Here is a 60,948-nt window from a genome sequence, read left to right on the forward strand (position 1 = left end):
CCTTACACCTGGGGTGACGGTGGCAGCAGCTACTTAGTGTCATTTCCTTTGTCAGCAAAAATTCCAAAGGAAATAAGAGAGTTTTACCCATATTTGATTTGCCATGTAGGGACTAGCCCACAGTATGAACTGAAGACATGTGCCAAGGTGGAGGGGGAGAACAGTTCATTTTTGTTTGTTTGTTTTTTTAAGGTATAACCTGTAGCAAAGAGATGGGTTGCTAAGGGAAACAAAACCACAGATTCACCTTATTTGTTTTCTATTGTAATTGGTGGCCAGCTGGCTCAGTGGCCAGCAAGTGGGGCTGTGAGAGGAGAACAATGGGTAACATTATCAGTCATCTGTCAAGTCCCAGTTCTGGTTCAGGGTTGTAGAATGAAAGCTTTGGGTGACTTACCAACTGAAATCCGTCAGCACAGAGAGGCGCTGGTTCTGCAGGCAGTTTCCAAGTCCAAGGTGCAGAGTTATGTGCTATGAAGTAGACTCAGATTTCAGACTGCACATATCCAAAAGGTGGGCCACAAATTATGATGTGAAAGTTCCTGTAAGTCCTCATCTTCTGTGTTCTTTCACAGGACCTCATCCTCAAACCCCGGTTCTGACTCACGGAAGGGCTTCTATTAACAGGCCTTGAGTGCTGCCCTCTGCTTTAAATGCAGCGGCTGCAGAAAGGAAGGTCACTACCCCTGTCCTCGGGAAGCTCACAGCCTGAGGTGAAGTGAGAGCTGTGCCCTTCTAACTACAAGGCAACTTTTGGATGCTCTGCTAGAGGTTGGCAATGGGTGTTAATGGGAACTCACAGCAGGGAGTAAACTGTCTGGCAGGGAAGGTGTTGACAGAAAGCTGGGAGGAGGTGACCCTGAACTGGCCCGTGAAGGAGAGAGATGCTTTGCAGGAGCAGAAGGGGAAGGGGTTCTGGCTTTACTCTGAAAGCATAAGAAGAGGAGACGATGTCCCTAATGGATCATTCCATGTGTGGCCTCTTTTCCCAAGCCTGCGGATTTCTTCAACATTGACCCTGACCTGGGTCTTTTGGACTGGAACACGTTGTATTCCCCTGGGCGGGCTGGCTTCCCCGGGGAAAGCCATGGACGGAAGATGGTATACAAAGGTGGACATTTATTGAAGAACAAGTAGAGATCCCCACTTGGGGAGGAGGAAAGAGTCCCACCGAGGTCCTTTGTCCCAGGTTTATAAAGGCTGCAGTTTCTGTGCCTTGATATCCCCGCCGATTTGCCATCATTCCCCTTTGATTTGGTCTCTATAGCAACTCCTGAGCTCAAAGGTCAAACCGTACAAGAGAGGTATGAGGCCCTCCTTTATTTTGTAAATATAGACCAAGGGCTACTTCCAGTTCCCTTAACTTCTGCCTTTCCCTTATCTTATGGAAATGTACCCTTTTGTAATTCTGTAGTCAGGTGTTTTTTCCATGGACCCCTTAAATTTACTTTACTTTAATTTTTTGACCCCTGAATTTTAAAAAATCTCCTAAATCTGTCTATTTCACCCATAAAAATTCCTATTTCAACCCCACTGATCTTGTTACAGGCCAGTAAGGAGCTAGGAAAATTCCAGGGCAGGTAGAATAGGGAAACTGAGACTGGAACATTAAAGCAAGGCCAAACAGTGTGGGCAATTTGTAGCCAGCTTATAAATAACAAGCCATTATCTTCCCAGCCAAGACACTCCAGAGCAAATGGTTAAAAGCCTCCCGAACAGGAGAATGCAGGAAAGGAGGCGGGGGAGGGGAAAGTGAAAAAAGGGCAATCTTACTCCCTAAGCAGAGAAGGCAGCTGTCTTGAAACTTGGCAGGAAAAAATTGCCAAGTGCTTCTCATGAAATCTGGGAAGGCCACAACAAAATAAAAGGAATTAATCTGTACCAAAACAGTCAGCAGAGGAATTCTATAGACGGGAGGGTACATAACATCTCTAACCCCCACCCAACTCACTCTTCTGATGAGCTGAGAGCCCGCCTGTGGCTTATAAGCCAGATGTGTAGATTTGCTTGCCTTGCTTCCTCAATAAAGGTGCATGCATTAATTGCCTTAACAAAATTGGCTTCCTCACAACGCAATCAGGGCCTGTTGTATACATTCATTTATAGGAGATGACAAGAATCGAGGCGGGCTCAGGGGGCTGTCAGGTAGCACCCCGGGGCGTCTGTGAGCTGTGCCACTAACAGGTGCCTCTACCTGTCACCACCGCCTTCGCCCGCCTGCGTTTCTGACGCCTTTCCGCTCAGAAGCTGGCGCCGGAACCAGCAGGGCAACCAGCGCTTGGTGTGAAATGCACATCCCGAGGCCCCCGCCCTGAATGGGAGTGTTGGAGTGTCACCCGGTGCAGACCCAGGCTCCCGGATCTAAGCATGATTCCTGGCATATCGGTCCCCTCGCCCACCAGGGAGGTTTCTGTAATCGTCTAGCAGCTGGAGGAGAGTTCCTCCCCATAGGGTCCCAAACCCGATTCATTCTCGCCCCCAACACGGATAGACTGATCGGGAGGGGAGCCTTAGCTCGGCAGGCACAGGGCGGGCTGGCGGGGGGGTGAAGCTCCCAGGTTGTGCCACGGAGCAGTGCAGTCCTCGCCCGCCCCAGCGCCCGCCCCAGCGCCCGCGGCCACCACCACGGTCCGGACCCAGCGGGGCGACCAGGCTCCCGGGCAGTTCGGTCAGGTGACAGGAGGCGGAGCCTGCTCAGCCGGCGCTAGGGGAGGCCGGGGGCGAGCGGGAGGGACGCAGCGGAGGCAACAGGCCGGCCCTGGCTCTGCCTGCGATGGGGGTGCGGGTGGGCGTGGGGCTCGCGCTCCGCCTGCTGCTGCTGCTGCTGCTGCTGCTGCCCGCGCCCCTTCCCGCCCGCGGCGCCCCGCGCTTCGACCCCACCTGGGAGTCCCTGGACGCCCGGCCGCTGCCCGCCTGGTTCGACCAGGCCAAGTTCGGCGTCTTCATCCACTGGGGCGTGTTCTCCGTGCCCAGCTTCGGCAGCGAATGGTTCTGGTGAGTGCGCCTCCCTCGTGTCTCCTCGGGCCCTCTGTCTGTCTGTCCCCGGCCTCCAGCCGCCGCTTGCGATTTCGTCTCCCAGTGGGATATCTGCGTTAGAATTTCCGGGTGTGAAACGTCTGATTGATTGTGTAAGCTTTCTGCTCGGCCTGGGTAAGCATTGACTTTTCCTCCGGTGACTGCAGTTACTGTCTGCACTTAAAGGTTTGACTTGTGGGCAGTCAACAGTACCAATGAGTATATCTGGCTGTCCTTATAGGCAATGCAAAACCAAATATAAATGATAGAATGTTCAAGTGCCTCTTTTCTTGTCTGTGTGGATGAAATTTGAAATTCTCTAGACAATATAGAGAATGCTGGTTCAAATTAGACTGTACTAGGAGGAAATAGGAGAAATCCTTATACTTGTTCAACTTTCTGAGTGTCCCCGTCTTTCTTCTGTAGTTCAGTTTAAAAGGTACAAATGTGTTGTGGATCAATTAGGATACTTTCACTACAAGGCATAGAAAACCCAAATAAAATGTGAGATAGCAGGGACTTGTTGGAAGTAGTTGGCTCATTGATGAAGTCAAAGACGGACGCTTTCTGTTATCCTCAGCCTCTTGACTTGTTCCTTCATGGTCTCATGATGGTAGCTGGCCATAACTTGACATAACCTTGTTCAAAGGCAGGAAGGCCAGTTTTTCTTATTAATTTCCCAGAATCTTCCAAGTTGGCATCCCCTTACATTCCATTGACTAGCATGGCTCACGTGTCTATGTCCAAGCTGCAGTGGAAGCTGAAAAATTATGTATCTGACTGGTGGTGGTGGGAAAAGTGAAGATGGGTCAGAGATGGGGCTTGAGTATGTTTCAGAAGGACCGTTACTGTTACATCTGTCTAGAATGTAAAATTGTTTTTGATACAGTTTTTCTCATGAAGCCTTGCTTAGGAAGTTTAGGCCCCATTGCTCAGAATAAATGCAAATAACAAGGAACCCTTGAAAATTGAGTCAATAGATGAAAATAGCAGCATCTTCTTAATTTTACTGTTGCCTACTCCCCCACTTGTTCTCTGCTAGTGAATAAAATAGATCCATGTTATGTTTTAGGCACTTGGTTTGCCCTTTGAAGCTTTCCTCACGTTACAAAGATATATACTACCGTACATGTTGCTATTTAAAAGTGGAGATTAATAGCAAGTGCATGGTTGGGTTGTCTAAATGTTCTAGTTTATGAGTTGAGCAGACTTCACAGAGGGATAGATGAAAAATGAGGGAAATTTTGGTTTATCTGTACATAAACTTTCTTTAAGGAAATGTCAAACTAGTGGGGAAGTGAACAAGTGAATCTGGGTAATATTTGAGTGAGGGAGAATTAGTAAAAGGAGCTGGCCTGGTCATTTCAAATGTTTATATGTTTTATGTGCTGTTCCTGTTCATCCGTTTAGGTGGTATTGGCAAAAGCAAAAAAAAAAAGCATATGTGGACTTTATGAAAAATAATTACCCTCCTGATTTCAAATATGAAGATTTTGGACCACTATTTACAGCAAAGTTTTTTGATGCGAACCAGTGGGCAGATATTTTTCAGGCTTCTGGTGCCAAATATGTTGTCTTAACTTCCAAACATCATGAGGGTAAGTAACTGCAACATTTGCAAAGGACGATGGTTATGAAATGTAAAGTAGTTCATTTGGAAGCAGAAACTAAAGCAAGGTAATCTACACAAAACCAGAGTATTCTCTTGGGATCAACCATAAGTGGTTCCTGACATTTGCTTATAACTTAAGGGACCGCATGTCCCACCAATTAAGAGTTAGGCATGCTGAAAGATCATACTGTCCACATAATGGAGGAGGGTGGGAGAGGAGATCACATTTTTGTTATAGGCATATTTAGCAATATTTCCAAAATTTGATTAAAGCTATTTGAAATGGGATGTGGGTGGCAGGCCAAAGTTTATAATTGGAATTCTGCTCTTTCCTTTCATTTCACCTCTGTAATGCATTCTGGGGGTAAGGCCGCTGTAGACTTGTGTCATTATTGACACACACGGCTGTGCCTTTGGCCAACTCTTACATGTCCAAATGGTGGACAGTTTGCTTGTGATGAAAATGACACAGATTACCTGAAAGAAAAAGGATTATGGAACTATAATGGTGCCCAGAAATATCAGAAATGGAAGAATATCTCAAAGAAACACAGTGGTGTATTAGTCAGGGTTCTCTGGAGAAACAGAACCAATAGGAAGTATAATAGATATAGAAAGACTTATTATAAGAAATTGACTCACACAATTATGGAGGCTGGGTGGTCCAGACCCAGGAGCTGATGGTGTATTTCCAGCCTGAGTCTGAAGGCTTTGAAAACCAGGAGAGCTAATGATGTAGGTTCTTTTTCAAGCTGGGTCCAAAGGTGGAGAAGTCCAATATCTCAGCTCAAAGACAAGCAGAGCCGAAACCGGTTTGGCTCAGTGGATAGAGCGTCAGCCTGTGGACTGAAAGGTCCCGGATTCGATTCTGGTCAAGGGCATGTACCATGGTTGCGGGCACATCTCCAGTAGGGGGTGTGCAAGGGGCAGCTGATCAATGATTCTCTCATCCATGTTTCTAACTCTCTATCCCTCTCTCTTCCTCTCTGTGAAAAATCAATAAAATATATTAAAAAAAGAAAAGAAAAGATAAGCAGAGAAAGAATTCTAACTCAGTTGTTTATTCTATTTTGGCCTTCAACAGATTGGATGAGGCCCACAACATTGGAGGGCAATCTGCTTTATTCCTCAGTTTATCTATTCAGATGTAAATTTCATGCAGAAATACCCTCATAGACACTATACCAAGAATAGTGTTTAACCAAATACCTGGGTACCCTATGGCCCAGTCAAATTGACACATAAAATTAATCATCAAAGTGGGCCTACATTAATAGGATAATTTCCACCCATTATCATTCAACATTCAAGTATTTATAAGACCAAGGAAGCATCAATAAATTGTTATTGCTCAACTTAATGTTAATTCACTTGGCAATTTCCTCTGTAAGATCATCTTTGCCTTGGTATAAGAAATCTTGTCCCAATGCTTCCTTCAGGGGTAGGAGGGGAGTAGGAGGGAAGAACTAAAACCACAAATCTGGAATTATCTTAGAATATTTTCCTCTTTGCCCGAATTCTAGTGGCTTAATGATTTTTTCCTATAGATGTTTTTCCCATTGGATGAATACTTATGATGTGTATTTGCTAGTGAATGTGTTGATTTTCTTGCTCCTAGAACTTCTCCGACCTGTAAGGACAAGGTGTTGCATAGTGAGCTTATTAAACCAACAGACAAAACCCCTCTTAGTCATACTGTGAGGATAGATGATGAAGCTCACATTTCTAAACTTTCTAGGACCCATGCTGTCAGATATTTTCATTGCTCATGAAACAGATCCTGCTGGGCTTGTCAGGCAGGAAGACCACTGTGTGAGCGTACAGTGGTGACACTGAGCTGGAGGCCCATGTGGTTTCAGCATTGCTTGACCTTAGGGCCTGACAAGTTGAAACATTCTGAATCAGGATTTAACATATCCACACTGCACCTTCCAGACAGCATGGAAGGACCTATTTGGTAGATACTTCACTTGTAGGTAAATTAAGAAGCAACATCTAAACTAACGACTTTAGAGTAGGATGAGATTACAAATGGTGGGTGGAGTATTTTAAAGTACAGACTAGAGTCCTACTCACCCCCACTCCACCCCCTCGTGAAAAGATTTGCTGCTACACAAGGATCATCAGCGTTCTAAGAATCACACCATAATAAAATAACCCTAAAACTGGGGAATCTACTTTAATCTTAGCTGTGACCTCCTAATGTTGATTGCTGATGTCGTGTTAAACCCAGTGCTTCTGCTGGCGGGGACTATAACAGGAAACAGGGCAGACATGGTGCCATCCCTCAAGGAGCATATATTCTATGAGGGAAAATACAGAAGACAGATTAGACTCTACAGATCTTGTCAGTACCCTGAGAGTTACTTTTATTTTTTTGTTTTTTTAAATAATGTTTTTATTGATTTCAGAGAGGAAGGGAGAGGGGGAGGGATAGAGATAGAAACATCAATGATGAGAGAGAATTATTGATCAGCTGCCTTTTGCATGCCCCATACTGGGGATGGAGCCCACAGTCCAAGCATGAGACCTTGACTGGGAATCGAACCGTGACCTCCTGTTTCATAGGTCAAGGCTTAACCTCTGAGCCACGCCAGCCAGGTGAGAGTTACTTTTAAAAACTTCAGTTTACCTTCTTTAAATTCTCATTTGTTGCTCATATAAAAGCAGGATATATATCATGAAAAAATTGCCATAACAGTTGTTTGTAGAAGCAGTTATTTATATGCCATATGCAGAACCAGATATGTTTTTGCATTGCATAGGTAGAGATTTACCTAAAATACAATAAAGTGGACCTACTGACACAGGTTGTTAACCTAATTGTGCAGGCTTCACTTTGTGGGGCTCCCAGCACTCGTGGAACTGGAATGCTGTAGATGAGGGGCCCAAGAGGGACATCGTCAAGGAACTGGAGGAAGCCATTCGGAGCAGGACTGACCTGCGTTTTGGACTCTACTATTCCCTTTTTGAGTGGTTTCATCCGCTCTTCCTTGATGATAAATCCAGCTCCTTCCAGAAGCGACAGTTTCCAGTTTCTAAGATGCAGCCCGAACTCTACGAGTTGGTGAACAAGTACCGGCCGGAGGTCCTGTGGGCAGATGGCGATGGAACAGCACCCGATTACTACTGGAACAGCACAGGTTTCTTAGCTTGGCTGTACAATGAAAGGTGTGTATGCTGTTGGACTGCTGTAGCGACCTTAAATGTTCCTAATACATGCATAACATTTCATTCCCTTGCTTCTTGAAATATTTCCTTTCAGGCTCATGTACTGGTATGGTATGGGGAAGGAAATCGTTATAAATAATTTTTATTAGATATATCAATATTTACTCAAAATAATCAAGAATTACAAATCAAGAGTTACAAATCAGGAGTCAAATGCAATTCAAAAGTCTGATTTTGCAGACAGACCAAAAATCACAGAATGCATAATTTTGAAGACATTAATTTTGTGGGTCCCCTTTTTTATCTCCTGTTCTGGGACAACTCTATTTACCCAGGACTATTTCTGGTTTACCCTTGTCTGTCTCCCTTTTCCCTTCATCGTTCTCACCTCTTCCTGTTCTTTCCCATTGCTTTCTAGCATCTTCTAGCCTGTCCCATTGAAACAGGGAGTTCTGACCAAGCTCTGCTATTAGGCTTAAACTAGATGGAACAAATTTATATTTGTAACCAGAAGGTACTTGGTACTTGGTACTGTGTTATGAAGACAGGGAGTGTTCTGTTTTGTTCCCTGGGCCAACATACAAATACTCTGGATAGGCCTTGCTATTTGGAACAGCAGTTTCATCAGGTACCCTACAGTGAATTTCATGATTGCAAGTTGACTTGCTTGAAATGTTTCAGTACTAGGCACAATTGTATGGGAAAGAGATGAGATGATTCAGTCAGTTGTGAGAAGAATGTCTTCATTGTGAATTCAGTTTTGGGTATCATTCACAATATTGGGGGGGAAGCGTCAAAAAGTAGTATAACATTCTTATTTGTGCTGTATGTGCTGGGCACTGGAGTAGGTGTTTTATATAAATTTTTCTATTCTAATGAGAGCTGAAGAACTTGTTTACTCAGAGGAATTAGGTACCTTGATGTAGGATAGGAAGCTTAGAAAGTGACAGAGACAGGACTGCAGTCAGCCCAGGTCCCTTTAACTTCAAAACCATGAGCTTTATATTGTATTACACTAGAGTGCATTTTTAGGAGTGGACCTCTTTCAGACAGACCTCTTTTCAGTGACATTTCTTCTTGTGTTGAAAATTTTTACTTTTTGTTTTTAAAAATTATGTTTTTCATTCCAGCCCAGTTCGGGACACAGTAGTCACCAATGACCGTTGGGAAGATGGTAGCATCTGTAAGCATGGTGGTTACTATACCTGCCGTGACCGGTATAACCCAGGACATCTTCTACCACACAAATGGGAAAACTGCATGACAATAGACAAGTTTTCCTGGGGCTATAGGAGGAATGCAGGAATCCGTGACTATCTTACAATTGAAGAATTGGTAAAGGTACAGTGAAATGTCTAGTAATTATTGTAATATTCTTAATAGTGTGGGTGTGTGAGAATCATTTTTTGTTTGTATAGCTCAGTGGCTTATACATACAGGGCACTGTTCTGTCTTCCATGCTTGTTCTCCTAGATAGTGATTAGATATTCCTATGTAAACCCATAAATACAACATATTAATACATTTGTGATGGAATTGCTTTATCTCTCTAAAAACTATATGTATTCTTAATTTTTTTTTTTTTAGCAACTTGTAGAAACAGTTTCATGTGGAGGAAATTTTTTGATGAATATTGGGCCCACTAAGGATGGCACCATTTCTCCAATTTTTGAGGAGCGATTAAGGCAAATGGGGACCTGGCTAAAAGTCAATGGAGAAGCCATTTATGAAACCAACGCTTGGAGATCCCAGAATGATACTGTCACCCCAGATGTGTGGTAAGTTATTTTTATTACCAGTGCTATCTGATAGAAGAAGGCACTTAAATTTTCTCAGAGATATAAAGAGAAAAATAGTATAAAAAAGGAAATTGGTTGAATGCCTTTCTATACAAAACACTTTCTAAACTTTATTTTCTACGAAGAGAAGGAAGGGGAAGCATGTTTTTGAACACTTACTGTTTAGCAAATTGAGCTCAAATTATCTCTAGATACCTCCTAATAGTGGACAAATTTTGGTGAAAAGTACTTAACTCTTATAAAAAATTATAAGCCATTTAGAAAATTGAAAAACCTTGAATGGTTAATCCAAAAGAGAGACTTCTGTTTAGTCAGTTAAGTAAATTCTAACACTTGCAGATGTCGTATCACATCAAATTAGCCAGCAAGAAGTGCCAAAGGGCATGACAAAATATTAAAAATCAGCTCCAATAATAGCACTAGTTAAGTTATTAAAATAATTGTAACTTGTTCATAGTATCCAAGTAAATCTAAGCCTTAAGTCTCTTTAAACTTAATTATCTTAAGTTAATAATTTTCCTTTTTACTGTATTTTTCTTTGAAAGCCTTGCCTTAGGTTCCTATCTGAGATTTGGAAGGTTCTGTGGGCCAATGAGAACATGAATCAGAATCTGCATATGTGATGGTTTCTAATGTGGGATTTTATATATACATAAGAGTAGTATTAGTAGAGCTCTAAAAATTCACCTTGTGTTGCTACCAAAGTGAGTATAGCTGATCAAATATAAATTAAAAGATTAGACTAACTGTTCTTGGATTTCACTTAAATTGTGACTTAAAAAAATTGTAAGCTCACTGAAGAAAATAAACTAAGGCAATGCAGACAGAAGCACCTGGTTGTAGAATTTTAGAACTTTGGGTCTGTGAGGAGCCATAATGAGAACTCAGTACCGAGCCTTCATTTCACAGAACCAGTTTAAATCTGGTTGTGGAATTTTTTTCTGTACTCATATTTGACTATGATCTGGGACTTCACAATCATTAACAGTTATTCCAACAAATTTTCTTTAAATAAGTAAAGATAAGCCTGGCCAGTGTGGCTCAGGGTTTGAGCCATGAACCATGAACCAGGAGGTCATGGTTCGATTGCCGGTCAGAGCACATGCCTGGGTTGCAGGCTCAATCCCCAGTAGGGGTTATGCAGGAGGCAGTCAATCAATGATTCTCTCTCAATCTTTACCATCTCCACTTAATTCATTGATGTTTCCATCTTTCCCTCCTATTCCCTTCCTCTCTCTAAAATAAATAAAAACTTATCTTTAAAAAAATAAAAATAAATAAAAAGCAAAGGCATTGGTTAAGGCCTATGCAGCCCCATATCTGGCTCTTACCATTGTCACCTGCCTGAGGCGGTCCTGCTCTCCCTGCCTCGCTGTGAGAGTTACTTCCCTCTGGTAAATGCTTACCAAATGGAAGTATCTCTGTAAAAAATTCAGACCTGACCTATAAATAATGAAAAATATTACTATGCTTTTCTCTCCTTTTAACCAGGTACACATCGAAACCTAAAGAAAACTTGGTCTATGCCATGTTTCTCAAATGGCCCACATCAGGACAGCTGTTTCTTGGCCAACCCAAAGCTACTCTGGGGTCAACAGAGGTAAGAGGGAATTTTATCTTTATTGTTCCTTTAAATTGTTGACTAGAATATCCTGATAAAAAGATAACCTTTAACTTTAAGGAGATCCTTATATGTGCTCTTCTGATTTACTCATAAGAGTAATTTTAAAATAAGCTTCATTAATGGCAATATTTGGTCAGAAGCTTTGAAAAATTTTTTCCATTTCCCAGAAAACTAAACTTAAAAAGCAGGTATATTATCTCCATTCACATCAAGGTAAAATATTCTTCTTCACAGTCATTTTATGTTGTTCAGTTCGCCGTATGCATCCAAAATGATTCTTTTCATAGAACTGGAATTTGTATTCTTCCCCTGACATCCCAACCAGAATACATTAGAATAAAAGAAAGAAGTCTTAGGCCTACCATATTAAGTTCATAAAATACTTTGGAGAAAATTAAAGGTTAATCTAATAGCTATAACCACTAAGTCTGGTATTGAGTTCATTTTGACATATTTTATATCTTATTTTAAAGAAATCAACTATTTTCTTGGAGGTGAATTGTCCATATGCTTCTCCTTGCATCATATTTTCATATTTCATTTTAATGCTTATGGTTGTTTAGGCCAAAAAGAAGATGGAGTTGAAGTCTAATTTTTAATTATAATTTGTGAACTACTAAATAAAAGTAAAAAATGAATCTTCTGTCTACAATGCTTTTAAGGAATATTAACCACCCTTCTCAATGAAGTGCACAAGTCACAGATACACCTGGAGACACTTGTGTGTGTTTTAATTTCAGGTTAAACTATTGGGACATGGACAGCCACTTAAATGGATCTCTTTGGAGAAAAATGGCATTATGGTGGAACTGCCACATCTCACCTTTCATCAGATACCTTGTAAATGGGGTTGGGCCCTAGCACTAACTAACGTGATCTAACGTGCAGCAGAGTGGTTCATGCTGCAGATACATCTAACACTAGAAAATACCAGGTTTCTATAATTACAGCACATGGAGAAAGCAAATGTAAAATGGATCAAGAAAAATCAAGTACTTATTTAGGCAATATAGCCCCTTTCCCTCCTTACTCCTTAAATTACCCATGTAACTGTTGTTAACTTTCCAATGACCTTAAGTTCAGAATAGGCCTGGCCAAGATGCGCCACTTCCGAAATGTATTATTTTGAGCTGAGGGCAATTGAGACCCTAAAGCTCATGGGAAACTTTTATCTCTCCCTTAAGGAATTTAAATTTGGGGCCTTGCCCATAATAAGAGTTATCATCAGAGATACATTTTTGGTGTTTTGTTTTTAAATATATTTCTCACCATTTTAATGTTTCAAGTAAACGGATAGATCTACAAAGTAAACACAAAGAATATCTTAAAAAAATCTTTGACAGGATATTTAATTTTGTTAGAATTAATATAGAAATTAATATTAATAACAAAGGAGAAAAGCCACAAAGTTCCCAGAAAGTGTTGTTACAAGCTGTCTTGGGTCAGTTAACAATCTTTACCATCTCCACTTAATTCTGCAATCAGAAACCTTGCATATGTTCTCCCACTTTAAGACATTTTTGACAAAGAAATGTCAGTCATCGCTGTACACATCATGGAAAGAAATAACTTTTTATGACCTTTCTATAATTGGGCAGAACAAATGTCAAAGCACTGAACATCTGATTTTCTTTTCATCCTGCAAAGACTTCCCTCCCTCTGAAGCCTCCATGGCCTTCCCTTACTCCTCAACCTTAGCTCAGAATGTCATGTATGCCTCATTTTAACTTCCTATCTCTGAACCTCTCATGTATGTGGAGTTCTCATATGTACACATGTGATTAAATTTGATTATCTGCTCTTATCTGTTTCATGTTGATTTGATTAAAACTGCTGCAAGAACCTATAAGGGTGCAGAAAATTTTCTTCCTCCCACATATTTGCTGTTAAAGTCTCTCCACATTGAATTTAATTCCATGTGCGAATCAGAGTTGGAAATTCTTGTTTTAGGGTAGCTAGCAGTTGGTGGTGTTAAGGACCGAATTGTGTCTGCTTCCAAATGCTGAAGCCTTAATTCCCACTGCGACTGTATTTGGAGGTGTGGCATTTAAAGAGATAATTAAGGGTAAATAAAATCAGGGGTGGGGGCCTTAATCCAACATGACTGATGTCCGTATAAAAAGAAGAGTCACCAGGGATGCACAGGCAGAGAGGAAAGACCATGTAAGGGTACAGTGAGAAGGTGGGCCGTCTACAAGCCAAGGCGAGGTCTCTGGGGAAACCTAACCGGATGACACCTAGAGTCTTACGACTTCAGAACTGTGAGAAAATAAGTTATTGTTTAAGCTGCCTGCTGGGTGGCATTTTGTTATGGCAACACTATAAGACTAATACAACTGGAAGGTATACAATAAATTTGGCCTAATATATATATCCAATGCTTATAATAATTGTGTCTTTATTTTAAAAATTGTTTTTTTTTTCCCTGTGGTAATGAAACTAATAAATGTTCACTGTAGATATTTTAAAACACAGAAATGCTCAAAGGAAAAGTCACTGTTCGGACCACCACTATTAACACTTTAGTACATACTCTTCCAGGAATCAAACCTGTGACCATTCAGGCACAGTATGACATTCCAACTAACTGAGCCACACCAGACAGGGCTATTTATTTTTTATGATTCCTGCTTTAGTGACTTTTTGGATTAACCAAACAATTAAAGGTCCCAGTCAAGAGGGTTCCTACTGTACTGACAGAAGACAAATTGGTCTAGGGTCAATTAACTTCAAATACATGTGGTTTTTACCTTGTCATCTCTTCAATTGTCATAACTGCAGATGCAGATGATGGTGACAGTTTTCAGCTGATCACTTTGTATTTTTAGAAGGCCACATCTGTTCAGCCTCAAATTTTCTTTGGATGAAATCCTGGGTTAATAAAAGGAAGAGTCACCAGAGATGCAGCCTTATTATACACACATTCACTAGTTTCCCAAAATGCAGTTGTTATATCTCCCTATTAGAAATAACATCATATTCTGTCACATTTTGAAAAGAAGCATTTGTCCTATTCCCACATTTAAATATATATAAATTTTTTAAAAAACATTTTAGACATGGACTCCCTACCTGTTGGCTTCAGGCCTAGCCTGGACTTAGAAGAGACTTCATAATTAGTTTTCTGCCTTCCACTATTGAGCTACATTTATGTTGGAGGAACACAAAATGATGTTACTGAAAATCTTCTTATATTACTGAAAATATATCTAATATACTGATGCATATTTCTGCCCTAATTTCCTACATAAATATAGCACTATAGATTTACTAAAGAAAATGAATTATTTCTTTTCAGAAGGAAATGCTATTTATTTTTTTTCCAAACAAATTTGAAGACATCAATTATATTACCAGTTAAAATGAAACTTGAAAATTAGTGTCTTCCCAACATAACAGCAAAAATGCTATGGATATTGTACCAACCTTGCATCCCTGGAATAAATCCCAAGTGATCATGGTGTATGATCTTTTCAACATATTGCTGGATCCAGTTTGCTAATATTTTGTTGAGGAATTCACCATCTATGTTCATCAGGGATATTGGCCAATTTTTTTTCTTTCTAGTCATTATCTGGTTTTGGCAAAATTCACCTGTGAAGCCACCTGGTCCAGGGCTTTAGTTTGTAGGGAATTTTTTGTTTTTTTAAAAATATAATTTTATTGATTTCAGAGAGGAAAGGTGAGGGAGAGATAGAAACATCAATGATGAGAATGATTAATCAGTTGCCTCCTACATGCCCCTTACTGGAGATTGAGCCTGAAATTTGGGCATGTGCCCTGATGAGGAATGTAACTGTGACCTCCTGGTTCATTGATCGACGCTTAACCACTGAACAACACTGGCTGGGCTCAATACAATTTTTTTTTTTAAATAGGCAAAGGTCTTGTATAGACCTTACGCCAAAGATGATTTACATAAGGCCAACAAGAATATGAAGTTCACTAATCACTGAAATGCAAATCAAAATCACAAGATGTCACCTCATAGCCATTAGAATGGCTACTCTCAAAAAACAAAACAAAATAACTAGTATTAGCAAGGATGCAAAGAAATTAGAGCCCATGTGCACTGTTGGATTGTAAAATGGTGTAACCACTATGAAAATCAGTTTGGAAGGTCCTCTAAAACTTAATAACAGAACTACATGATCCAGAAATCCCAATTCTGGGTAAATACCCAAAAGAATTGAGAGTAGGGTCTTGAAGAGATATTTGCACATTAATGCTCATAGGAGCATCATTCATAATAGCCAAGAGGTGGAAGCAACCCAAATGTCCATCAACAGATGAATGGATAAACAAAATATAGTCTGCTATGGAACAAATAATGGCTATAAAGTATTAACAAAACCACATTTTACTAAAATATTTTATTGCAATATTCACTGTGCTTAAAATCAATACAAAGTAAGTTATTAAAGTTATTTACATAGAAATGAATGACACTATGTAGTTAAAATAACATCTGTGGGTAAGTGGTCTCAATACAATTTAGCCTCTAAATCACTATGTCATTTTCTAAGGATTGTAACAGTAAAGGCTGATCATGGTTATTAATTTCATTGATTTCCATAAAAAGCAAAGTCCTCCATCAAACATATTTAAGACACATTATTCCTTTGAGGAGTAACTGGAGAAAAGTCTGATTTACTATTATATGCTGCAGTTCAGTGAACTTTGATTCGTTAAATTGCATGTTTTCCAAACTTCATACCTATTTCCCAAAAAGACTTTACCTCAATATCAATGTCAAAGTATACTGAGTTTCATATTATACAAAACAAGTATCTACTAGTACGTTTAGTTTTCAGTCCGTTTGGAACTAATATCCATGGTATAACAAATTCTGATATGTGTGCTGTGTACATTCAGCTATGCCCACAAAAACTAGTCTGTTGATGATTTAAAAAAATAAGATGACAGTAAATTTGTTTTATTATGAATGAAGATTTTTAGAATATTTTTTTATTTGGCATTTTGGTAACAAATCATTACCCTATATTTATATAGTTGACTTATTCAGTGTATATTTAAAAGTAAATTCTTCCACTGTAGGTGTTTTAAAAGAAAAAAAATCATTTCTCCAGTTGTTGAGAGGTACTAAAAGCTTCGTAGACATTAGCTGCAAAGTCTTTCACTTGCTCCATCGTCAATAGATCCTACAAAGATGACAATAAAATGTTAGTCTGAAAAATGTGTAGATAATCTGAATTCATTTCTGCAGTCAAGAAAGGAGTTTAGTGCTAAGTTTTGTGGTGTTAAAGCCAAAAAGAAAACTATTTAATGAAAGGAGTATTTTTATCTTATAATAAGTTTTAGGATATTTATTGTTTAGGTTCTTATTTGAGGAATGCCATCTTTACCCTTACAGCTAGGGACTCTTCTCACTGCACATTCTTGAGGTAGTTTGGAATTAAGGTATATTGCAAGTAATTCTTTACTTATAATACAGTTTCCAAGTTTACAAATGACTCAGATAAAAAACAACAACACTTAGATGGATTTAAAGTTATTCATTTAATAATATCAGTCTTATCCAATGTATTCTAAAATAAAATGTTTTTCTAAGAAAGAAGATGGAGAAATAGGTAGTCTACACTGTCTATGTAGCTTTTAGTGAGCAAATTTTTGGTTACTACTAATAGTTATAATAATTATTAAAATGCTTTACTTTTCCTCAAAAGTTTTTTTTATTCTTCTCAAAATTTGACAACTTGTGTCACTGATCTGCCTTAAGGCTCAATACGCTCACTAACACAGCTTAATGCAAAACATTAACACTGTAAATTCAACCGACCACTAGATTGTATCAGGGCTACAATATAGTCTGTCACGTGTTGAACTATAAAGGTGGTCAGCAAACTCATTAGTCAACAGAGCCAAATATCAACAGTACAACAATAGAAATTTCTTTTGAGAAGGAAGAGTGAAAAACTTCTAAAGCCACTTCTTCAAAACAGACTAGCCCAGGCTGTGGTATTTTGTGGAAGAGCCACACTCAAGGGGCCAAAGAGCCACATGTGGCTGTGAGCCACAGTTTGCCGACCACAGGTCACTATAACATGGAGAAAAATATTCCCAACCTCATAAATTTGCCATGATACATTATTACTCGCATGGGCATTCTATCACACTTAACATGTGATTTTAAGTTTTCAATTTCTTTGAACAGGTACCAAAAGAGAGAAGTGCAATTTTATGTTAGACAAATAAGACAACATCCAAAAATACAATCTAGTTTTTGTGTTGTTGTGTTTTTTTTAAGATAAAAAATAAGTGTATTTAATTAAACTTAAAAACTTCATAATCAAAAGACACCTTTATAAAAACAAACAAACAAAAAACCCCCAAATATCCAAGAAAAGAAAACAAAACCTAAACCCAAATACAACCTATATATCCGACAATGGACTTTTATGAGCACTTGTAAAGAACTTCTACAACTCATTAATAAAGAGAAAACCACATCAATAAAAGAATGGGAAGTAGCTTGAGCAGATCATTACAAAAGAAAGTATAAAAAATGGCCAACAAGCATGAAAGATGCTCAGTAGACCACAGAAGATAACACTTCATATTTTTCTAGACTGTTAAAATCTAAAGACTGACAAAACAAGTGTTAATACAATCTAGTTTTAATACCCCAAAGCTTTCATCTTACCTGAACAAAATGACTAGGTGTTTCACTGCAAACCGAATGGATCTGTCCATTTACTATTGGAATTATCTTAGCTAAAGGCAGGCTGACACTGGAAAGACTGAAACATCATCACAGTCATTAGTATTGTCTAAAATTTATCTTATATGTATTTAACAGTTTAATTATAAATTCATAAACAGCTATTGAAAAGTACTTACAGAAATGTGTTAAGAAAATAAAAGTCACATGTAATCCTACCACCTAGAAATAACAACTAAAACTCACATATGGTTAATTTCCTTCAGTAATTTTTATACATATCTACGTTTTTTTTTTTTTTTTAACATCTATAATAATAAAAGCATAATATGCTAATTAGACTGGACAGCCGAATGACCTTCTGGACAAAGCCAGGGCTTCGAGGGGTGGAGCTCCTTGCATGAATTGCAGGCATCGAGCCTCTAGTACAATTATAACTTCCCAAGCAATACTGTTTTGAATTTTTATTCATGTAAGCATGTTTTCATCTTATTAAAAGTTCCAATTTTTCTGTCTGTTTTTAATGATTATATAGTAATCAAACTAGCTGTGATAATTTATATGATCAATTCCCTAGAACTAGGCATTTAAGTTTTTGCCTAATTTTCCTTAATATAAATAACTCTTTGTATTAACATGGAATTACTGGGCCAAAGGGTAGGAATGTTTTCAAGGTTTAAAATGTATATTGTCAAATGCCCTCCTGCTTCTTCAGCAGTGAGTGAGAATACTGGTTTTTCATGCCTTCTTTCTGTGTCAAGCATCATCTTTTCTTTAATCTTTGTATGTCTGATAGCTGAAAATGGTATCTACTGTTGGCACCCACTGACAGCACCGACCCCACTCGTACCCGCTGTTGGTGCTGGCCCCAATCACTCCACGCCATCAGTGTGTGTGAGCAGGGCTGGTACCATCAGTGCTTGGGAGTGTCAGCAGCAGGAGCAGAGCTGCCAGCAGAGGGCAGAGAGGAAACAGGAGTCACAGTGGGAGGGCCCGGAGGATGGGCCGAGACCTATCCCTGTGCCCACCGCAGCCTCGTGGCCCACAGTTCCTTTCAAGGTGTATGAATTCGTATACTGTTTTCTGAATTTAATATAAAAGACTGAGATTCTTAAAGAGTGTAAAGTTTAATAGGAGATCCAAGGTGCTTATGTTACGATAATAAGGATGTAATAAAACCATAAAATACCTTTGGCAGTATAAATACATGACTTAATAATAGTTATTATTAAAATTACTAACAATGGAACTAACTAAATATTCTCAATTCTACAAAATGAATACACCGATGTAGTTATAGGAGATAATTCATCAAAAGGAAACTTATTACAGGAATGCCTGGTTATTACAATGACCAAAGTATTTAATTATATAGGCCAATTATGGCTTACAGAACTGGAATAAAATTAGAGAATGCATGAAAACATTTTCAGTTTTGTATTCTAAAGAGTTAAAAACACACACCAATAATTGGAATTTGGCTGACAGCAGGATAGTTTCACAATCTAAGTACTTAACTATATTGGGAAAATTTTTACAAGGAATTAAAGTTTTAATACTGAATCTAGAAGGAGTTCTACTCATGAAGGTGTAATTGGGTTAATGAAGTTTAGCTTGTTGAAAAATGAGCACTCAAATTTATCCTCTAAGATTTTTTTTGTTTTTGTTTTTGTTTTTTTTTGTTACAGAAAATAAAAAGAACCAAAGCACTATTTCATTAGAGTACTCAATAGACTGGTAACATTTTTACATGTCACCTTACCTATTCATGGAGTTCCCATGCTGCAGGTCCTGTTCCGTAGGTCGAAAGAACTCAGCCATATTGTCTAGCAGTCTACTAAAACCTCGGTTTAAGCAGGTATTCAAAACTGTACTAAAATCTGGACTACACAAAATAAAAGGATAAGTTACTTTTTAGAGACTCAGTGGAAAAGGAAATAAATTCATGAATTGTGGCTACCACTGAGGGCCACCATTTCTAGTCACAATCTAGGTTTTACAGCTTACAACACTATAAAAATATGTCAAGGAGTCAATTCTTAAAAATTAGTATAAAAAGAGCTTATTATTTAGCACAACACAATGAGAATATTCATCCACTTCATTAAATTTTCTTACATTGGTTAGCATTTTGTATAATTTATTTTTAAAATTTCAATAATAGTATTACTTCTCTTGAAGAAATTCTTAAAGAAATCCTCTTATAACCAGAGATTATTGGTTTGCTTTACATATTCTATCATGAAATACCAGTAATTTAGAACATTTTATTATCCTATACAGAAGAGGAACTGGATACTTGAGGGATAAAGAAATTTGTCCAATGGTATTAAATTAGTAAATGGGGTAGCTAGAATTAGAACCCAAGCCTTTTTTTAACTTAAAGTTCAAGATCTTTCTGTTATGACATATTAGCACTTCACAAAAAATCCTATATAATAAAAGCCTAATAATGCTAAGTGTCTGCTTGACCATTCTACCAATCAAAGCATAATATGGGAGCGGGCCTAAGCCATCAGTCGGACATCCCCCAAAGGCTCCTGGACTGTGAGAGGGTGCAGGCTGGGCTGAGGGACCCCTCCGAGTACATGAATTTCATGCACTGGGCTTCTAGTTTGATATAAAGAATAATATATTGTATGTGTGCTATGAAAATCAGAAAATGCCTAGTTACCAAATTACTTCTATCTTCAACATAGAGAAATCTCAATCCATATCAACTCATGGGAATGGAGACGTAGAGCTATAAATTTGGAATTAATTAGCACACAGTAGTTAAAAAAAACAAAAGCAATGGGAATATAAAAATCTTCTTGGAGCAATTAAGGATGGAATATGAACAATTACCTGGGAGATTCTAATGTTTAACGGAAAGACAGATTTAGAGGAACCTAAGAAAATATGATGTGAGAAAAATTAAGAAATTGTTCTGCTATGGAAGCCATATGAGAAAATAATTTCAGGAAAGGCTTGATCAACAGTGTCAATTACCAAAGAAAGGTCAAGTAAGATGAACATTAGGGGCTAGTGGCTTTGGTAAAAGATCACGGATGACATTTTCTAGAGCTTCATAGAGTGATTTGGTGGAAACCTGAACAAGAAAAAAAAGGGGGGGGGGGAGATCGCTACTGTAGAAAGTCACTAGAACTTGATGAATTCAGATTGTAGATTCAGCAGCTGGGTTAACCTAAAAAAATTGCTGATTTTCTTCAAGATCATTAAAAAATATTATAAGAAGAGGATATAATTTCCTCAGGAAAAAAACAAAAACTAGAGAAATGGTCTTAAATTATCTTTAATTTAAAAGAAGTTTTGACTATTTTAATCACTTAAGGTAAAGTGGGTAAGACTGGTTTTCCTACTCAGCTGTTACAATGATAAAACTACCTGAGTTTAAGCAGCTCAAGCAAGATTGAACAGACAATAAATATGCAAGTCAATCTTGAATCTAGTTCTGGTCTTCTAATGTAGAGTCTGTTGTTTTCTCTACTTTTAACACCCTAGTTCTCTTCTGCATGATTTAAAATAGTAATACCCAATTTAGGGAAGATGTGACATTTTTATCATTCAAAGCTTAGAAACATTATATTCTATCCTAAAAGGGCTCAGGGGAGTAGTTCTCAATTGAGAGAGAGAGAGACAGAAAGAGAGAGAGAGAGAGAAACACTAATATACACTGGATATACCAGAATCATCCCTGAAAGCTTTATTCAAAATATAAACACTATCTTCCAGTCTCTCAACTAGGATACAGACTCTCTAGGCTAGGGAAGTGGGCCAGGCATGAGTATGTTGAAAAAAATCTCTGCTTCCCTCCCCACCCTAATAAAAGAACCACTAGTTTTAGTTGGAAATCCTACCTAAAGGCAGAGCAACAGATTCAACATTTAATTTTGACAAGAGATTATGCTGAATATTTTTTTCAAGAAGGATTAAAAGTGGTAAGAGTACAATTAAAACAGAAACACATGTTTTCTGTTACATACAGTATACATACCTTTCCAACATGTCTCTAGTTTCATTGAGTAATTTAATAGTGGTAACATCTCTAGGAGAAAGCCCACAGGCCTATGAAATTAAAATGCCATACTTTAGATTTCAAATATTAGTATGAGGTTATGATGAAACTAGTCATATTAATAAACACCAGAGTTGATAAAATATAAGTCTATGTTTTACCAACAAGCAAAAAATGTTAAACTACATAAGAACTATAAATGTGTTTTTAAAAGATAAATCAAAGAAAATCATAATACTTTGTAAATCTTTGTTTATCTGTGCCCTCTCAGACACATTTCTAGCATATATTTGCAAAGAACAAATAGTCCTTGAGGTTGCAGAGGCCTGCGATATTTTTTTCTTTTATTGGAAAGACATTTTATCAGGATATGTATGTGTCTTTTGGATCAATTTATGCTAGTGTGGGGCTCTGTGTGTCCTTTCAATCTGAAGTTTCAGGTTTTAATTCAGGTAATATTTGGCTCACTATTCCTCTTTTCACCTGTTCTCTTGAATCATTTTTTTTTTTTTTAGTTCCACAGAATTTTAAAATTTGAATTTTAAAATTCCAGAATGCTTTTTAAATACCTTATCATATTTCCTTGACATTATAGCTTATAAGTTTTCTCCTGTTTCTTTTATTAATTCTATCCCATCTGTTCTGTTGGTTCATTTTAGCCTCCATCCATCCTACAGGGATGCCTTAAACAGGTTGCAACTTATTTTTGGCCTTCTCATGAATATAAAATATCTCAACATCCAACAGGTCTATCTTTGGATCTTTAGGGAGGGGGTAGAAACCTGCAGGCAATGAAATACATGGAATTCTTTGTTCTAATGCTAAGGTATGGCATAGGGACCTTTCGGGTCTAAGGCTTCTCCAGTTGTCAAATGAGAGATGCATGGGTGCAATCCACTTACATATGAAAAAGCCAATAATTATTTTAAAATGAGATATAGAATCTGCAATCTCTGGCTTTGGTGGATAACTGCTAGATTAAGCCTTATTTGTTTCTCAACTGGATGACAACTTCCTTCTGTCCACTTAGATATTGCCATCATTGATTTATTTTAAAAAACAAATGTGATAGTGGTAACTGGCCTGATTAAAATTTACTTTTCTTTTTTGAAAATATATTTTTATTGATTTCAGAGAGGAAGGGAGAGGGAGAGAGCAATAGAAACATAAATGATGAGAGAATCATTGATAGGCTGCCTCCTGAAGGCCCCCTGCTGGGAGAGAACCAGAAACCCAGGCATGTGTTCTGACTGGGAATTGAACGATGACCTCCTGGTCTATAGGTTGATGTTCAACACTGAGTCACAGTGGCTGGGCTAGCTCTATCTTCTGCTACTTTATCTCATAGAAATACAATATTCTCTAGCCATATGAACTGAATTTGTCTCCTGAGTTTCTCACATGTAATGAACATGTCCTATTCATTTTATATCCTGATCATATATCATAGTATTTGTCACATAACTAATAATAAAAATTTGCTGTGTATCTAAAATTATAAATGTTTCTAACTAGAAATCATATATGAAATTTGTTTTCTAAATTAATGAGTTTTATTTAAATTATTGAAATATATATTTCAAATGCTTACCTTTTAAGAGACTCAGAAATCTACATTTTAAGAGACAATAAAACACTTAAATATATAGAGTAAGAGTTTTGGTTAAATAGTCATGAATTAAGCACCTGAACTGCTAATGGAGTTTCTTCATCTGGCATCATATAATGGCATAATAAAGATTTAGATCCATTGTTATTAGTCCAAGAGGAAGAATTATGTTCCTCAACGAGATTTCTGATTTCTTTCAGATTTTGCTCCAAGTCCAAAAGGGACAAAGAATGTTTAAGAGAAACACTAGAAACAGAGAAAAGGAAATTGGGATTAATTGAAACTATATCGTACATCCTACACACACTCTTTTCCTATCAGGTTACTATCTGAGATCCTGTTTCATCCAGTCAAACTGAAACTGCTGACTGTGAAATCACTTGAGTAGATTAAGAAATCAACCATCACTTAAAGGGCATTATTACAGAGCCAAGAAAAATCTTGCTGCGGATTTCACAAGAAAATTCCCACTGTAATTATAGACATTATCAGTATAAGTGGGAGATAAAAGCCTCAGAGGCTAATTTTAAAGTAGGTTTTTACCCCACGACCCAAATATTTCTGGTTTGGAAATAAAAAAAACCCCACAATGAAACGTTAAGAGTTTACCCTTACTATAAAAAGGTTGATACAAATAAAGAAAATGGATTCCACAATACAATATCCAAGGGCTATATCTCTTACTAGCTTACAAAGAATCTCATGAACAACCTTTGTCAAGTTACTAGCTTCACTAGAACAATTCTAATTTTTCTTTTATTCATTAGAATAAGAAGTCAGAAAAGCTGAAGCAAAATGCCTCACCTTCCTAAAGTCTTATGCACAGCTTGTTTAATGACAGTGATCAGCTCCGTCAGGCCTATTAAAAGATAACAAACATAAAGCCTTGTTTAGTTTTCAAACTCCTCAATAATACAAATGAATGAATTACAATTAGTTTACAGGTCACAAATAAGAATCTTACCATCTCCAAGGAGGTGTTGAATACTTGATAGATATTGCTGTTGGACATCTGGGGGCGCAAGGACTGTCTGTACAAAATAGAAGGTTAAATTACACAATATTATTAGTAAATAATATTTTCAGTGTAACTTGAGCTGAGATTTTCAGGACCTGGATTAATAGGCAATATAACACTCTAACATAATCAAAAAGTCTAGTTTCAAAATATAAAAAATAATGCTAAAAGTTTATAATCACATTAAATATAAAGATATTTAAAGAAATTACCAATAGTAGTAATATTCAATTAAATTTTGAACCTTTTGAAACAAAGGGCACTATCTATTTAAGTCTATTCAACTCACCGTGCCATTTTTGCCAACTGCTGCATTATCCAGGTAAATATATCCACCAATGATGTTTAATTGGACTCGCAAAAGAACCACCAGCATACATGTACTATAAACAGCCACAATACTTCTTGTAAAACCTTCATAGAGGAAAAAAAATCATTTGGTACTCTTATTAAAACACAAATCAATATGTAAAGACATGAATCATTGCTATGGTTGTTTTCTCATAAGATGACTTAAAAATACATTTGTAACTGTTTCAAATACAAAATATATCAATTCAAAATATTTCAAAGTCTATCTCATAACTTTTTAATGTACACTGGGTATGATCTCTTAATTAAAACAATAACCAATATATTGGATGAAGGATTATATATTTTTAACTTTAAAAAGTTAAATAAGAAAGGACTGGGAAGCACTAAGTTGCAGCCTCAGAACTCTGGTTTTCCCAGGAAGCTAATTCAGAGTAAAAGAATTTTACTAAGCTTGGAAGAACTCCAGCTTTCAAAGACAGGCAAAGAAGTATGAGCCCATTAAAGGGCTAGGGGAAGGCACAGAAACACAGGGAGACATCTGGAGATGAGGTGTCACAGTAGCATAGAACAGAGTGTTCAAAACAGAGGAGAATGCAAAGGTGTTGACTGCTGCCATGAGGCTAACAGGAGAAAAACGTCCAGTGGATTTAGCAACATAAAAGTTACTACTAATGTTGCAAGATCTGCGGGGGTGGAGACATGGGAGTAGAATCCAGGCTGTAGTGTGTCAAACAGTGAGTGAGAGGGAGGAGAAGGGAATGTAGAAATATTTGGTATTTTATGGGGGTGTGAAACTGCATGATAGCTCAAAGGAAATAGAGGTTACTATAAAGATTTAATTTATTTTCAAACAGGAAGGCTTAAGCATGATTCAGTTGATAAAGATTAGTTGAATGGATGAGAAAATGTAGGAATGATAGTATGAAGTTATAAGACATGGATGAATATATGCGCTAGGACAGCTCTTTGCTTCAAACTTTTATTACTAATGAAAGTTTGTACACAATACAAAGTAAAGTTACTGTCTGGGTTGAAATAAAAACTTCTTTAAAGTATAATATTGCAGATATCAGTACCTAGTATAGGCATATGTAGTCTAGGACAAGTTTACATATCATCATAACAATAATACTACCTACACTATTAACACTCAATACTTTCTATGACCAGAAACTGACCTACTTTTTTATGAGAATTATTTAATCCTGATAACTCTATGAGATAAAGAAGTCATCCACATAGAGTACAAAAATTTTCTCTTTAGAAATATTTTAAGGATGTGCTGCTGTCACAGAGTATGTAAGCTTACTTATTATCTTCAGATCCTCCCATATTTCTAGCTTGTTTGAAGGCCTAAAGAAAAAAGATAAGAATATATGAAAATAATATTCAGATCATCTAACAGAAAACTTTGCTTTTTATAGCTGTATATTTAATTGTAGTTTATTACAAAAAACAAAGCCCACAAAATATAGTAAAAAACAACTATAATTTTAGTAACCAATGCTAGCAACTATTTGCACTAGCATACTGGTGTATATCCTTCTAGTTTTTTACTCTTTTAGAGTATATGAATATCCTATATTAGGGGTGTCGAACTCAATCAGAGAAGGGGCCAAAATCTAAAATCCAGCATAAATCGCGGGCCGAATGGTTTACTGAACAGTCATAAACTGACAATGTCATAAACTGACAGCAGAGTGCAGTGATGACAGCGCGGTGCGGGCCACATTGCAAGGCCTGGTGGGCTGGATTTGGCCCGCGGGCCTTGTGTTTGACACATGTGTCCTATATGATAAAAGGCTAATATGCAAGTTGACTGAACGACTGGTTGCTATGACATGCACTGACCACCAGGCGGCATACACTCAATGAAGGAGCTGCCCTCTGGTGGTCAGTGTGCTCCCACAGGGGGTGCATTGCTTAGCCAAAAGCCCTTAGCTTGGGCTTACGGCTGGAGAGCGTAGTGGCAGTGGTGGGAGCCTCTCCTACCTCTGTGACGGCTTAGCCCAGCTCCCCATGGGCCTAAGCTGTCAGTCATGTATCCCCCGAGGATTCCCGGACTGGGAGAGGGTGCAGGCTAGGCTGAGGGACCCCCCCTCAAGCCCACAAATTGTATGTATTATAAAATCATGTAGGAAAAACAGAAACAATGTTTATTTCTTTCACATATTTACCATTTTACATATAATGAAGTAGGTCCTATAGTCATTGAAAGGTAAATAATGAAGTTTTTTATTTTATTTTGTTTTGTTTTAAAGTATTAAGACACACGAATTTAAATATATATTTGATGTATTTCAACTCACTTTACTTATTCTTATTGATGTTCAAATTGTCCATTTTTTACTATTCAACTTAACTTGTTCCCGAATTCTTTTGACATTACCCCATTTAGTCTTTGATAGCTTCCTTGCTTAGTGACATCAAAAACTGTGTGTGTTTATCTTGTTCATTTCTTGCTGTAGACCTGAAATCAGCTATTTCTCCAAGAGTCCTATTTCCTGGTAGCAGGAAAAGGTAGCTTGAGATGGCAACCTTCAATTAAAGATATTCATAACTATTGGGTAACAATTCTAAGCTTCTTCAGCAGACTAAGATAGTACATATATGTGTATTTATAAACAGTCCTTGGGTTATGTCGAACTCGACATATGTCGTTTCATAGTTACACTGCCATCTCCCATTTATTTATATACAAAAAAAAGTTCTGTCATTTCGATATATGTACATATGTGCTTTATGTTTTTTATTATTTATTAACCACAAATAAAGGTCAGGAATTGATATCTTTAAATTTTTTTTTTTTTTTTTTTTTACTGTTTCACTTCATTACTGCTGTGTAAATGCTCCATGTGAGTGATGTAGGTGCTTTGTAGGTAGGCTCTGACTTATGGCGAAAATCACGTTATGTCACAGATCTCCAACATAACCAGAGGACCTACTGTATACTTATATGAACGTATTTTCAAAGAGATAAAATACATCATGAATTTATACTTGGAATTCTTTAGTGTCACTAAAATGTATTTTTAAGAATTAAATTAATCCTTTCAAAGTGTTCTATTTCTTTTATTATAGAAGATGTTAAAGCTTCTTTGTCTCCAAAACATCATTGTCATTATCAGTCTTCAATAAGAATGCCAAGTTCTAAAAACAGTGATGGAAGCTTATTTGCTAAACTTACAAAATAAGGCCACCAAATCTTTTCTTTATTTCTGGTCAGCTATTATCATAACTAGTTTAAAGAGAAAATTAATTTGCTTGACAGACTTGTAAGAGACCTTAGTTGACTGAAAACTAATACAAAAACAATTATTATGTTGGGGGCCTATTTAATTACACTTGATAAGAGTTTAAGCCCCTCTTTATGCAAATGTCTTTCAAATAGACTTTTTTTTTTTACTTCAATCTGCAAACAGTAATTTCAAATTTAAAAAAAGGTAAGGAAAAATAACACAGATATAAGAAGGAAACAGTGAATTAGAACTGTTGCCCATTTTAAGCTCTTATGAACATAAGAAATTCTCCTGTCTGCAATGGAGTAAGAGGAATGCCACCTTTTCTTTAAAGCTGTCCAAGATTACCCTTCAAAACTAATCCCTGTTTTCTCTAGCCCAACACATCTTCACACCCAGTTTGCTTTTACATTTTTTTTTAAACCACAGATCAAACATAATATGTCTTGAATTATATTTTATTTCATCTACTTCCTTCTTAGGATGGCAATGTCTTAAAGGGAAAGATACCCTTTGTTAATTATCACAGGGAACCTAGGGCCTTGCAGGAAAGAGTCATCCAGGAAGAAGAATGCCACTGTTTTTATGTTGCTTTTATAAAGGTGCTACTCACTACTTCATTTGTCATGTCTCCCCAATAAAACTAAAACTTAAGACAATTAAAATGCAATTTTATTCCCTATTTATGTACACACTAGAGGCCCGGTGCACAAAATTCGTGCATTGGGGGGGTGTCCTCAGCTCAGCCTGCACCCTCTCCAACCTGGGACCCCTTGAGAGATGTCTGACTGCCTGTTTAGACCCGATCCCACAGTCGGACATCCCTCTCACAATCCAGGACTGCTGGCTCCCAACTGCTCGCCTGCCTGCCTTTCTGACTGCCCAAACTGCTTCTGCCTGCCAGCCTGATCACCCCCTAACCACTTCCCTGACAGCCTGATTGATGCCTAACTGCTCCACTGTCAGCCTGTTTGCCCCTAATTGCCCTTCCCTATTTATTTATCCCCTATTTATGGACATACATGTGATAAAAAGGATTTATTTGAGAGTAATCTACTGATATGTTTCTTCTTCATATAATTATATAAACTAACATAAACTGAACTTACATCTGGAAGTAATAGTAAAATTATGTCAACCTCTAACAATGATGAAATTTAGAAGGAAAACTAAAATTACATTTTAATCAGATAAAAAAAATTCCAAGTACAATGAAATCTAATACCTTCCAATGGATTTCATTGTCATTTTGGGAGGTATTCTCTGAATAAAGAAAATGTTTCAAAGAAATTTTCCAGCTTTCTGTTGAAGTTATCTGAGCAATAAATTCCTATGTGCAAAATGAATGAGAATATCTGCTTCACAAGGATATTGTGAAAATTTAATGGAGCAAGTGTGAACATTCAATGGGAGCATGCATGTAAGGCATCTGCATTGGCACAGAGAGAGTTCAGCAATAGCACTTTCTTCCCCTGGGTATTGGAGGATGATTACTAGGAAAGTGAATATTTCAGTAAGGCCACAATGATTAAAATTTATTTATTGAAACCATTTATCTCCATCTTGCTTATTAAAATAAGAAGCCACTTTCTTCTGGAGCTCTTCTCAAACTTACATAGCACCACCAAATTAAAATACCCAACACATACTGCCTCCATATACAAGGTCCTATGTGTGAAAGTGCTGTGTAGCCAGTAAACTGTCATGGTAAGATAAATTATCATTATTGTTGCTCATGTTGTATTTGCACTTCACTTTGTAAATAATACAAAATGTAAGTTCAGGGTGGTGTGGGGCAATGGGGTAATAAGGACACATATGTAATACCTTAATCAATAAATAAAAAATAAAATAAAATGTAAGTTCATATGCCTTATTTACCTAAAATACATGTTCACATGATTTACCTCTTACATTATAAACTCTCTAAGAAGCCCACTGTTTAACATAACTTAGTATTTGGTTCAGAAACACATTCCATAAGAACTCAATAATTACATTTCTGAGTAATGTCAGTGATATAAGATCTATTTATATAAAAACCAGAATACACATAAATAATTGCTTACTCAAATATTTTGTGCATCAAGGTAGAGTATAAATAAATGGACAAAATAAAATATGAATTCAAAGACAGAGTTAGTAAATATTTTTTTCCAAATAAGCCTATATTGTAAGCTTTAATTAGAAAGAAAAAAACAAGAAAGCAAAGATGTTTGAAAATTAATTCAGTTAATTGTACACACTTTAAGTGCAGTATATAATTTAAAAAATGCTGTACCTTGCATTTACCTGTTTTTTAGCAGAGCTGTAAGGCTCTCAGAATTGAGTTGCTGCATTAAGGCCTCTCTCAGTGTTGGAAGCATGGACAGTACTGTAACACAGAAAATAAAAGTCACAAGTGCTATGACTACCTTCCCTGAGAAATGCACATTGTTTTAGGCCATATGACAGGACTGGTAACTAGCAAGGGTTGGGAGGAAGGCCAGGATTAGAGTTTTCATATTATTATTATTAATGTTAATAAAAATCGATTATATACTAATAAACCATTTATCTACTTATATTAAGTGAACAAAATTTTATGCATACTATGATTATAGCAATGTAAACAAGTACACATAGAAAAAAGTATAAGAATTATTCTCAGATGCCAACAGTGGTGGTATCTGGGCTATGGATTATGGATGATTCTTTTTCTTTTTCTTTTTTTCTGTACTCTCCAAATTTTCTTTATAAAAAAAAAAAAAGTCTATTTTTGATATAATAAAATGATTAAGAACAACATTTTGACCTGTAAAATTCCAGCTAGGTCAGAATGCCCCAGAGCCTCCAAAAGAAGGCCCAAGGCTGGACAGCTTCTTGCATTGCTTCACAGCTGGGCCTCACCTTGGCACCTCCAAACCCTAAATAAAGAGGAGAAATCTGTAGATCTCTCTGTAGCTCCTGCTGGGTGGCCTCAGGCAGAACTAAAGTTGCACCTCTTTGGAGATCCAAGAGCCAGTGTACCCAGTGGTCAGAGTAAGATCATCCAATTTACAACTCTTCACATCCATAAGAAACACACTCAGAGGGCAGAATCAGTGAACACCAAAGCCACACTGAAGCAAATCCTGCCCATAAGGGTGTCTCCAGCAAAGTTCTCCCAGTGTAGACACAACTGGTCCTCACAGTCAATTGGCCTAGAGGTCAATTCCTCCCAGTGATACTAACAGCAATCAAGGCTTAACTACAATAAGACTGTGCACACAGCCCACATAAGGGTGCACCAAGAGTGTCCACGTGAGGTAACTGGAGAGGCTGAGCCACTGGGCCCTATAGGACATCTAGCACATAAAGCCACTCTATCAACTCAGGGAAGCAGCCAAAATGTGGAGACAAAGAATCAGGTCACAAATGAAAGAAATGGAAAGCAAACTACTAGATATAGAGTTCAAAACCATGGTTATAAGATTACTCAAGAATCTTCTAGAAACCTCCAAAAAATATAGTGAGGCCCTCAAGGATATGAAAAAGGACCAAGTAGGAATTAAACATACACTGATTGAAAAAAAGAATAATATATGGAGATCCAACAGCAGACTAGAGAATTGCAAGAACCAAGTCAAAGATTTGAAATACAAAGAAGCAAAAAACACCCACTGGAAAAGCAAAAGGAAAAAAGAATACAAAAATATAAAAATAGTACAAGGAGCCTTTGGGACAACTTCAAGTGTATCAACATCAGAATTATGGGGGTGCCAGAAGAAGAGAGAGAGCAAGATACTGAAAACCTATTTGAAGAAATAATGGCAGAAAACTTTCCCTACCTGGTGAAAGAAATAGACTTACAAGTCCAGGAAGTGCAGAGAACCCCAAACAAGAGGAATCCAAAGAGGACCACACCAAGACACGTCATAATTAAAATGCTAAGGGCAAAAGATAAAAAGAGAATCTTAAAAGCAGCAAGAGAAAAACAGTTAGTTACCTACAAGGGAGTACCCATACAATTGTCAGCTGATTTCTCAACAGAAACCATGCAGGCCAGACGGGAGTGGCAAGAAATATTTAAAGTGATGAACAGCAAGATCCTACAACCAAGATTACTATACCCAGCAAAGTTATCATTCAGAATTGAAGGGCAGATAAAGAGCTTCACAGATAAGAAAAAGCTAAAAGAAGTTCATCACTGTCAAATCAGTATTATATGAAATGCTGAAAGATATTATTTAAGAAGAGGAAGAAGAAAAAGGTAAAGAAAAAGGTAAAGATAAAGGCAGGTGAGTGATTAGGAGCCAGTGGTCCAGGGTTGAGAGAGGGATCCTGGATTGGAGAGGGTGCAGGCTGGGCTGAGGGGATCCCCCCACCCCTATGCATGAATTTCGTTCACTGGGCTTCTAGTGATAGATAAGGCCCAATGGGATCAAGCCTACCTGCAGCCTTACTTCCTATCACTCTTTTACTGCTCATTATACTATTTCTTGAATGTACCATACTTGCTCCCACATCAGGCATTTTGGCTTTTGCATAGCTTCCTCCAATGTATCATTTGGTTTCTCCTCAAAGACACCTGACTCTCCTGATTACCTTATCTTAAATAGTAATTCCACCCTTCCCACAGTTTTATTCTCTTCATAGAAGTTGTCACTGCTTAGGTTACTTATTTGAGGATTATCATGTTTTTCTCTCAGTAGCACATAAACTCTAAAGGTCAGGGATCTTTTTTTTTTTTTTTTTTTTTTTTTTTTTAATTGTTCATCTTCTGTTTTCCAAAAAAAAGTGTTGGGTACCCCAAATTATTTGCTGAATGAATAAATAAAATGAATGAATGAACAATTATATTGTATATTGATTTTTTAAAATCCATATGTATTTCAGTTAAATCATGAATTAAACACTTGCTAAATTTTACCATTCTTCTTTTGCCTTTTCTGTCCTGGAGGTATAAAAATGAAAATAAATCATTAAATAACTTTGTACATGTGTAAATATTTCTCTGGCCTTACCTGTCATATTGCAAGTCCTCTGGTTACTTTCAAAATGATACTGTCGTCGTGCTTGAGCAATATATTCTGCAGCCTCCTTTTCTTGTATTTCTCTGATTTTCTTCTGTCCGTATTTCCCAAGGATATATACTCCTAAAATTGTATATTTAAAACAAGCTAGTATATTAATCTAACAACTAGTATATTAAATATTCCAAACAGTATTTTAACCTGCTTTATTAAAATATAATGCTTATATTATCAAAATGCTAAAAATTATAACTTTTAAAAATCTAAAATAAAGAATTATTTAAGAATTGTAACTTAAAGACAAGGAAAAGGAGATTGTCATTCATTTTAACAGCCAAAGATAGACAGGTACATAGGGACTCTGTCTGAAAAACAAAGGAATTAAGTCTACAAAGTCTTTAATAATAAACTGGAGATATTCTAAATGACCAGCAATAGGAAACTGCTTAAATAAATTACTGTCTATCCATACAATGGAATCTGATATAGCTATTAAAAACCACATTACAAAATAGTTAATGACTCAAGGAAATATTCATGTTATATTGTAGATGATAAAATTAGAAGTCTTTCTTTTTAATGTAAGCAATTGCACAAAAGCACAGATGTGTTTTAATTTCTAACAAAAGAGTAATATGTAAATTGGCTGTACCTCCACTATACCAACAAGCCACACCCACCAACCAATCAGGAGCGAGTAAGCAAATTAAACCCAACCAAGATGGCTGTGGCCACAGAGAGAGCAGGAGGCTTGGGTTTCCCCAGCAATGGAGGAAGCCAAGCTTTCCACCTGCCCTGGCCTGCCTTCTATAATTGAAAAATTATAGAAGATAAATAAATCCCAACAAAAATGGTGGCAGCCACAAAGCCAGAAAGAGCAGGAGGCTTGAGTTGCCCCTGGTGATGGAGGAAGCCAAGTTTCCGTAGCCCTGGCCTGTCTTGGCCTCTGCTTAAGGCTACAAAGTTTCAATTATAGAAGATAAATAAATCCCAGATACTGGGGCTCCCGCTTGGGTTGCCAGGGGGTGTGGCCAGCCAAAACCACAAAAGGCCCCTTGCCCAGGCTGCCCCACACACCAAGTGAACCCCCATCCTGATCCAGGACACCCTTCAGGGCAAACCAACCAGCCCCCATCCATGCACCAGCCCTCTATCCTATCTAATAAAAGAATAATATGCAAATTGACCATCACTCCAATACACAATATGGCTGCCCCCATGTGGTCAAAGATGGCTGCCCCCATGTGGACACAAGATGGCCAGCAGGGGAGGGCAGTTGGGAGGGACTAGGTCTTCAAGGTGGGTGATCAGGCCAGCAGGGAAGAGCAGTTGGGAGAGACAAGGCCACAGGGCAGGGCAGTTGGGGGTGAACGGGCCAGCAGAGGAGGAAAGTTGGGGGCGACTGGGCCTGCATGAAGGGCAGTTGTGGGGAACCGAGGCCTGCGGGGGAGAGCAGTTTGGGGGGGGGGGTGACCAGGCCTGCAGGGGAGGGCAATTAGGGGTCACCAGGCCTGCAGGGGAGAGAAGTTAGGGGTCACCAGGCTGATAGGGGAGTGGTTAGGTGATCAGGCTGGTAGGCATAAGCAGTTAGGGGAAATCAGGCAGAGGCAGGCGAGCAGCTGGGAACCAGCAGTCCTGGATTGTGAGAGGGATGTCCAACTGCCTGTTTAGGCCTGATCGGGCAGTCGGACATCCCTGGAGGGGTCCCAGATAAGAGAGGGTGCAGGTTGGGCTGAGGGACACACACCCCCGTGCACAAATTTTGTGCACCGGGCCTCTTGTAATAAATAATTATCTTTGTTGAATAGCTGGATAGCAGATGATTTTTTTCTTCTGTTAGCTCCTCTGTATTTTTCATTTTTTTCTTTAATCAATATATAACATTAAAAAAAATAAGATAAAATGTAGCATCAAAAAGGAATTGGGATTTCAATGAACCCATAAAACAAGTTTATCATACTGTTTTACTTATGCCTTTCTAACAGATGTTTTTGTGTATGACAGAATTTGCTTCATTACAACCTGGCAAACAAGGCTGTAGGGGAGTAACTAATCGTTATCTATCTCCAACTGCCTGGGGCTCCTAACTAAAAAGAACCTAATAATTGTGCATGACCTAAATAATTGAATTTGGTCTGTTTGTCACAGATGGGGAGGAAGCATTCCTCTTGGAACTCTAAAGCAAACACATATCCTGAATTATTTTTGCTAACGTAAGCATTATAGATGGAACGGATAACATGTTACATATTCTAAAAGCTAGTAGCCTTGTGCACCAATCGGTGCACCAGTAGTTTGCCAGTAGCTCTCTTCCGGCCTGTAGCTCCTCCCCACCCTCCCTCATAGATTGCTGCCCCACCCTCCTGCTGATCCGTGATCCAGTCGTTATGCAGTTGGTTTTTACTCTTCACGGAATAACAACCATTTTCTTATTTATATCTTTATTATATAGGATAACAGTTCAATAAAAGGGTATGTAGTACAAATAATTAAGCAGAAATAAAGTATGATTGTGGTTATGTTTGTGTACAAATAAAGGCATTATAATCATGCTTAAGGAACAAATAAATTTCAAATGAGTGTCTTCATAGCTACCTTTCTTTTAAAAAAATATATTTTATTGATTTTTTTCCAGAGAGGAAGAGAGAGGGATCGAGAGTTAGAAACATCGATGAGAGAACCATCGATCAGCTGCCTCTTGTACACCCCCTACTGGGATATGCCCGCAACCAAGGTACATGCCCTTGACCGGAATCTAACCCGGGACCTTTCAATCCATAGGCCGATGCTCTATCCACTGAGCCAAACCGGTTTCGGCATAGCTACCTTTCTTTTTACTCTGTCCTAAGTGGATAATGGTGTCACAAAGCCAACAAAATGAAGAAATTGACTGATGTTTCACAAAGTAACTCTTTGACAGGCAACTGTTACATAACAGTTACTTCTCAATGAATTCTTATATTTTCTTTATACAACAGATTGCTAAAAGTTATACGTAAAATTATTATTTATCAAACAATAATAATGTAAAGTGAGACACTCCAATAATGCCCTATGTGTAGCTTTGTATAGCTAACGTTTTCCCGGAATAATAGTAAATTTGATTAGTATGTGTTTTCCAGGGGGAAAGTCCACTGCTTTCATTAGATTCTCAATGTGTTTGATAAAAATTCTTTAGGAACTACTGTATTTGTTTAACAGATATGGTATATTCTAACTAAAAGGAGAAGATGAATTGTTATGGGTTGAACTGTGTACCCTCCTAAATTCCCATGTTGAGGCTCCAGTACTTATAGAATAGGGTCTTTACAGAGATAATCAAGTTAAAGGGAGGTTGTTAAGGTGTCCCCTAATCCAATGATTGGTGTTCTGATAAGAAGAGAAAATTTAGACACAGGCATGTGTAGAGAGATGATGACCTAAAGACACAAGGATATAGATGAAAAAAGGCTTCTCTAATAAATAGGACTGAAAATAACCTCCCAGGGTGATGATCAGATCATAAATTCCTAACCGCAGCTGGCCCAGTAAGGAAGGCCCTTCACAACCTGCACTCTATCTAGTTCTCCAAGTTCATCCCCATTTGTTCTCTGTAGTTAATCAGAAGTAATGTCTCTGAATCTGTTGAGCATTCCCTTTTCCTGCTGTGCCCCCTCTCTTTTGCTAGTGGAACTTAAGTGGATTCTTGAGAGAAGTTTACCAGACACCTTCATGTTTTTCTCTCCTCTATGCTCCCTATATCACACTGCTCAAAGAGGCCCAGTGCATGGATTCGTGCCAGTGGGGTCCTGCGGGGATCTGGCCAAAACTGGACCTCTGACATCCCCCATGGGGTCCCGGATTGTGAGAGGAAGTTCTGGGTGATGCACTTGGAATCGGGCTCCCTCCTCTCTGATTCCGGATGTGTCATCTGAGAACCACAGCTGCCAAGTCACTGCAGCTTGGCAGTTCCTGCATTGAGCGTCTGCCCCTGGTGGTCAGTGCACGTTATAGCTTCCATTCAAAGCTTCTGTCCCAGGTGGTAATTGTGTATCATAGCTACTGGTCGGACAGTCAAATGGATGGACCGGTCACTTAGACTTTTATATATATAGACATACTACCATTGAGTTAATTTCATTTATTTCTATTTCTGCTTTCTGGACTGAATGTACCATGTGTTTCTCAAAGTCAAGAACACTGTCTTATTCTTTTGTATTACCAGAGCCTGATATTATAGTGATTCTCAAAGTATGGCTTGGGCACTACTGGAGGTGTTCAATTATACTTTAAGTAGATTTGAGAATCAAAATTACTTTCGTAATAATACTAAAACACTGTTTTCCTTTTCCATCTCATTCTCTCATGAGTTTACATTGGCATATTCTAGAGGCTATATGACCTGTGGCACTGCAAATGACTAAGTACAAAATGAAATATGAGAACCCAGCTCTCTTCAATTAAGCCAGATAGTAAAGACATTTGCAAAAATTTAAAACAATACCACTCTTCTCGTTAAGTTAGAAAAATAATTATATTAATAGGTTACAAGTTTACTATTTTTTAAATTTTTATTTAAAAACATTTCTTACTTCTAATTTCTAATATGGCAACTATTAATTAGATACAAGTTTTAAAAGGCTCTTTTAGAGTCCTTAATTTTTAAAAGTGTAAAAAACGTCACCAAAAAATTTGAAAACCAAAAATCTACCCTTTGCATAATCTGTTCAAGTTGTACAATTGGTCTAAAGCAATAACTCATCCAAAATGCAGGAAATCCCTACTTAATAAGGCCTACACCTCAAAGTTTTTACTTAGATTTTTTTCCTACCTCTTGGAGCATACATGTTGATATCTACCTACCGAACCTGGTAATATGTGTCTTTCGTTAAGCCCTTTCTTGACTTTTTTTTATTTTATCATCTTACATGCTACCTGTTAGTTTGATCCGTATAATATTTTTTCAGCTTGTTTTGTACTCTAATTATTTGTATATTTGTTGCTAGATTGTGAATGTTTGTGTGCCCTCCTGCCCCGAATTCATAGCGGTATATTGATATCCTAACGCCTGATATGAGGGATTTGAAGTTGGGGTCTCTGGGAGGTGTTTAGGTAATGAGGGTGCAGCCCTTCTACGTGGGATTAGTATTCTTATGAAAGGGTTTTCCTAGAGCACCTTCTGCTACTGAGGCTACAACAAGTGTGCAACCTGGAAGCAAGCCCCCAATTAACCACTCTGATACCCAATCTGAGACTTCCAGCCTCCAGAACTGTGAGAAATAAGTTTATGTTATTTATAAGCCACCCAATCTGTGGTATTTTGTTACAGCAGCATGAATGGACTAAGATACTTCTCATTTCTACCAGACTATGAAGTCTGTGAAGACAAAGCAGAGTAGTGTGGAAAGAGAATGTGCTTTGAGGTCTAACACACTCAGATTTGAATTCTAGCTTCCTTCTTAGCAACTCTTGAGACACTGGGCAAGTTTCTTAAATTCTTAGGGCTCTAGTTCCCAAATTCTTGAATGGGATAGCAATAACTATCCTGTTGTCATCCCCACTGAATACAAGAGCTTATCACAAAATGGTAACTATTACTATTGGAAATCTCTGTAAATCCTCTATTTCCAATTATATTACTTTGATAAGTACTATTGGCACTTGATTAATATTTCTTGAATTAGATGAAGTGTAACATGTTATAGGACCTTTTCCTTGAAGCAGAAAAAAAATGAGGCCATAAGGTCATCTACTTTGTCTTTTAGATTAACTTTTTTTGTTATAAAACACTAAGATTATTTTCTTTGTCTCTCTGAACCTTGTCTTTCTTTTTCATTTCTCTTAATCTGTAACTATAAAGTTCTCAACAGATTTTTGACAAGATCTATAACTACCTCTGAAGTATAATCTTTGCTTTCCCTACGATTTACTCCTAATGTGGCATTAGATTTTTCCATAAATTTGGAAGGTATACCAGTCTTTCTGAAATTGCTAAAGAGAGATTCTTTCATTTCCTTTTGTGGTGGCAAAAAACACTTTATTTATACTTCTTTCAACACACATATATCTTTAGCTTCTAAATAAAATGGATTCCACAGTCTTAGCATAATCTAAATACACATTAGATGCCAGTAGCTGAATATATCAGAAAACACATTTTATCGGTAAAATTTTGTTCCAGAAAATTTCATTATAAAATTATGACAGATCTCAGAGACTTGGAAAAGCCTCTCTCCTTGCCTGATCAAACTTTCAAGAATCAACGGATCTAAATCACTGATGCTAAGAGTATTGTTAATTTCAAATTGTTTTGGGGGGGGGTAATAATAGAATATAACCTAATAATAGTAAAAGAAAAGCAACCCTACACCTTGGGAAATTTTTCTCCTTTTTTTTTTTTTTTTTTTTACATGCTTCTGTAACCAAAAGCATGTGGTTAGTGATAATATTTCTCAAAAAACTCAAAATCTAAAAATTTCTTTACAGCCCTACATTTTCTTCTCCTATAACTCACCAGGCGTTTTATTCTCTCCTTTACATTCCTGCTCGTTATGAAATGACTGCCAGATGACGAAAAAGGCTCCCAAGATTGTTATCTGTTTCTAAATCTCCTTTCAGCCTCTGCAACTCGGTACTGTGTGGGCATTGATCCCAACCCTGAGGAGCCCGAGGAAGATGGCACATCCAGAAAGCACCGACTTACTTCACAATTCACTGCACACTTCGTGTTCTTAAAAATAGCAGAAACGGAGCTAACATATCGACCTGTGCTTTTCTTGTCTAGTGTGTATCTTCCTGCCCTTCTGTACAAGTGTGCTATTTCCAAACGTTCCAGTAAAACAACACTCGGCGTACAGAGTCGAGGTAACTCCTAGAATATTATGATGACACTTGTACGAAGGGGGAAATCCAAGCTAAGCACCGGGAGCGCCAAACAGAAACCCAGAACCTCAGGAAAAACAATAGAAGAGCATTCAACAACAACAACATGTGTCTATACGAGAATGGTGCCTTGAAACAGAAACTTAATCGCGGGGAGTTCTCCCAAGGTCCGTGAGAATAAAGGACAGGCGACCAACAGAGTAAGGGGCAGCGTCAGGGCGAAGGGCTCACCCTCCACAATCGGCGGGATGGAAAGTACCCGGAGGTTCGTCGCCCTGCTCCCCGTAAGATGGTTGAACGACTCCCCTCTACACATGCCGGACTGTGGTCCCCGGACTCTCTGCTGCAGAAGACAGTGTCCTCGCTCCCATCCCCTCCTCCCAACGCCCCGTTCCAAGAACGCTGTCACCCACCTCCGAGGACCGTGCCTAGGAAGATACATTTCTTTTTGTGACGTTTGAGAAAATTCCACGTCGATCTCAGCATCTTCGGGCCCTGGAGGTGCGGGCTGCCTAGGGGTAGGGGTAGGGGTGGGGGGTTGCACTAGGAAACGGTTTCTCTGTCACCTGCCCTGGACCACCGACCCGGCAGGAACGCCGTGGTCCCGGCTGGGTGCGCTCCAGAAATCCCCAACGCGACTTTCTGCTCCCTGTCACCCGAGCGGGAAGGGGGCGTGGACGACAGCAGATCAGCTGCGCTTTCCTTGGCCGCCGCCGCGCCGCCGCCGCCGCTGATTGGGCCGGGCCACGCAGGTCCGCCCAGAAATCGCTCCCGAGTGCCGCGCCGATCCAGTCCCCCCCGGAAACCGCAGGCGGCGCGCGCGCCGAGTTCCGGGCAGGGGCTCCCGCGGCGGCGCCCCGGCTTCCGGCGCTGGGCTCGCTGCCGCCCCGGCGCGGTATGGAGGCGAAGGAGGTATCCGCGCCAGCTGCCGGCGGCGGGTGCCCGGTGTCGGCGGAAGAGATCAGAAAGTGGATGGAGGAGGCCATGCAAATGGTGAGGTCGCCGCCGCGGGTGGGAACTGCTCCGGCTCTCTACCCAGCCTGGTCGTTTGAGCAAACGCCCCATGTGCTCTCTTGTCCGCATCATCTCGTGGGCGCCACGCTCTCTGGGTAAACAGCTGGCTCGAGGCCATTCTTATAGTGGCTCTGGGGAAAGAAAACAGGAAATACAGAAGTTGTTTCTTTTTCTTTGGCATGAAGTATGCGTCAAATGTCCCTGTCCAGCTGCTGTTGGCACATACGTGCAGCGTTCCCTTCTTTGCTGTGAACACACTAGCAAATCCGCCAAATCACATTATTTTGTATTTATGACCCCTTGACCCCGTAGAAGGAAGGAAGCTGAGGATGTTTCTGGTTGTGTAGATAAACCAAGCCCCTGTACAGTCATATTCTACCATCCATCCATCCATCCATCCATCCATGCATCTATGCATCCTACTGCCTTCCCCTTGCTCTGGACTGTTGGCTAAGGAGGGCTCTAATCAGATTTATGTTTAATCCAAGCTTTCCCTACACTTATGTGTGTCAGCGAGCTCTTTAACAGGATAAAAGTGCATTCAGCATATATACAGGGTGTCCCCCCAAAATGTATATGCACAATGTCTGTAGATTCTATTACATTTTGAAAACACTGCCTTTATAATTATTCAAAGTGTGTATACATTTTGGGGGACATCCAATCTATAATAATAAAAGCATAATTTGCTACTTAGACCAGACATCCTTCCAGACGACCTTCTGGACGAAGCCAGGGCTAGGAGCGAAGCCTGGTCCCAAGTGCCAGAGGGAAGCTGGTGGGTGCTGGCAGCTAGGGGAAGGAAGGCCGACTCTTGCACGAATTTCAGGCATTGGGCCTCTGGCTAATTCATAATTATATCTTCATTCACTCCACAGATGTTTCTTAAGTGCACTGTGCTTGGCAGTGGGGGTTCAATCCTGAAACTGTTTCGGCACTTTCTCTGTTCTCTTGTCACATTATTTTCTCTGCATTCATACACTAATACAGCCAAACACATTTCTCTAAGCCAGGAGGCATTACAGCATCTATGCATTTGTTACATAATGTTCTTCTAAATTTGTTTCTTATGCTTTTTTGGGAGTGAATCACAGTAAAAAAAAAAAAATAATAATAAAATAAAATAAAATCTATTTTGTATTACAGCCCAGTAAGCATAATACAAATTATTTTATACTTACTATACATACGGGTTTAGATATTAGACTAGCCTTTGTACAGACCCTAGAATGGCCACTGACAGCAAACTAAGATTCTTAACCTTCCAGTCTCCAGTGCCTTCTATTATATGGGCAGATAGCCCTAACTGGTTTGGCTCAGTGGATAGAGCGTCGGCCTGCGGACTAAAGGGTCCCAGGTTCGATTCCGGTCAAGGGCATGTACCTTGGTTGTGGGCACATCCCCAGCAGGGGATGTGCAGGAGACAGCTGATCGATATTTCTCTCTCATTGATGTTTCTAACTCTCTGTCCCTCTCCCTTCCTCTCTGTAAAAAAAAATAAATGAAATATATTAAAAAAATAAAATAAAATGGGCAGATAATATCTATCTGTTAGGGTTGTATAAGCAAGTTCTTTACTTATTTGCAATAGTGGAGATTTGAAACAGTGTAAACATCAAACAATTAAATGGATCATCTATTCATACAGAGGAACACTGTGCAACCTTAAAAAAATCATGTGCTGAAAAATATTACCCAGCATGGAAAAATGTGTATATTTCTCAATGGAAAACGTAGACTGCTGAACTGTATATATAATATAAATCTATTTAACTTTTAAAAAACTACAAATATGTATATGCAGGCATAGAAAAAAATTTGAAAATCTTCTGTTACAGAATAATAACTAAGTGGTTTTATTTTTTAACCAGAGGCCCGCCGGTGCACAAATCCTTGCATTGGTGGGGTCTCTCAGCCTGGCTTGCACCAGTGCACGAATCCATGTACCAGGTCCCTAGTATACATATAAGATCTTTGGTTAATCTCTTCCTGCCCTCCCCCCTTCCCTCTGAGATTTATCAGTCTGTTCCATGTTTCCATGCCTGTGCATTGAGCATCTGCCCCCTGGTGGTCAGTGCGTATTATAGCTACTGGTCAAATGGTTGCTTAGGCTTTTATATATATAGATATATGGATATTTTACCCCCAAGTTTTCCCCCTTGAACATATTTTACTTTATAATTAGGAAAAAAGAAAGATGGAGTTTGTGAGTGTGTTTGTGTGCCTATCAATATCTATGTATCTATCTAGGTCTATTTATCAAGAGAAAGCAAGTGTTCTAAAATAAGTCAATTATTTATTATTGGAGTATTCATTTCCTAGGTGTCTGGTATTGATATAATATTGTGCTAGGCCTGAGGAGAATTCAAAAAGAAATCAAGCACAGATACTTAGCCATTTCAACAATTGTGCTGTAATTGTCTCCCATGTTTTAGGCCTTGTGCCGGGTACTAAGGCTGCAAAAGTGAGCCAATCGAGTTTGCCAGTGTGAGGACTGTGTGCTTGCCTCCCAGGTACATGCTGTTTCATGGGTGAACGTAAACCATGCACCAATGAAAAAGTTAATAAGTAATACGTCAAGATTCCAAAATTAGAGACAAGTATAAAGTGCTATCTGATAATGGGCAGCACAGTCCTGAGCAAGTCAGTTGAGATCAGTTTGGGATGCTTACTGCATTTTAAAAAGAACAAAAGCAATGTGGGCTGGTGGAAAGGAAGGGAGTGGTTGATCAAAGCAAGGTAGCTGTCAAGTGCCAATAAATGGAGGACTTTGTCTTGGGTGAGGAGGTGAGCCAGCTATCTATCTAGAAAAGGGCTTCCTAACCTGAAACTGTATAACAACATTATGCGCATGTGCCTGTTCCATGCGATGTGAGAGAGTTCATAACTTTCATCAGATGCTCAAAGGGCATTTGACTGCAGTTTGCACAGACTCCTGATGAGTCCCTAGATATATTTCCTATGAAAGGGTGTGTGTGTGGGGTGGGGGGGGGGAGGGAAGAGATGGAGGAAAAAAACAAGTTAGCCAGCCGGGACCGGTTTGGCTCAATGGATAGAGCGTCGGCTTGGGGACTGAAGGGTCCCGGGTTCGATTCCGGTCAAGGGCATGTACCTTGGTTGCGGGCATATCCCCAGAAGGGGGTGTGCAAGAGGCAGCTGATCGATGACTCTCTCTCATCGATGTTTCTAACTCTCTATCTCTCTCCCTTTCTCTCTGTATAAAATCAATAAAATATATTAAAAAAAAAAAAACAAAACAAAAAAAACAAGTTAGCCAGAAAACTCTTAGGTAGAAGGTAACAACATCCAAAAGATTACACTACAGCAGTTCCTGCTAATGACACTCAGAAGCTTTGTTTTCCTCTATCACCTTTAAATTCCTCAACCTGCCACTGGCAACCTCCCAACTTCCACCTATTCTCCCCACCAGCCTAGTTCTTCATTATTCTTCAAGTTCTTGCTTCTTAACCTTTTCACCATTCTACCCAAATTGCCTCCATATCACTGAGCCTTCTTTCTTGGCCATTTTTTTCCTCAGTCTTTCAGACACTCCTGGGTTTCCTCCTGCCTCTCTAGGCATCTCTTAGTCTGCATTCCAAGATAATTCTTATTTGCGCCACCTTTTTTTTTTCTTTTTCATTTTGAAATATAGTTTCACAGGAAATTGCAAAACAGTGTCCAGGGAAGACCCATATACCGTTCACCCAGTTTCCTGCAATGCTAGCATTTTACATAACACCAGTACAATATCAAAACCAGGAAGATGACATCAATGCAGTCTGAGTTTATTCAGGTTGCCTCATCTTTATAGGCACTCGTGTGTGTGCATGTGTGTGTGTAGTTCTGTGTAATTTTGTCACATGTCTAGTTTTGTTTAAATTACCACCATAACTGCTCCATAACTACAGGTTTGCTGATGCTGCCCTTTTATGGCCACCATCTCCTCCCAACCCTAAACCCAGTCAGCCATTTGTCTGCTCCCCATAACTATAATTTTGTCATTCAGGAATGTTATATACAAGAATATGTAAACTTTTGAGATTTTTTTTTCCCCATTCAACATAATTTCCTTGAGATTCATCCAACTTATTGAGTCAATCAGTAGTTCATTCCTTTTTATTGCTGTGTAGTTTTTCCATGGTATGATGTACCGAAGTTTGTCTCAGTATTTCCCCACTGAAGGACGTTTGAGTCATTTCCAGTTTTGGGCTATTACGAATAAAACTTCTATGAACATTTGTGTCTGTATATGAAATTATATACTGTAGAAACATAAGATTTCATTTTCCTGGGTAAAAATATGTGCAAGAGTGCAATTGCTGGGTTATGTGTTAAGTGCATGTTAAGTTTTTTAAGAAGCTGCCCAACTATTTTTCAGAGTGGCTTGTACCATTTTACATTTTACATTCCTACCAGCAGTGTATGAGTGATCTTGTTTCTCCATAGCCTTCCTAGCATTTGGTGTTTTTAACTTTTCATTTGAACCATTCTGATAGGTATGTAGTACCATGTCATTGTGGATCTATTTTGCATTTTCTTAATGGCTAATGTTGTGGACGTATTTTCATGTGCTTATTTGCCATTTGTATGCCTTCTTTGGCTAAATGTCTTTAATGTATTTTGCCCATTTTTTTACGGGGCTTGTTTGGAGTTTCTTGTTAAATTTTTGAGAGTTCTTTACGTAGTCTACATACTATCTTTGTTCAGTATGTGGCTTACAAATATGGCCTTCCAGTTTTAGTTTGTCTTTTCTTCCTCTTACTTGGGGTATTAGTTTCCTGTGGCTTTTGTAACAAATTGCTACAAACTTGGTGGCATAAAGCAATAAGTTTATTCTCTTATTTTTCTGCAGGCCAGGAGCCAGCAATCAGTTTCTCTGGGCCACCAATGTTTCAGCAGGGCTGAGCGCCTCCTGGAGGCTCTAACACATATTTCCTTGGCTTTTCTGGATTCCAGAGCAAGCATGTTAGCTACTGTGAATCAATCTATTATGATCATTCTTTTGCTGTTTTTTGTTGTTGTTGTTGTTGTTTTTGTAGATATACAGTCCCTTTTCTTAAAGAAACATTCATGAGTAGAATTTGTCCATAGGTGATATATTTGTTTACTTTTAAAGGAAACTTCCAAAATGTTCTCCAAGGTGGTTGTGCCATTTTCACCTAGAGTGCTCCTCAGGTTTTTTTTTTGTGTGTTTTTTTTAAAGTATGTTTCTGGAACGCTAGAGGATACTTTATGTCCTTTTTAGAGAAACAAAATTAAGCAAGTAGAATTTTAATAAGGAAATATTTTTTAAAAAAGGATTTATATCATTTATTCTTCTACCTCTTTGCAAATATATATATATATATATATTTTCTCTCTCTGAAAAGGTGCATAGATCCTGGAAATTTAAGAACAAGCATCAATAAGTCTTTTGGTCACCTCTGCTTCCAATGAGGAAAAATAAATAAATCAGGAGCTCAGGACCTAATGAAGGGATTTGTTCCTGATCTCCCTCTATATGGACGCCCAGAGAACAAGGGCACTGAGCTGTATCTGAGAGAAGGGAAAGGTCAGCCACAATTCTCTGTTCTGGTATTTATACGTACGTTTAGCCTCTTGCTGCATCTGTTTCTTCCCTGTAGTCCTTTCAAGCATTGAACATTACATCTTAAATTTTCCACTTTGTTTTTCAGGCCAAAGAAGCCCTAGAAAATACTGAAGTTCCTGTTGGCTGCCTTCTGGTCTACAACAATGAAGTTGTGGGGAAAGGAAGGAATGAAGTTAATCAAACCAAAAATGTATGTGAGTATAATTGCATATTCAGGGCAATGACAGTTAAAGTGGGTGCAGTTATCACAGCTGGTGAGAAGATGGGTCTCTGTAGAGTCCGATAAAGTATCAACGGAAAGGTAGTTTTCCTAAACAGCTCTTTTTGTTCAATGCCTTTTTTTTTTTCTGATTCTAAAAGTGACACATGTTGACTTTAACACTTTAACCTCAGGACAATTTTATTACATTGATATGTCAGTATAGAAGAAATGAGTCTATCTCGGTTTTAAGCAAAGCTAATATATGAAAATTTCACTTTAACTTATCTCTTTAACTCATATCACATTCTTTAGTAGCTCTAAAAGGATGTATAAAGAAGCTCTTTCTATTTCAGATAATTCAATGGGATGAAGTCTCCACTACATGGAGTATGTACACTTTACTAGGTTATTAGATTTTTAGTTTATTGTGGTTAGGTTGGGAAGCTTATGAATTAAGGCAACTCTTCTTGAATACGGTTATCACAACAGTGTGTTCCAGTAACCATAGATGAAGCGTCAGATTTTATGATTATAAGAAGTACTCGGTGAACTCAAGGAGAGCATAAGCCCACTTTCACAGACTTTGATCTTGTTGTGTGACCTTGGCAGCCAGGGAACAATCTGGTGTTAGTGCTAGTGCTATGTGGACTTTCAAGTTCATCCATCCTATCTATCAAAGACAAAACTAAGACTTAGCAAAAACACATACAAAGTGGGAACACAGATTCCCAAAGCAATTATGTGAGTGTCAAAATATCTGTGAGATAAGTAATAAACACAATACCGCAATTAGTGACTATATAGATACCTATATTTGGGAGTAGAATTTTAGGTAATTGTCATATTTCCCCATTTGTATTTTGTGATTTATTTGGCACAGTATCTTTAACATAAGAACTTTGGATGTTCTCACAACATTCACCTACCGCCCAATGACATGTTTTCTTCTTTACTTTGAAATTAACCTGGATTATTTTGGTATTCTGTGTCCTATAGAAGATTATCCTATAATCACAGTATAGAAAGACTCCTGATCCCAAATGAGGAAACCTGAGTCCTACTTTGGCTTTAATACCACCTCCACTTCCCAGTTACCACCGTTATTACCTGTTCCATGGTACGGCTTTAATACATTCTGTCTTAGCTTCTGGTTCTTCTGCCATAAAAGGAGAAAGTTGCTTAATATGATTCAGTCCAACAATTACTTATTGAGAACTATGGGGAGATTTGATTTAATCATTCTGAATCTGATTTATAAAAAGCACTCCAATTGGGGAAACTTCCAAGCTCCCCAGTGGGTTCTGGTATGCCACCAGGTTTGGGAACCTCTTTTCTAAAATCCCTTCTGGCTCTGAGTTTATAATCGTGGCTTTCATGATACTTGGCTCATTGTGACAGCATTTTTCACACTCTGTCCTTGGTCACAGGTAAATGAGCAACTTTCTGTTTACCAGACTTTAGTCTTGTTGAGGACAGAGAGTTTTATTCCACACAGAATTTAGCACAGTGGCTTGGATATAGATAATACTCAATATAAGTTTATTGATATATGTGATGATCATGCATATCTACATATATAAAAGCCTAAGCGACCGGTTGAACAGTTACTATGACATGCACTGACCGCCAGGGGGCAGACGCTCAATGCAGGAGCTGCCCCCTGATGGTCAGTGTGCTACCACAGCCAACCTCTGGTAGCCCCTCCCCCCAACCTGATTGGGACTAGACGAGATGGCTAGGCCGAGGAACCCCACCCATGCATGAATTTGTACACTGGGTCTCTAGTTATAAATAATTATTGCATAACAGAGTGTATTATGGCATTATACAGCCTGTGCTTCCCATAATTCAGATTGCTTTGAGAGGTGTAGGAAACAGTGTACTCCATTTTACCTATGGGTAAACCAAGACTTAGAGAAAATATGTAACTAACTTGCTCAAGGCCACATAATTAGTAATGTCACAATAAGGATTAAATTTAAACATGGTTGATTCCAAATGCTGTGTGATTTCTCCTGAATTCTGCTTACATGAGGTATCTGAGAGCTAAACCAAAAACCTGCTCGTATATAAAATCTTATCCCAAAGAAAATGTGAGGCATTCAGTAAAAATAAAATGAAGATGCTTAGAGTGAGGTCAGTAACAGCCTTGAAAACATTTGAAACTGGAGCAAAATGAAAATTTTGCTTATGAAAATTCCCTAAAATATTCAGAAATACTAGGATCATCTTTTTCCTTCCTTCCTTCCTTCCTTCCTTCCTTCCTTCCTTCCTTCCTTCCTTCCTTCCTTCCTTCCTTCCTTCCTTTCTTTCTTTCTTTCTTCTTTTTTTTAAAATATACTTTATTGATTTTGTAGAGAGAGGAAGGGAGAGAGATAAAGTTAGAAACATCGATGAGAGAGAATCATCGATCAGCTGCCTCCTGCACACCCCCTACTGGGGATATGCCCGCAACCAAGATACATGCCCTTGACCGGAATCGAACCCGGGACCCTTCAGTCCCCAAGCCGACACTCTATCCACTGAGCCAAACCGGTTTCGGCATCTTTTTTATTTTTTATTTTTATAAGACATTTCTTCACTGTGGCATTTTAATTGAAGGAGCATACCCTTACTTAACTACAATATAGCATGGTACTTAACTACAATATAGCATGATTCGTACAGCATTTCAGATGAAATGTCTTTTTTGGTGATGTTACGGTATTTGACCTGAGGACTATGTTGTCAACTGCTAAAGGTGTCCTGCGACCTCCATTCTTTAAAACATTGGCAGAAACAGGAGGCTCAGTTATTTTGGTATTTATTTTTGACTATTTGCAGAATACAGTTACCTGTAGCAAACATTGTCAAGGCAAGAAGCTCCTCTCTCTTTTCAGGCGACTCGACATGCAGAAATGGTGGCCATCGACCAGGCCCTAGCCTGGTGCCGGGGCAGCGGCCGGAGCCCCTCCGCGGTGTTCGAGCAAATGGTGCTGTACGTCACGGTGGAGCCGTGCATCATGTGCGCAGCTGCCCTCCGCCTCATGAGTATCCTTGGGCTTCGTGGTTGATGTCTGTACCCTTCCTGTGAACTTGAAAGTGGCCGGACAGGTAACCTGTCCCTACAGAGACTTATGAAACAAATTCTAGGAGATGAAGGGCAAAATGCTTTAGAAATGATTTTTAAATAGTAAAATAGTCTTTTTGAAAAATGTCTATAAAAAAGAAAAAGAAAAAGAAAAATGTCTATAAACTAGAGATAGAAAAGCTTAGCACTAATTTGAACTGTAATAGAATAATAAATCATAATTTAAGTTAAAATAGGATAAAACTACATAAAGAAAGGTCTGGGGGAAAAAATGCACCTAAGGCTTGCCTTTGGATAATAGATTTTGGTGATTTAAAATTTTTCTTTCTCTGTTTATATGCTTGTTTTTTTTAAAAAATATATATATTTTTATTGATTTCAGAGTGGAAGGGAGAGAGAAAAAGAGAAAAACATCAATGATGAGAGAGAAACATTGATTGGCTGCCTCCTGTATGCCCTCTATTGGGGATGGAGCTGGCAACCCAGGCATGTGCCCTTGTCCAGAATCAAATTTGAGATCCTTCAGTCCACAGACCATTGCTCTATCCACCTCGCCAAACCGGCTAGGGCCGTTTATATGTTTTTATTTGCTTACTTTTGCCATAAATACTTATTATGATATATGACAAATTTTGTCAAAAGTCAATATAAATTAAAGAACTAACCAATATATTATGATATAGTTGTAAATAAATGGGAAATTGATAGTTACAGCTCTTTGTCTTCCATAGAGTAAGTGACACAAATACTGAGTACTGCAAGTTAGTCTCTAAAGATTTAAACAAATTTATGTAATAATTTAAAACTCAGTTTCACACTTGGATATTTTATCTACCTATTTTGCTGTCTATGGGTGAAACATTTGATCACTTTTAAAATAATACAGAGGGTTTTAAGTCTGATAAAATGTACAATCTCGAGAAAGAAGCCAGTATTGGTCAACAGATTTCTGTACCCATACTACTATACAGAGTGGTTCAGCTTTAGCTCGTTTTGTACTGGGGCATAGGATATATTTTATTTGGGGAAATCACAGGTAACAATATGTTATCTCTACAAAGTGAAAATCTCTGGATTAAATACCTGCCTCTTTTTTTGGCTCTGATTCTCTAATGATTCCAAAACAACCGATTTTAGGAAAAACCAGAGAGAACACCACACTGAACATTTGCCAGTTACATATTTAGTTTTCATTCTGTTTGCAGTTGTGAGATATTACTTTCTAAATCCTTTAAACCTCTTTTGTGTAACTCATTATTTTTAAGCTTAAGCCCAAGCTCGGTTGTTTTAAGAGTAGCATGAGCTTTCCTCTCCAGAATGGCCGGTGTAAATCCTAGTTTTGTCTTGTACTGCACATTCTCTGTAGGACCTTAATTCTCTCACATAAATCCCGCTGGTTGTGTATGGCTGTCAGAATGAACGTTTTGGTGGTTGTGGCTCTGTTCTAGACATTGCCTCTGCTGATTTACCAAATACTGGGAGACCGTTTCAGGTAACATGAATTGTTATGCTTTTTCTTTCTTTCTAATGACTTTGATCTCATCATGGGCTTGTGAATAGTGAGCATATGGTGGGTATACCCGAAACCAGGATAGAACTAGACAGGTTCTCAGAACTGCTGGTCGAATTCAGTGAGTGACAGCAGTCATTTCCGGGTGAGTGCCCAGCTCAGAATCAACTGGATTTGTGTTGGAGGAGAGCCTTCCAAGGTATCTTCTGACAACCTTTGCCCAGGCCTTGAGGCATACTCGAGGACATTATCCGCTGTTGGCATTCTCACTCAGTGAGTGTTCCTGGCTCCATGCTATAACAAGTTTGTGTGAAGCTTGGCCTCTGACAGTGACAGTAGATGCTGTTTACCATAAACACAATGTTTTTGCACAAATTCAGTAATTCGCTCGATTGCTGCATACTATTTTTGGTGTATTTACCTGTATTTTTATTTTCCCCCCTGCCCTTGATATCTGAGCGGGTAGTTCCAGCAGAGTCCTGGGGGCACAGGCCAGCGAGGGTGAGGTTAAGGAGGAAATGAGAGCCCCCAAACTGAAGGCCATGATTCTGGAAAATCCTCAAGGAGCAGCGGGGAGCAGCTTGCCTGGGCCCAGGATAGAAGGAAGGTCATTGGGCTGTTTTCCCCAGCTTTATTGAGGTATTATTGACATCTAGCATTGTATAAGTTTAAGGTGTAAGACATGATGATGTGATACATGTATATATTGTGACATGTTTACCACAATAAGGTGGGTTAACACATCTTTCACCTTATATAATTACCATGTTGTCATTGTTGCTCTGGTGAGAACATTTAAACTCTACTCTCATAGCAACTATAGTATATAGTATAGTTATCTTGCTGAATCTTAAATTTCCTGGAACTTAACCCTCTTATAACAGAAAGTTTGAACCCTTTGGCCAGTGTCTCCCCATTTCTGTCACCCCTTGGCCCCTGGCAACCAACCTCTGCTTCTAAAAGAAAATATAGTATATAAATACACACAGAGAGAATATTATTCAGCTATAAAAAATGAGATCCTTCCATTTATGGGTGGATCAAAATGGGTGGATCTCTAGGGTATTATGCAAAGTCAGACAGAAAAGGACAAATACTGCAGGATTTCACTTATATGTGAAATCTAAACATGTTGAACTCGTAGGAGGCTATTTGCTTTGATGGGGAAGGTTTATGCAGCCTCTGTAGGCGCAGGAGAAAGGGGGGCTCATTTTGAGCAGCAGATGGAGCCTGCCAGCCCCCTGTGGTGCTGCTCTCGGGTTCCTTCTTGCCTGTATGCTGCCTCCAGAGGGGCCTCCCTGAAGCCTCTGCTCTTATCATTTCATGCATCTCAGAAGGGTGCAATGTATCAAGTTCAAACTCCTGCCACAAGCTTTCAAAGCCCTATATATTTTTACTTTGTTTATTCTCTAATTTCTTTCCTTATATTTTCTCAATAACCACCCCTGCCCCATCAGCTGGTTTCCTCACATACAACCCAAGCTTGTTCTTATTCTTTCCCTAATATTATATGTTCTGTTTAGCCTCTTTAAATATTCTCTATCATTAAGGCAGGTTCAAGTTTCAGATCCTTACCTTACCACAATTTCACTTTCTTCCATGTTATTCTTTTTTCCCAATTAGGTACCAAGATAGCACAAAGTGAACACTTAAAAAATCCTCTATAGTAATTAAGGATTGACAATTTTTTCCCCTGTAAAGAGCCAGATAGTAAATATTTTAATTTTTGTGAGCCATTTATGTCTCTATCCATATTCTTATTTTTTTAACCCTTTATAAAGATAAAACCCCTTTTAATCTAATAATTTTTAGCTGTGGACAGCCAACCATAGCTCTATAGCAGAGGTCGGCAAACTGCGGCTCGTGAGCCACCTGCGGCTTCTGAGCCACTGTTTGCGGCTCTGTTGACTAATGAGTTTGCCGACCACTGCTCTATAGCATCAAACACTTACTGGGCCACAGTAAATAAGACCAGATAAAAATAACTAATACTTAATGAGCCCTAATGATGTGCTAGGTTCTTAACAGGCATGGTTTTATTTAATTTTATTGAATCCTCACAAATCCTTCTGGGTTAATTTGCTATAATTAAATACATTTTACATATGAGAAAACTGAAGCATAGAGACTTTAAGAATCTTACCCTATGTCATATAGTTCATAACTTCAATAGTAGTTGGTTGAGAAATAATAACTAGTTGATAGAGATTATATTTGACAGGCCAGATAGCTATTCTTTTGGAAACATGCTTCCCGTGTTACTAATATCCACAAAGTGTATTAACATGATCTGTTTATATAATTATATATATGTTGCCTTTTTTATGGAACACAACACACATTATCATAGTCATTCTGAACTTTCTCTTTTCATCAGTGCATTCCGGGGTATCGGGCTGAGGAAGCAGTGGAAATGTTAAAGAACTTCTACAAACAAGAAAATCCAAACGGTCAGTTTTTCCTATTGTATATAAAGTACCTCACTTCAAACAAATCAGGACAAAGAGAGTCTGACACGGCCTGCCTCTTCACCTTCTCTTTTTCTTTTGTCCTCATAGCACCAAAATCAAAGGTTCGGAAAAAGGAGTGCCAGAGACCCTGAGTTTGTTCTAACGAAGTACTGACGCCCCTGGATGAAATTCTTGCCTGAACACTGGTGATGTCATTGAAGTAGATGTAATGTATCGTCCTTAACCTGTGGGAAAATGGTCTCTCATCATTTCCTCTGTTAAAGGAACACATGAACACTGTGACAAAGTCTGACAAATGCAATAAACTATTAGTTTTTCAACAAGCTGGAAAATGGAAGATCGAGGTTTTAGAAATCAGTGAGCAGCGTGATGCACTTCCTGCCAAAAGCATCACCAGTTCAGGACAGTGCTGTCAGAGCATGTACCTGCGCCGGGCTGTGCCACTGCGGACCCCTGCTCCACACCTGGCGTTGCAGAACTGCATTTTTCATTCTTTGCAGCCACTGTGTTCTCCCAGCCTGCTGGGGGCCCGTGACTTCCTTAGAAATTGTCTGTGTTGCGTACCTGTAGACCGTGATTATCTCGTCTTTTGAACAGATTTTTACCTTTACAAAGCATTTAGAGAAAATGCATATTGTAAAACAAGTGTTTAAATGTTATTTTAAATTGCTACATATTGCTAAAATAAAACTGTATGTGTGCCTTTTTTTGAAGATGGATAATGTTAAAAATAGAAGATAAAAGCATAAAGGGGACAATTCCTTCTTGGTTATTGAGCAACTGTATTGGGCAACAGTGAACAAAACAAAGAATCCTGCCCTCATGGAGCTTATGTTCTAGCAGGGGAGACAGATACTAAACAGAATAGATTATACAGCATGTGAGAGCGTGGTCCGGATTAGGCTAAAACAATGGGCATGCCATTGGTGGTGGCAATGCTGGTTGCACAACTAAATTGATCTGAAATTGAATACAGTTCTTTTTATAAAAATCCAGATTTAGAATTTAAAGTCTGAAATTGTACAGTGTGAACACAGTCCTGGAAAGGGTATCCACAGCAGGCACTCCCAGACATTCCCGCTGACTGGCTGCGGCGCTGCAGAGCTGGGCTGCAGTGCTCAGAGCTGGGCTGCAGTGCTCCCTGTCTGCCCAGAAGGGGGCCTCCGTGTTCTACCGGAAGCCCTGCTCCGGGCCCTGGACAGCAGCTCCTCAGTTGCATTTCTTCAGTGGGTTCATTTCCTTGATGCAAAGCATCTGTATTAGTTGGTTCTGCCATTTGAACGATGTCTCTGACTTGTTTGTTTTGAATTACATTACAGGCTGGAAAGTAATTGTGAAAGTCTTTTTATATTGCTGAGAGTAGCGGCTAATCACAGTGACATGCTTCAGAGGATTTATAATTGCTCTATTTTGTATGTATATGTTTTTAACTGCATTTGAGTTTTTATGGAAAAGAATTTAAGCGTGATTTTAAATCTATAATAATGTTACATGTAACTTCTCTTCAATTTATCCTGCTTTTAAGATTATCCTCTCATTAAATTTTAGTGCTTTGACTAGTTTATTCCTATTTGTAGTCGGTCATAATTCATTTCTGGCTCCGTATGCTTTTCGGCAAGCAGACATCATTTCACTTACTGTCTTCATATCATTTTCTGGAAGATTATTTGCAGACAAAAAAACTTGGAATATTTCCTCCAGAGAGTACCACCCAGTATGTCTGGTTAAGCATCTTATGCCAAGTAGGTTCTTAGTAAACAAGTGTTAAATAAAATTATTAATTGGAATTTGGGAGGAAATTAGCAATAAAGAGACTGTCTAGGGTAAAAAGCCAAATCCAAAAATGGTATGTGGCTATTTTAACCCAGAGATAGTCACTACTAAACATATCTAGGAAATATAATAATAAAAGTATAATATGCTAATTAGAACGGACAGCCAACTGACCTGCCAGACTTCCTTCCAGACAAAGCTGGGGCTGCGAGGACCGAGGCAGCCACCATAGCTGCGAGGGCCGACCCCTTGCATGAATTCCGTGCACTGGGCCTCTAGTAAAATTATAAACAGGAAAGGATAGAAAAGACTTACAAATATACATATGTTCTGGTGGTGTTGTGTTTTGGAGAGCGGGTATTTTCTAATTCTTAAGCATGGCTGAAAATTTTAATTTTGGTAATGACCTTTTTGATTATTCAGTGACTGACAGAAAAGTCTCCTAAATTTTTGGTCTTAGGCACAGTTCCCTGCCTAATTATTATTATTATTTTTGGAGGGGGTCAGTATAGATGGTGTATTGCAGATTGGAGGTTGGCACCTCTAGTGCTGGTATAGGACTATTATGGGGTCAGAGACATTAAGACTGAAGAATTCTGACAGCAATTTTGAAGTGGTGGGGAAGAGTTGTGGATAGCTCATGAGGCGATCTTGCTTTCTGAGTACCACATTCTCCAGCTACTGAGACATGGCTTAAAATATTAAGATGCTCCAGTTAAAAAGATAGACTCCAAATGATTGATATTGATAGTAACTAAGAGGCTAGCTGAGAGACATGCTTTGTGTATGAGATAATTCTGGAAGTTGTGGGATGCAAAAAGGTCTTAGAATTTCCACCCTATTTAGAGAGATTACTGGGAAGTGATTGCATATATGTTGCTAGAGTATCCAATGTTTACTGGTTTTTGCAATGGATTCTGCTGAGAATGGGTGGTAGATAATGCTCTGGCAGGCGTCAATCACTGATAAGAGAGCATGTTAAAATATCTTTGCACTTTCATGTTACTTGGCGAAGCATCTCTTCCTGTGTTGTATTTGGAATATCATGGAGAGAAATTAGACAGCCAATGTAGGCAAGAGCTATTCATTTTTCCTTAAATTCTCTGTTTGGAAACCATTTAAAATGATAGCAAAGTTGCAAAAATACCCATGTATTCCTTATTCTTCAAACCTATTGTTAACATTTTATACCCTTTGTTATTTGCTCGCTTTCTTCTTTCTCTCTCTATTGGTATATCATGGTTTCTCTGAACCATTTGGCACAAAATTACATGCATCACGGTCCTTTACCTTGAAATGTTTCAGTATTTATAAGCATAGGATATTCTCTTATATAATCACATTGATACATTACTTTTATCTACTGTGCTGCCCCTACTTTCCTCTGCAATATTAGATCCATTCTGGGGTCCAATATCATATATCTCATGTGTCTTTAGCTTCTTTTAGTCTAGAACATTCCCATGGCCTCTCTGCTTTTTAGGACATTTTAAAAAATCATACAGTCCACCTGCCCCAACTTTCCCCTTTTTTCCTTCATAATGGTATTTTCTCACAATTAGATTCAGGTTATGCCTTCTAGGTGATGTTATGTTCTCAGAGTGTCATATCTGGAGATACCTTGTGAAGATTTTATCTCATTCTACACTATATACTTGTGTGTTTTTCCCTCTTCAATGAATAAACAGTTTGGATTGGGAAACAGTTACATTCTTTTTTTAAGTGTATTTGACATTGGCAGAAAGCAGGGGAAGAAAATTAATGACATAAGTTTCTAAGCAACTGTTAAACTATTCAATTGTACGCTTTCTCTTTTATTATGTTTGCCAAAATTTACAAAATTCCCTAATAAGATAATTTTAAAAAGGGATGTCTTAATAAAAATTGAAAGAAGTATCAGAAATAAGTTCTTTCTCTCTTGATTGCCTCAGTAGAAGGTAATAATTATATCAACTTAATTACCGTATTTTTCGGACCATAAGACGCACCCGACCATAAGACGCACCAGTTTTTAGAGAAGGGAAATGAAGAAAAAAAGATTCTGAAACAAATAGTGTCCTAAAATATTTTATGTGCATTAAAACCCAACATCACAGTCATAAACACATGTAATCAACCCTGTAAAGTAAACAGCAGCATTTAGAACCATTTTAGAGCCGGGCAAGCACACAGAGACCACACAGAGCCGGGCAAGTAAAAAAACTTTTTTTTTTACAGTATATGTGTAGGCTATATTTGGACCATAAGACGCAGGGACTTTTCCCCCCCACTTCTGGGGGGAAAAAAGTGCGTCTTATGGTCCAAAAAATACGGTATATCGGATAAAAATAGAGTTTGAGAAAATAGGTCTAAGATGTTTCTGGAATCACAGATGGCCCATAATGATCCAATAGGATGTGTAATTCTAGGTAGGTAGTCATTTGACCATTAAATAGTTTTCTTGGGTTTCCATAGAGACATCTAGACTTATAATGTTTCAAGCACTGTTATGTTTCAAATGAGCATCAATAAAAATAGTCAAGGCTCTTTAAAAAAAAAAATTAAAATTTTTTTAAAGTAGTGAGATTCCTGGTTAAAAATCCACGTCAAAGCCAAAGCTTCTCTTTCCCAGTCATTCTGCATCAACTGGAGAAGAGGCACCAAGAACTGGTTTCCCTGCCTTTTGGGGCAGAGGAATGAGACTACATTGACTTCATCCATGAAGACAACTGCCAACTATTTTCTAAGCCATAACTGTTAATTGTATGTGGTAAGGGAAGGGGTGATGTTATTTTTATGGGTATAGGTTCTGGTGGAAGTTTGACATCTTTAGGATATTACTTTTTTTTTCAAGTGGAATTAATAAAAACAGGCTCAGGGGATTACTTCTTACCTGATTTTTATTTTATTTTTTATTTTTTTTATTTTTTTATTTTTTAAATATATTTTTTATTGATTTTGTACAGAGAGGAAGGGAGAGAGATACAGAGTTAGAAACATCGATGAGAGAGAGTCATCGATCAGCTGCCTCTTGCACACCCCCTACTGGGGATATGCCCGCAACCAAGGTACATGCCCTTGACCGGAATCGAACCCGGGACCCTTAAGTCCCCAAGCCGACGCTCTATCCATTGAGCCAAACCGGTCTCGGCTGATTTTTAAGTGAATATTGTGGTTGAAGAAGCATGAACTTGTGAGTCTAGGGCAGGAGTTGGCAAGTATGGTCCATGGGCCAAACCCAGCCTGCTGCCTATTTTGGTACCACTCACAAGTTAAAAATGGTTTATGTTTTTAAAAGGTTGAAATAAATCAAAAGAATTTAGTGACTGGTGAGCATTAAATGAAATTTAACTTTCAGAGTCCATAAATTCAGGTTTTTGGAATGCAGCCCTGCCCACTTGTTTCTCTCTTGTCTAGGGCTGCCTCTGACAACCGTGGCAGACCTAGGTGGTTGTGACAGAGGCCTATCTATGGCTCCAAAGCCTAACTATTTCCTGTCTGGCCCTAAAAGAGAAGGTTTGCTGCCCCCTGGCCTAGAGATTCTAAAATGCTGAGGTTGGATTTCCAAGGTGCTTGTTCAAGTTCCGTGATTGTGGAACTGAATAACGTGGCTCATTGTGCAACTGTGGTGAATTGCTTCAGTACCATGATTTTTTAACATTGGCTTATAAATGTGAAACAGATATCCAAGACACTAACATTTATTCTGCCTTAAAATATTTTGTTTTCTTATATACCCTTCAAGGGAGTGGCAAGGAGAAAGTAATTTATCATTTTATTACTGTTTCAAATAAACAATACATTTGATTTATAATCATCATAATACAAATGTTATCAAGTACTTATCATCTTTAGGAACCATTGCTATAATGTCAAAAGTCTATTGGACTCTTAAGAACCAGAATCTTAATGGAATCTATCTCCATACCATCCCCTGTCTCAGACCTTCCCCAAATTTCTCTGTAGTAAGTTTGGTAACCCTTTAGTGATAGAATCACATATACTGAGTTTGAAAGAAAGGCAAAAAATAAACATGTATTAGGTGTTCTATTATTGTTATTATTATTATTATTATTATTACTACTACTACTACTACTACTAGAGGCCCAGTGCACAAAATTCATGCATGGGGGGTCCCCTTAGCCCAGCCTGCACCCTCTCCAATCTGGAATATCCCTCTCATAATCCTGGACTGCTGGCTCCTAATCACTCACCTGCCTGTCTGCCTAGATGCCCCTAACTGCTCCCCTGCCAGCCTGATAACCCCTCACTGCCCTCCTTGCCAGCCAGGTTGCCCCCAACTGCCCCATCCCTGTTGGCCTGGTCGCTCCTAACTGACCCCTCCCCTCCTGCCAGCCTGGCCACCCCCTAACTGCCCCCCCCTTCTGGCCTGGTCACCTCCAACTGCCTCCCTCCCCACACTAGCTGGTCACCCCTCATGGCCCCGCTGGCCTGGTTGGCTCACACAGCCTGCTTGTTCAGTCATTTGGTTGTCCCTCACTAACAACTCTGCCAGCTTGATAGGCAGCCATCTTGTGAGGGTGTGAGGGTTAATTTGCATATTACATCTTTATTATACAGGGTTATTATTATTATTATTATTATTTACCCAGCATTGACTTTAGGACCAGGCCTTATGTGTAATAGACAAATACTAGTTCCAAATTCTAAATTGCATAGTAGAAAAGTATTTGAGGGAGACTTCCTGGAGGGAGACCAGCTATGCCCTTAAAGGCATGTAGGATTTGGGAAGGTAAGCAAGAGGATGAGGGTTAGCATCTGTAATATTAGAGCAGGAGAATAACAACGATGGAAGACACAGGTGAATGCATGGGCCAAGTGACTGTAATGAAGATCCCCAACTTCTTTCTGAGAAGAAGTACTTTTTCACGCTCTGTCTGATGTGCAATTTCATTCTTGTTCCTGGAACATATGTGGTTTGGGTAGAGAATTGCCAGGGACAGAGGTATGACTCTCCAGTCACTGAGGTAAGTGCCTGGAATGAGAGATTTAGGGATGGAGCATGCTAACAATAGAAGCCAATATTTACCTAGACCTTACTAGGTGTTCGTATCTTACCTCATTAATCCTCATAACAACTCTTGGATTCAGTACTATTACTCCCTTTTATGTCAGGGAAACTGAGGCATGGGAGATTAAATACCTTGCCCAAGGTCACAGAGTACTAAGTGACTATGTCAGAATGGGCTAGGTTATTGCAAGGTAAGACTCTTCATTAGTTAGTGGGTGAGAACAAAGGTTTAATTCTCTCATGCTTCACTTCTTGTCCATCTCAGTCAGGTCAAGGGTAGTCTTAACTTCCCCATCAGGATCATCACACTCACCATGGCAGGGCGGAGAGAAGTGGTGAATAAAGCTCTA

The 60,948-nt window shown here is 38.6% G+C and overlaps 3 protein-coding genes across 3 annotated transcripts; 2 read left to right on the top strand and 1 right to left on the bottom strand.

Moving 5' to 3' along the window:
- Positions 1 to 2,544: 2,544 nt before the first annotated feature.
- On the top strand, positions 2,545 to 13,063 carry FUCA2 (alpha-L-fucosidase 2). Its single transcript, XM_084889328.1, has 7 exons — positions 2,545 to 2,994; positions 4,426 to 4,613; positions 7,459 to 7,798; positions 8,929 to 9,139; positions 9,386 to 9,576; positions 11,089 to 11,197; positions 11,962 to 13,063. Exons 1-7 carry the CDS (start codon positions 2,774 to 2,776, stop codon positions 12,100 to 12,102), a joined length of 1,401 nt encoding a protein of 466 aa, XP_084745454.1. The 5' UTR covers positions 2,545 to 2,773; the 3' UTR covers positions 12,103 to 13,063.
- A 2,516-nt stretch (positions 13,064 to 15,579) lies between these two features.
- PEX3 (peroxisomal biogenesis factor 3) lies at positions 15,580 to 40,678 on the bottom strand. Its single transcript, XM_084889329.1, has 12 exons — positions 40,371 to 40,678; positions 33,088 to 33,219; positions 30,395 to 30,476; positions 26,173 to 26,216; positions 24,838 to 24,962; positions 24,495 to 24,561; positions 24,335 to 24,389; positions 23,608 to 23,776; positions 21,901 to 21,971; positions 19,666 to 19,788; positions 17,886 to 17,982; positions 15,580 to 16,383 (listed from the first exon to the last, which is right to left on the bottom strand). Exons 1-12 carry the CDS (start codon positions 40,441 to 40,443, stop codon positions 16,300 to 16,302), a joined length of 1,122 nt encoding a protein of 373 aa, XP_084745455.1. The 5' UTR covers positions 40,444 to 40,678; the 3' UTR covers positions 15,580 to 16,299.
- Positions 40,679 to 40,769: 91 nt separating this feature from the next.
- ADAT2 (adenosine deaminase tRNA specific 2) lies at positions 40,770 to 55,370 on the top strand. Its single transcript, XM_084889336.1, has 6 exons — positions 40,770 to 40,950; positions 46,647 to 46,751; positions 49,643 to 49,793; positions 51,219 to 51,325; positions 53,721 to 53,793; positions 53,902 to 55,370. The coding sequence occupies exons 1-6, from the start codon at positions 40,855 to 40,857 to the stop codon at positions 53,943 to 53,945; spliced, it is 576 nt and encodes a 191-aa protein (XP_084745462.1). The 5' UTR covers positions 40,770 to 40,854; the 3' UTR covers positions 53,946 to 55,370.
- The last annotated feature ends 5,578 nt before the right edge of the window (positions 55,371 to 60,948 follow it).

The sequence above is a fragment of the Pipistrellus hanaki genome, assembly GCF_964339955.1.
Source record: "Pipistrellus hanaki genome assembly, chromosome: 7".
Classification (NCBI taxonomy): Eukaryota; Metazoa; Chordata; class Mammalia; order Chiroptera; family Vespertilionidae; genus Pipistrellus; species Pipistrellus hanaki.

What these genes read in the sequence shown, in the direction of transcription:
- FUCA2 (XM_084889328.1), top strand. Translation starts at nt 2,774, where the DNA reads ATGGGGGTGCGGGTGGGCGTGGGGCTCGCGCTCCGCCTGCTGCTGCTG. An exon ending in GCTTGGCTGTACAATGAAAG is followed by an intron (nt 7,799 to 8,928) that starts GTGTGTATGCTG and finishes TTTTCATTCCAG; the next exon opens with CCCAGTTCGGGACACAGTAG. An exon ending in ACTGTCACCCCAGATGTGTG is followed by an intron (nt 9,577 to 11,088) that starts GTAAGTTATTTT and finishes CCTTTTAACCAG; the next exon opens with GTACACATCGAAACCTAAAG.
- PEX3 (XM_084889329.1), bottom strand. Translation starts at nt 40,443, where the DNA reads ATGCTGAGATCGACGTGGAATTTTCTCAAACGTCACAAAAAGAAATGT. An exon ending in GAGGACTTGCAATATGACAG is followed by an intron (nt 30,477 to 33,087) that starts GTAAGGCCAGAG and finishes TCTGTGTTACAG; the next exon opens with TACTGTCCATGCTTCCAACA. An exon ending in CAGTTGGCAAAAATGGCACG is followed by an intron (nt 24,562 to 24,837) that starts GTGAGTTGAATA and finishes TATTTTGTACAG; the next exon opens with ACAGTCCTTGCGCCCCCAGA.
- ADAT2 (XM_084889336.1), top strand. Translation starts at nt 40,855, where the DNA reads ATGGAGGCGAAGGAGGTATCCGCGCCAGCTGCCGGCGGCGGGTGCCCG. An exon ending in TGGAGGAGGCCATGCAAATG is followed by an intron (nt 40,951 to 46,646) that starts GTGAGGTCGCCG and finishes TTTGTTTTTCAG; the next exon opens with GCCAAAGAAGCCCTAGAAAA. An exon ending in ATACTGGGAGACCGTTTCAG is followed by an intron (nt 51,326 to 53,720) that starts GTAACATGAATT and finishes TCTTTTCATCAG; the next exon opens with TGCATTCCGGGGTATCGGGC.